At 51.5% G+C, this 70578-nt stretch overlaps 1 protein-coding gene across 1 annotated transcript; it reads right to left on the reverse strand.

Moving 5' to 3' along the window:
• Window positions 1–622: 622 nt before the first annotated feature.
• Window positions 623–31698, reverse strand: Tgm2 (transglutaminase 2). Its single transcript, XM_069988329.1, has 13 exons — window positions 31605–31698; window positions 27346–27525; window positions 23220–23462; window positions 19348–19466; window positions 17010–17138; window positions 15987–16164; window positions 13553–13688; window positions 12919–13022; window positions 11517–11759; window positions 9269–9547; window positions 5528–5688; window positions 4301–4437; window positions 623–3612 (listed from the first exon to the last, which is right to left on the reverse strand). Exons 1-13 carry the CDS (start codon window positions 31612–31614, stop codon window positions 3462–3464), a joined length of 2070 nt encoding a protein of 689 aa, XP_069844430.1. The 5' UTR covers window positions 31615–31698; the 3' UTR covers window positions 623–3461.
• Between the last annotated feature and the right edge of the window lie 38880 nt (window positions 31699–70578).

Consider the following 70578-nt stretch of genomic DNA (forward strand, 5'->3'; position numbering starts at 1 on the left):
CAGATGGTATTTCCAGAAAGCTCAGGAGCTATTCAGCACATGCTCTTACACAGACAGAGCATGTGTAAGGTAGGCTGGGCTAAATGCATTTTCAACATGGTATGTTTTTAAATCTCATTTTGCTTAGTGCCAGACCTGGACCTTGAAGTCAAGGCCTAGGTACTGTCCTGGAACTTTTTTTTCTCTCAATGTTAGCTCTCTACCACTTGAGCCCCAGCTCCACTTCTGGCCTTTTGGTGCTTACTTGGAGATGAGTCTCACTTACTTTCCTGCCCAGGCTGGCGTCGAACCACCATGCTCAGATCTCAGCCTTCTGAGGTCTGAGGTCTGAGTCACAGGATGCCAGCTCAACATGGTATTTTAAACTCGTAATGGGTTTGTTCTGCTCTAATTCATCAGAAGTAGACAAGTGAATTTTTTTCTTCTTAATTTTCCTGAGAAAACTGACTTATCACATTATAGCTTGCTTTTAAAAAGCCTGAAAAAAAAATAAAATAAAAAGCCTGGTTTCCAGCTTCCTGGGAACACAGTCCCTGGGGGCAGAGGGACTTTAATTTCTGCTTTAGTTCCGAGGGATGGGATTGAACAAAGAAAATCCAAAGCTAAAATCATGACTCTAAAATTGGATACAAAAGTAAATATTTATTAAGATGACCCCATCCCCCTGCCAAAAAGAGAAAAAAGAAAAAAGAAGTCATGACAAATTGTTAGAGATGTTTAAAGCTTTCAGATTCTTCGGTACTTTCTGAGGCTAATCCCTGTAAGGCTTTGTGTCAAATAGTTCCTGCAAACTGAACTGTCTCCCTGTTTGGAACACTCCACATCTCCCCATGACTGCCAATCCCGGGTGCATACAAGCTCATCTCCCAAACTCATCTCCCAAAGCTTAGTGTCCTCAGTTTAGTAGGGAACAGGCCTTGCTTACCCCCGCCTCCCGCCATGTACCCCCTCACATCCAGCACGCAGCCCCTCCCCCAACTCTCTCCTGACCCATCTCCTCCTCAGACCTCAGCCTGAGGAGGAGACCAGCCTCCTCCTCATCCTGGCTGAGGCCACGTCATGTTACAGACCACACCGCAGTTACTCCAAACCTAGCTGGCCTGGTTGGCTTCCCTTCCACCATTTTCTAGCTCAGTGACCTTGGAGTTGGGTGATCAATCTCCTGGGCCACAGAGTTAAGTATCCCTAGAAAGAAGGAACTGAAAAGACCTAAGCCATAAGATTCCCTAACCAAGAAATGTTCTTCATAGATACAGAACCTGGACATCCAGAGACAGACAGTCAGACAACAGTAATCCTTGCATCAGACAAGCAGACCTCCGAAAAGGTGCAGGTACAGTAGCCCATCACACCTGCATGCTATATTAATATGGGGCAATACTGGTCTTGAGACACATAGATTCACTAATTCGCATTTGTTAGTCTCTACTTAAGAGATACTTGAGGATTTCAGATAGGATGGGGGAAAGGACAGAACAATGCAGGACTGAAATTCACAGTGATAAAGCGTTGGCCTATTTCACAAGCCTGCGGGGACCTGGGAAGAAATCAGAGAATGCTTCATAGAAGAGATGACTTTGGGGCTAGGCATTGTAGGGTGAGTAGGAGTTTACCAAACAGGTATGGACAAAAGAAGGACACATGTAAGAGCTAGGAGGTAGACAAGTGCATTGGGCATTCCGGGGAGATGGACATTCACTGTGGCCCAAGCCACAGAGGGTGGAAGGGGCTGCAGATGGATGGAGTCTGTAGAGCTTTGAGTGCTCAGAAAGCCTTGGGTAGGTCTGGGTGGATCGAGCCCACCCACCCACTCACCCACCCCACAAGAAACTCACAAAGGACGAGGCCAGGCTTGTTTGAATGTGAAAAATACTCTTATTTCAGTGCTTGCTTTTTATGGCTTAAAAGCGCATCTCCTGCCTGCCTGGAACCCCAAAGCTTTGGTACAGCTGTAGAGAAACAGCGTTGTGTTTCTATGGGACAGACATGGGGGGCTCCTCTGGCTATTCCTCTTGCTGTGAAGCAGAAAGTATTAGAGGCATTGGCGTGATCCCCCCCTCCCCAGCCCCCTCTCGGGGATTCTGGGCACCCTAGAGCCCATGACCAGCCCATGAATTGAGATCCTGCACTCTTCCAGTCTGAGGGTGGGGGCCTGTCATGCAGCCAGGGTGGGTCTGAGCTCACAGCTGCCGCTCCTGGGCTGTGAGCTTGCTTGGGGGTGGGGAGAGGGGAGGGGGATGGGGACAGGGCTGTGTTCCGGAGGCTGGGCTGGGTAGATGTCTGGTTGGTGGCCAGCACCCGCAGCTAAGGCGCTTGGGGTACCCAGGCATGGACATGAGCATCCTGTGGGTAGGACGGGGCCACCTAGGGCTCTTGCTCCCTAGAACTAGACCTGGAGGGGGGGGGAGGCTGCAGGGCGGGGCGGGGACCAGCATGGTGGTCGCAGTCTTACTCTGAGCTGTCTGGGCCTACAGAGGAAGGACCTGTGTGGAGCAGGGAGTGGAGCCCGTGTTTATTTTTTAAGGCTAGGCCACATGGGGCATCAGAATCACAGGGCCCAGAAGGCAATGAGCCACTTCTGTTACTGCTAATCATGAGAACATGGACGCTTTGAACAGGGAGAGTAGATTGTGGCCAGACTGGAGGCTCACACCCAGGGCGCTGATCCCTAGCTTCCTACCCCGTCAGCCTCTTCCCTACCTCTTTGCCTCAACTGGGCCTTATGAGATGGGTTCCCCAATAGCCAGGGCTCTGGTCCTCTCAGGTCAGGGCTGGTGTTACAGAGAGAGCACTGGACTGTGAGTCAGGGCATGGCTCCAGCCCGGGCCCTGCACCCTCCACCCTCGCCCATGCCCACAGCCCCTGGGGCACGGAGCAGCTGCCTCCCTCTCTGAGCTCAGCCTCCTCATGCAGAAGGCAGCTCCATGCCACCACTGCTTGGGCCCCTGGGAGCCCAGTGAACCCAGGAGGCATCTGGCCCAGGACAGGACCATGGTGATGGAGAGCTGGGTGGGAGGCTGGGAGCCAGGGCTGCTGGCCTGGGAGGGGATTGGACCAGGCCTGCTCCCCCCATCCTCATCCAGCTCTGCTCCCCGAAGGGCCCATGGAGGCTGGGGGGTGGCCGCGGGAGAGGCACAGGCCACCTTCTGGAGAGTTGAGCTCTTTGATCCAGCTAGTGGCACTCTCCCCCTTCCACCCCCCTGCAAGGGGCTGCGGAAGTACTCACACAATATTGGCGGTGATCAAGGGCATCCCAAGGTCGACATAGCCACCTGACACAGAATATTCCTCACAGCTAAGGCGGGCAGGCTCAGAGTGCAAGAGGGGCCAGAAATACATTCCCAGCCAGACACCCCCACGGCCCCACCCCGCCCTAGGGGCATCGGGTGCTGGCTATCTTGCGAGAAGGGCTAGGTAGAGGTGCAGGCTCTCTGGGGCTTTGGTGGGCTGGGGCAAGTCCCTTAGGCGGGGCCGATGATGACGTTGCGATAGCCCTTCACGGCCTTCAGCTTGTCACAATCGAAGTTCACCACCAGCTTGTGCAGGCCCATGTCAAACGGCATCAGGTCCACCCTCACCTTCACTTCTTCCCCGGCTTCTACAGGGTCAGGGCTGTGGAGAGAGGAAAGGGTGAGGACAGGGGTCCCAGATCTGGTCTCCATGGCAGCGTGACACGTGACCAAGCAGCCAGGCTGCGTGGGAGCTGAGCGCCCGGCCTTGGAGAATGGAGTGGGATGAGCAGACAGAACAGCGAGCCTCATTCACAGCCCTCCACGGGGCTCTGCTGGAATGTAGCACAGGTATATTGTGTGCCCGTGTATGAGCGTGTGTCACTGTGTGTGCAGCTGCGTATGTGTACACGAATACACGTGCATATTGTGCACACACCTGTGAATGTGTGTACAGGTGTGCACGGGCGTACGAGTGTGTGCATGTAGATACGTGCACACACATGCCCCTGTGTGTGAGGAGTCAATAAGCAGTGTGTATTCCTGTGTCTGTATGTACAGACATGAGTCTATGAGGACACAACCACACTGATGATTGTACATGCGCGCACACACACACACACATGCCAGCTCCCTGACTGTGGGTGCCATCTCTGTCTGAAGGTGGAGCTTGGGGACTGAGGGCTGTGGTGAGGTGCAGGTAGGGGCAGCTGGGGGAGGCTCGCATGGGGTGGGAGGTGGGCGGGGTGGTGGATGGCACCCAGGCTGCAGGCCGAGGGCTAGGAGAGGAGAGGAGCTAGGGATGGGCTGGGCTAGAGCCCAGGGGCTGAGGGTGGGTGAGCAGCACTTACACCTCCACGATCTTCTGCTCCTTGATGAGGCCAGCTCCCTCCACTGTGAAGATGCAGCCCAGCAGGGGCACCGTGAGTGGGTTCTTCAGGACTACCTCGGCCACCAGCTTGCGGTTTTGCTTGGGTTCCCCCAGCATCTGGGGGCGGGGGAGGAGAAGAAGGGGGCAGATGGTAGGGGCAGGCATGGTGCAGGCTCAGCCCCTGCTATTCCCCATCATTTGGCCTACTCTTTGCTAAACAAAGCCCCGCCCAGCTCTGTCACTGCCCAGCCCTACTGCTATGCCTCAGTTTCCTCATCTGGAAAAAAAATAATAACCCACCAGGCCAGGTCTCTTCATGGAGCTGCATTGTGGCTCCATGGGACTCAGGGATGGAGGTTCAAAGCGTCTCCCTTGTTCTAGGGTCTGGGCACCATGCTAGTCTCTGCCCCTTTGTCATGGTGTGATCACTGTGACCCTCTCTGGCCTTTGATTGGTTCATGGGAAAGAGATGCTGGAGAGGTGTTAGTGAGCTCAGACGCACAGCACCCTCACAGCCTTCCTCTGAGTTTCCTTTATTCCTAGCAGCTGGGTCACTGTGGCGAGAAGATGGCGAAGATAATAAGCAATCAGGTATGGAGTATTGGTTTGTTTGTGTGGGGGGGACAAGGTCTCATTATGTAGCCTGGGCTAGCCTGGAATTCTTGATCTTTCTCGTGCAGAGATTACAGGCATGGACCACCCAGCCCAGCTCTCAGTCTCATGTTATCATGCCCTTCTAATGAGCTGCGGATGGTTCTAGGTGCTTCCTGTGGACCTGCTTAACGCACTTAGAATGCTAAGACACCTCAAGTGTTCTCATGAACCCCACCTTACAGATGGGTGCACTGAGGCCACAGAGGTGAAGCCATGTGCCTGAAGCCCTCCAGGCACTCAGATGCACGTTTGTGTGTCTAGCCACCTCTACCATGTCCCTGGTAGCACTGCCCAGGGCTTGGGGTCCAGCCCCACATCTCAAGCCCTGTGATTCTAGATCCAAAATCCCACATGAGGGTCCCATCTACTTTGAGAGTCCAGGAGTCATTCCTAGAAGCCACAAGCCCCAGTGTGGCCTTGAGATGCTTTTCTTCCATGAGGGCTTCCTAGGACTTGAGGAGCCCGGGAGAGGCCAAAGGTCTTAAGGCTGTGAGGACACGGGCGTTGCTGCTCTCCCAGGTCTGGGCTGTTCTGGCACCTGGCCTGCTCTTACCCGGATCTTGATTTCAGGATTCTCCAGGTAGAGGTCCCTCTCAGCCAGCAGGTAGTTGTTGGCAGCTGGTTCGATGAGGAGGCCTCGCACCTTGATGAGGTTTGACTCAGTCAGGTAGTCGCTGTATTTCTCGTAGAGGATGCGAAGGGGAATGCTCTTCTCTGCAGAAGGGGAGAGAGAGGGTGCTGTGAGGACTGGATCCTTGCTGCCTCCTTGTCTCCAGAAGCACAGAGAATGAAGAAGACATTTAAGGTCATAGCACAGGCTCTCCAGGGGATGCCCAAGAAGGCGTAGGGAAATGTGGCAGCACAACAGGTAGGGAATACTCCACCTCACCCAGGCCAGGGTTCTAGTCCTTCCTCTGCCCTTTCTAGCAGGTGGTCTGTGCAAGCCTCCTTCCCTCCCTCCCAGGAACTGGACAGTGAGGGTCTGAGAAGGCTGGGAAACACCTGGCACTGTGGAGCTGCCGCTTGGGGGAACAGAGAGGCAGCTGGCTGCGGGGCACTGTGCTTCTTGGGTCTTCTGCTTCATCTTTGCAATAGCCCAAATGGCACTGTGTTTGCAAATGAGGAAACTGAGGCTTGGGCAGGTGTGCCCACGCCCACACACAGCTGGGCTGGCCATCGGGATCTTCAGTCCCCAGCAGCATGACCACCCTGCAAGCGAACCTACCTTCCTGGAGCAGAGCTGGCTGCACAGGAAGTACTAAGCGCTGGGGACCGCTCCCAGCCCCCGCCCCCCAGCTCTGTTCAAGCCCTGGCTAGCTGGGTGGCCCTGGGAAGATGGATGGCCTCCCTCTCGCTTGCCAGTGACCTCCGGCACCTGATGACGAGGAGAAAGCTAGGGCTGCAACAAAGCCACACAGCAGTGAGGGGCCAAGAAAGAAGCGATGGGGCCAACCCCTGGGCTAGACCACAGAGCAATGGTGTGGCTTTAGCCTCCTACCATTTTCTGGCCAGAACAACCGAGACCTGAGGGGCTGGCGTTGGCAGAAGGCAGAAAGGGACAAGGGAAGGCGCATGGACTTAAGCCTGGCGCCTCACTCAGAGACCCTGGGCAAGTCCCCTCACCTCTCTGTTGTTGTCCGGAGCTGTGTGGCCTGTCCTGCCCTCCGTGCCAGGACGCCACTCCTGCAGCCCAGCCAGTCACCACTTTTCATGTGTCATGATTTACACGTTGCTTTTCTATCAATGAACTGGCTTTATATGTTAGCCCTTTCCCCCTCCCTCCTTTTAAGGAAACACTTCATCACTACACGCAGCAAACATGTGTCACTCACTCGTCACAAGCAGAAGGGACCCTGGGAAGAATAAACACATGTGCAGATAGCCATGCTGCTGCTGCTGCTTCCGGCTGGAGGCTCAGAGCCTGAGATCCGAACTTCCAGCAACGGAAGACGATTAGCAGGGACCAGGGAGCCAAAGCCCAATTAGCCCCCACTGGGTCCGATGGCTGTGGCCCACTCTGGAAAGCACCGCTCCGGCCTCCCCAGCCCTGTCAGCCCAGTGTGCGTCTGCCCAGCCTCTGACCAGATGACGTAAGCTGAGGGTGAAAAGCAAACGTCCATGCCAAAAAACACAAAAGGAAGGGAAAATCGTGCATTAAAAGAAAGACAAAAAGGGAGGGACAGTGACCAGCTCAGGAGCTGGCGAGCAAAGCGGAAACCCTGACCAGCCTCTCAGGAAAGAAGCAAACATGGGCCTCCAATAGCTGACTTTTCCAGGAGGCTGAGGCTGGACCAGGCCTGGGCCTTGCAAAACCACCATTCACAGCCCAGTGACCACAGTTTGGCCTCGGGCCCCAGGCTGGCTGGGAGGAGGAAACAAACGTGGCTGGTCTCAGTCACTCCTTGTTCTAGAAGGTACCCTAGCTATATTTCCACTGACCCACCTATTTGGTGAAGAGGCGAGGGATGGGGTGAGGACAAAAGAGGGAGAAGCAGCCCCCTATGGAGACTATGGGTGGGACTAAAGCACTGCCCAGCTGTCCTGGGCCTGGCTTCCTGTAAATCCTCTCATGGAAATTCCCAGATCATATCATCAAAGTGTGAGGCTGCGTGGGAGTGAGTCTGTCTCAGGTTGACTTGGGCTGTGGACGGCTTCTTGGCCCAGGTCTACTTCCAGCCAGAGGGACATAGACAGGACCTGTGTCCTCACCTCCCTCTCTCTGCAGCTTTGTCCCCAGAAGGCAGGACATCCTCTGCCGAGCACCCCCCACCCCGGGATGACGAGGACAGAGACAGGCCCGGGTGAACCCTGTAGAGCAAGGCCAAAGCGCCACGGTATCTGGGAGGCAAAGGGGACCCCATAGAGGTATCTCAGGCCCGGGCTCAAGTTCCCCTCATGATGCACAGTGCAAGGAAGAATAATTGAGCTTGGACAGAGCAGGGGTGCACAGAGATGGAGGGGGCTTGCGGGTCCTTTAGAGACAAGCAAATGGTGACCTAAGGCCTCCATGAAGAGAAATGCCCCAGGGCCACAGACAGCCACTAGGTGGCAGCAACAAGCAGGTTGTCGGGTCCACACGCACCTGTCCAGAGGGACCTCCATGCCATCAAGGTGGCAGGGACCCACGGAGCACCGGAAAGGCCCTGGGGTGTCTCAGACTCCCCTCTGCTCAGCGGGAGTGAAGCCCCCACCATCCCTGCCGCAACACTTCCCAGGTGTTTCCTGAGCACACATCTGCTCTGAGCCTTCACAGGTGCCAATCAACCAGGTGGGCGCATTGCCACTGTGGCTGGGCTGTGGGAAGCTGGCAGAGGCCGGAGTCAGGCAGGTCGGGCTGGCTCCAGCACACCTAGTCCTGGCGCCGAGCGAGGGGCTCTGCTCCCCAGGAGATGGCCATCACAAGGGCTCTGCCAGGCCCCCACAGAGGGTCTGCTCTAGAGAGGGGCCCAGGAGAGAAAAGCCTAGAGGTGGCAGGCACATAAAACACCACAGATCAGGGCCCCAAACCCACGCTTGCTTTCCACCAGTCCTGGGGCCAGGTTTGGGGCCAGAATAGAGGAAAGGAGAGATTCCTGGCTTGACAGGGAGCAGCAGAGGAGAAAGGGAGGATCATGTTCCCCAAAGAACCCACTGTGTAGTGCTCTCTACCCTCTCTGTGCAGATCCTCGTTTGGAGGAAGAGGTGAACACCTAGGCAAACAACCTCCAGTGTTAGATCCTGACTCCCAAGAGGTGGATGGGGACACTGAGGTTCATGGAGTCAGGGGTCACAAGAAAATGAGATGAAACAAGAATACGACATTTGCATTCGTGGCTCACGCCTGTCATCCCAGCTACTCAGGAGACTGGGATCAGTCTCAAAGCCAGTTCAAAGCCAGCCTGGGCAGGAACATCTGTGAGACTCTTATCCTCCAATGAGCAAAAACAGCTCAGAGATAGCACCTAGGCTCTGAGGACCTACACGTGCACACATGCACACGCACGCGCACACACACACACACACACACACACACACACACACACACACACACACACACACACACACACACACATCCCTACAGTTGCTCCGCAGCCTGGTTCAGACCTCAGACCTGCCCCTTCCTCACTGTGCCACCTGGGGGAAGTTACTGAACCTCTCTGTGCCTCTGGGATACAATCCACCTGTCCATCTGCCACAAGCATTCAATGCCTGGTATTCCTAAAGCACTGAGTGGCCACCATGCCAGCATCCATGAGGTGCCCAGGGTGATTCCCACCACACCGTTAGCCCGCCCGCTGGGACCCCAGAGCCTTACCACAGAAGGGCTCCAGGGTCAGATCGAGCGGGTCCATGGTGCCACACTCGGGCCCCAGGACCCCATTGTAACTGACGATGCGGGCACAAAGCAGGAGGCGTGTGTCACGGCTTTCCGAGGTGTTGTTGGTGATGTGGGCAAAGACGTCGAAGTCGCTGCCTACAGCCATGCTCTGGCCCACGCGGATGCGCATGTCCACCCCCTCCTGCACCTCCACCTTCTCCTCAAGCCTGTTCAGGTGGTTTGCCTTCGTGAAAGCCTCCCTTTCCTCCGGGGAGCCTGCAGGGGGAGGAGAGGAAGAGGGAGCCGTAGGGGAATGGGTGGGCCCGGGCCAGCTGGCTCTCAGAGCAGCCCGGAAGGAGCTCCCTTCCCTGCGTTTCTGTACCAGAAGGGAAAAGAAGATCCAGTTCATTTCTGCACATGTGAACTGTGTGGAGACCCAGCACCACACAAACTTTCCTCTGACTGCTCCTTCCTCAACATGCTTTCTTTCTCTTCTTTTAATTTTTTGTCGGTCATAGGGCTTGAACTCAGGGCCTGGGCGCTGTCCCTGAGCTCTTCAGCTCAAGGCGAACATTCTACCACTTGAGCTCAGGGCTACTTCCGGAGATAAGAGTTTCAGGGCCTTTCCTGCCCGGGCTGGCTTTGAACTGCGATCCTCAGATCTCAGCCTCCTGAGTAGCTAGGATGACAGGCGTGGGCCACCAGCACTGGCCCTTAGCATGTTTTCTGTTGCTGTAGGAGCCAAGATGGTTTTATCTTTAAGCCACACCCAGTGCCTTTAACAGTCCCTGACACACAGGAGGTGCGAATTTAATACAAACTTTCTTGCCTCTGATTGTTTTCACAGGGATTCCTTCCACCTGAAATCTGTTTCCTCCTCGTTTCTACCGTTCATTTCCTTGCATTCCACTTGCTATTCTTCTTTTCTTTTTTCCCACCTGTGTCATTGGGTGCATATGTGTTTTTCTATCAAACCAACAGCTCTGCCAGGCCCTTGCAGCTTATACTTGAAATCCTAGCCACTCAGGAGGCAGAGACTGGGAGGACTGTAGTTGGAGGATAGCCTGGATGAACAAGAACCCTATCTCATCCCATAGCTGGGCACAGTGGTGCACACCTGTCATCTCGCTATGGTGGGAAGTGTAAATCGGAACATCACAGTCTGGGCCAGAAGAGGCAAAGAAGCAAGAGCTTATCTCAAAATTAACCAAGAGCAGCAGAAAGATGCCTCCTTCTGTGTTGTGATGAACCCATCTCATTATGGTTAAGTTGCACGCTCTCTCTCTCTCTCTCTCTCTCTCTCTCTCTCTCTCTCTCTCTCTCTCTCTCTCTCTCTCTCCCTCTCTCCATTGCTCTTTAGCCTTCCCTATCCTCCTGCAAGCTCCCTCCTCCAGCTGTAAGTCAGACTCTGCAGGAAGGAAGCCAAGCTCTGGGAACTCTCCTCTAGATCTTTGCTGGACCTCCAAGTCCCTCGGCACAGACTCAGAGCAAGGAAAAGCATGGGGCTAGCGATTGGGAGTTTCAGATCCTGTTTCTGATGTACTGTGTAACACATAATAAACAGCACAGACATTACTAACTTTCATTTTTTTTTGTCTTTTTGGTGCCAGTCCTGGGGCTTGCGCTCAGGGTCTAAGCACTGTCCCTGAGCTTTTTTATTTATTTATTTTTCTCCTCAAGGCTGGCACTCTACCACTTCCAGCTTTTTGGCAGTTAATTGGAAATAAAGTCACGGATTTTCCTGTCTAGTCTGGCTTCAAATCACCATCCTCAGATCTCAGCCTCCTGAGTAGTTAAGATTACAGGTGTGACCCACGGACATGTCTGGCCTGACTTTCCTCTTGATGCATGCTTTCCTGAACAACCCTTGCCCTTCGTAGTTTTACTAAGAGTTAAACCAGCCCCCAAAAAGTGAGGCTTGAAAAAGACCAGGCTGGGGGGGAGGGGAAGAAGTAGAACTTCCTTTCCACCTCAGCAGCAAGTACCTGGAATTACAGATGTGCACTCCAGCACCCAGCTCCCACGGAATCCACGGCATAGAGAACTGTTTTCCTCAATAAATCACACCCTATGACTCGCTTCCTATGTTGACACTGTTTCTAAGGAATTTCCTATGATCCCTGGTATATACTAGTTGCACACACGCACATACAGGCTCAGGTCTATAAGGACCGGCAGCCCGGGTGAGCCCAGGCTCCAGTCCTCATCCCCAGGGAGGACTCCAGGCTGCAGGCGTGGCACCCACCTTCTGGGTACTTGTAGGTATGGGTGATGTCCTGGCGGTCATCGCGGCCCACGCTCTTGGTGCTGATCTTCAGCCCCACCACCAGGGAGCGGTTGACGGACTTGTGCAGGGAGCCGTCCTCCTGCCGGATCCAGTCCACCACATCGGCGTTGACCTCGGCGAAGACGAAGGGGGCATCGTACTTGGTGCTCAGGTCGCCCTCTTTGATGGCGCGCACGGGCACGGGGCCACAGCAGTACGTCCCTGACAGAGGAAAGGGGGGACGGCAGTGTCACCCGACCCAGCAGAGAGCCTCAACATCCCCGGACACAGTACTTAGGGCCCAAGTCCGAGGGGTGCTGATGATGGCACAGACATAAAGCTCTTCGAATCTACTAAATGCGATACCAGTATCTGACACACAAAGCAGCCCTGCGCTCCCAGACACCCCCATGGACCCTGGGAACCTGTGTGAGGAGGCTCTGTCTCATTCTGGCTGAGCTGGGAGGGGAATGCGTGGGGTTGCGTGGATAGGAGTGCTGGGCCAGCCCTCTGTCTCCCACTGTCCCAGTTACCACCAGAAAACCAGAAGTGGCACTGTGGCCAAAGTGGTAGAGCACTAGGCCTGAACAAAAGCGCTCAGGGAAAGCACCCAGGCCCCAAGGAAAGAAAGAAAGAAAGAGAGAAAGAGAGAAAGAGGAAGAGAGGAAGAGAGAAAAAGAAAGAGAAAGAAAGAAAGAAAGAAAGAAAGAAAGAAAGAAAGAAAGAAAGAAAGAAAGAAAGAAAGAAAGGAAGGAAGGAAGGAAAGAAGGAAGGAAGAAAGAAAGGAAGGAAGGAAGGAAGAAAGGCCAATTTCAATTTGTGCACACACATGCTTACATAGCATGCATGCATATGTGTTTGCAGCACACACAGGCAACTGTACACGTATGCTCACATGTGCACACCAGCTCACCTGGCATGTGTATGTACACACACACCACAATGCACACACAACACACATGCACAGCACACACAGTGTAGCACAAAGCATGCACTTGCACATAACGTGCACAGGTTCATAAACACGCACTCATACATACAGACCACATATGTTCACATAGGGGTGCACTGATCATGTATCCACACCACACCGATGCATGCACATGCTTGCAGGACATGGGTGCACACGTACGCAAACGTGCACTTTGAAATTGCCAGAGACTGCGTGAATGAGAATCATACTTGTTTTAAAAGATTTTTTTTTCCTCATAAATTCTAGAGGAATCCTGTTCGGCGAAGAGAAACAAGGACTCCCTGTACCCACGCCGCTGTGTGCCCCGATGGGGTCTTGGCTTGGAGCCCCAGCTCTGCCGCATTCCACCCGCGTGCTGGGGGCTCTCCATGCCACTCCTGAGTAAGGGGCAGAGCCAGGACTACCCACCTTCGCTCTTCTCCTGGGGTGTGGGGTCGATGGCCTGCCACCCCTCATAGCCAGGTTCTAGGTCCGGCCTGGTCATCCATGACTCCACCCAGCAGTGGAAGTTCCTAGTGGAGAACCGAAGCAGCGCACAGGACTTACGGCCAGCTCAGCAGCAGACCATCACCTGCAGGGCCCACCCAGCCCTGGGCCTTGAGCCCCACGCCCTCCTGGCTGCCCGTGCCTGTGGACAGCATCTCCCCTCTGCACCCTGCATCCTTTCTACCCGCAGCTTCCATCACTCCTCCAGCTGGCTGACTCCCAATTTCTTGGCTCCATCCTTCCTTTTCCCCATCGTGGCTCAGGATACCTCCCCACTCACCTAGACCACCCCCAGACCCCTGCCCTCAGCCACCCGCAGCCCCTGGGGAGCAGTGTCCCACAGCCCCGCCTCCAAAGCTGTGAGTGACAAGCAGGCACCCTGGGAACGAGCCCAGGCTCTCCACCTGACATGAGACCCCTGGCCACCTTCCAGGGCAACCCCCCGGACTTCCTCCTGCTGCTGGGGGAGGGGAGGGCCCAAGCATGGCCCCCTCGGCCCATGCTCACGTCTGCCTCACCTCCAGGGCACATTTCAAACCCGCCCGGCTCTCCTCACCAGATCATCTCGCTCTTGTTGCTCTCAAGCTCCCCGAACTCGTTGCGGAAGTACTCAATGAGCAGGTTGCTGTTCTGGTCGTGGGCCGAGTTGTAGTTGGTCACGACCCGGGTGGGGATACCGAGGCACCGCAGAACTGGGGGAAGAGGAGAAGGGGTTCCACACACCGCCAAGGGCCTGGAGACCGCGGCCTGCCTGCCCACCTGTACCCAGGTGCCCCTGTGCCCCTGTCCAGGCAAGAGGGTGAGCACAGCCGCTCTTGGCTGAACAATGGTGCTCGCCTCTGGTCACCCTGAGTCCACTGTGTCCCTCTTTCATCCTTCTAAAATGCAACGCAGATGTCAACGCTGCTCTGGTAAATCTCCAGTGGCTCCCGTGGCTCTGGTGCCTGTTCACCTCTTTGCATGCTTTGCTGCAGCCTCATGGACCTCCAACACCCCACACACCTGCTAGCCTCAGGGCCTTGGCAGTGCTATTCCCTCCTCCCAGAAGGCAGCCCGGCCCCACCTAGGCTGCGCATGGTGTGCCTTCATTACAGGATACAGGGCATTTCTATCATTCAGCTATGCAAGGATGTGAACAAACAGATGGGAGAAAACAGTCCCAGTGGGGGCAGGCCAGGGTCCTTGTGCTGGGCAGGTGGGAGACCCCCTCCCCCATCTAAAGCACTGCGGGCTCAGAAAAAGGCCGAAGCTGCCTTGAAAGGCTAGAAAATGTAAGATATGAACTAGCACCTGCTGACCAAGCTCAACTCTGCAGACTTTGCCTCCACGCAGCGTGCTAGAAGGACTCCCAGGGGGTACAACTGGCGAGGGAGGGGGCAGGGGAAAGAGAACTTTTGATCCTCCTTGCATTTTCTTTTTGGTGGGGTCAGGGCTTGGATCAGAACCCAGGGCCTTGCCAGGCAAGGGCTTTATAATTGAACTACAATAAACCTTTTCCCCCTCATGCTATGACACTATAAAAGTGAACTTCTCACACTAAGCCAAAAGAAAGTCAGGATCTAAAAGGTAAAATGAGAAACACCCCTCCCCTCCAACAAGAACCTCCCTCCCCCTAGTGTGGTGTCATGGGTGGGACTGTGTTTTGCTGGAAGCTGGGGGAGAGGGGAGAGGCGGGGCAGGGTGTGACCTTTGCCCTCTGGAGGCCACTGGCCAGCACAGAGCTTCCTGGAGGGTCCTGGGTTGCAGCCAGGCCATGTAGGGGTGCTGGCTGTGCACCATCACCTCCTGCCTGGTCCCCACCACTGCGGCCTCTGCCCAGGAAAGGGACCCCAGAGTCCTCAAGGGAGGCATGGGTCCTGACCCCTGACCCAGGCTGGTGTCCCAGAGGTCTTACTGTCCCATGCCAAGGCCAGGAGACTGCCCCAACCCCAGACACACTGGGCCCAGAGCCTGCTGGGTGACCTTGAGCCAACCACTTCCCCTCTCTGAGCCTTTGTTTCCCCCCTGAGTAAGAGGAGCTAAGAATAGCAGCATGTTCGGATGTCCTGGTGATTCAGGAAAAAGCCATGGGTGTGGGCAGTGTCTTCTGCCCAGGGCAGTAGCTGGAAGGCAATGGGGAACAGCAAAGTGCCCCATGTCTGAGGGAAAAGGCAGTCCAGTCAATGCCCAATGAGTCACGCATGTGAGAAAATGCCCAGGGAAGCAGTTGAGAGGGCTGGAGCACTAGCACCCCACTACTGGACTAAAAGGCACGTTTGGGTCCCAGGAGCTCCCTGTAAGTCGGATCCATGAGCCCTGTCTCCACCGCCTGCGTGAGGACACAGACTTGCAAACACCAATTCTCTTGCTCAAGTCCTCCTAGAAGTGAGGTTAGAGGCCAGCTGTGCCTCACACCCACTCATTCCGGCCAGGGCCTGAGTTGAATGAGTTTTCCCAGTGGCCCAGGAGAACAAGGATGCATGGGAGAGCCAGGCTGTGCGGTTTCTCCAGGAAGCCCGTGGGAATTCCTGGGAGGAGGCCTTTTAGGCCTCTTGGTGGGCAGGGTCTGGGTGGGGAGTTGGCCCAGAAAGGGGAATTCAGAGTCATCAGGGAACAGGAAATCAGGGCTGAGAAGGTGGGGGAGGTGGCGAGTGGGGGAGACGGAGCCAGGCACTCCACTCAGCCTGTCAGCATGGCGGCCAGGCTTCGGGGCTTCTGGAGACCCTTGTCTGGGATTAAACACAGGCCCAGAAAAGCTGCGCCCTCCACATCAGCCCTGAGCCCGCTGAAGTACCAGGCAGTGGAACAATGTGTTCTGTGCTGGAACTCATGGGATTGGACACCCCTTCATGCTAAAGGCCGCGATCGGGCCCCCCTTCATGCTACAGGAGAGGAGTGGCCCGAGGCAGGAGCAGAACCGGGGTCCCCTGGTTCCCACTCCGGGGCTCCCTGGTGGGTGCCAGCCCCCCACCCCTAAGCTGCCCCCCACACACACCCAGCAAGCAGCGCACCTGTGCAGGCCACGGCGGCGAAGACCCAGCACTGGCCGTACTTCACGTGCTGGCAGCCATGGTCCTTCCAACGGCGCAGGATGTCCACGCTGCCGATCCAGGACATGGGGCTCACCCCGTCCCCGTAGTTGTTATCCCAGCGCCCCAGGAGGACGCCCTGGTCGTCATTGCAGTTCACCTGCAGTGGGCGGGGCCGGGTGAGGGCGGGGCTTCGCGGGGTGAGGGCGGGGCCTCGCGGGGTGAGGGCAGGGCCTTGCGGGGTGGGACTCACTGGGCAGGGGCGGGGCCTTTCCCGGTGGGTGGGGCCTCGAGGGGCGGGGCTCGCCGGGCAGGGGTCCTCATGGGGTGAGGGCGGGGCCTCGTGGGGTGGGACTCACTGGGCAGGGGCGGGGCCTTTCCGGGTGGGTGGGGCATAGAGGGGTGGGGCTTGAGGGACAGAGCTCCTCATGGGGCGAGGGCGGGGCCTCGCGGGGTGAGGGTGGGGCCTCGTGTGGTGGGACTCACTGGACAGGGGCGGGGCCTTTCTGGGTGGGTGGGGCCTCGAGGGGCGGGGCTCGCCGGGCAGGGGTCCTCATGGGGTGAGGGCAGGGCCTTGCGGGGTGGGACTCACTGGGCAGGGGCGGGGCCTTTCTGGGTGGGTGGGGCCTCGAGGGGCGGGGCTCGCCGGGCAGGGGTCCTCATGGGGTGAGGGCGGGGCCTCGCGGGGTGGGCAGGACCTAGAGGGGCGTGGCTCGTGGGACATGGGCGGGGGCTCGCACGGTGGGCGGGCCAGGAGCATTCAAGGACAGGGCAAGGTCAGAGGCAGGGAAGGGAGGTGCAAAGGCACCCGGGAGCTACAGGTCATGGGACGTGGGACCCAGGACGTGGCTGGGGCTGGAGCCCAAGGCTTGGAAGCCAGAAAATGGGAGCGTGGAGGAAGCGCGGGCCCATCCATGGCTTGTCCCCAGGGCTGGGGCCATGGTGGCCCCTGACAAGCACCCGCCCGCCGGAGCAGAGCTCCCGCAGCCCGCAGCCCGCACTCACCATGGCGCTCACCACCCGGCCCAGGTAGATGGGGCTGCTGCGGCGCGCGCAGTCGCGGCCGGAGTCCTTCAGGAACTTGGGGTTGACATCCAAGAGCGTCAGGCAGGTGTCCAGAATCCTGTCCTCAAACTGTCGGAGAAAGCACGAGGGGAATGGGGGGGGGGGGCGGGGAGGACTGAGAAACCGCCTCCTCCAGGAAGCCCGCCTGGCTGCCTCCCCAGCTGCAGGTGCCCTGCTCCCTTTCACCAGCCGCCCGGGAGCCCCCTGAGAGGCCAGCGGCTGCCCCCGGCCCAGAGGGAGTGGGGGGGACAGCAAACAGGACAAGCATGTGATGGGGACGGGAGAGGGGTGCACCTGCAGCCAGGGCCTGGCCTGGTGACCTGGGGGGGGGACACACTGGGGACAGTGTGCTCAGAGTCCCCTAGGGCCCTGCCCCTGCCCCCTTTCCCTTTATCCAGCCAATTCACTGCCCTGGAAAACCTGACTCACCCAGATTCCTGACCACACAGCCCCCTCCTCCCTCCAGGCCTGGCCCCCGCCGCGGCGAGGGGAAAGGAGGCGGATTGTGTTTCAGCCTCACCCAGAGGAGAATGTGGCTTCTGCCCACAGCCCTCAGGGACGTTCATGACTGCACTCTGGACGTCCTCTCTGACCTCGTCTCACCACTCGCACCCACATTCTGCCTCAGGGCCTTTGCATCTGCGGTTTCATTTGCCTGGAATGTGCTTCCTCCTGCTCTAACGGCTCACCGGTTCTCTTGAATGTTAAGCGTTCCGTCTATCAGATTCGGAAGCCTCTCCTGTCACCTTCGTGGCACCGCACAGCTGACCTGTCAGGACTCTCCTGCCCGCCTTGGTTTTCGTCTTGAGGTCTAGTCTTGGACTGGGCTTGCCAAGCCACCCTCTGTGTGGCAGAACTGCTCCCAGGGCTTGAACTCTTTTGTGGGTTCCATCTGACTAAGGTTCAGGACTCTGTTTTCGACCTCATTCCTTGGGGCGCCCTCCCTGAGCGGGAACATACAGCTTCCCTCCCCTGAGTGCCACCCTCACTGCTCCCGATGCCTAGTGTGAAGTACACCCACCTTCTCCCATGACAAACTCCTACTTGCTCTTCAAAGCCCAGCTCAAAAATCCCCTCCTTAAAAAGCCTTCCCTGCTGGCCCTCCCCGCTTTCCCTCTAGGTCTTTCCACCCTGGATTATGAAGCATGTCCAGGGCAAGTCCCCCGGGGTGGCACAGGGCTGGGTTCAGGGCAGGACTTAGGAAAGGCCAGGGAGACTTGGCTTTGTGCCCTTTGTCTCCAGGGGACACAGGAGCCCGCGGCTTCCCGGTGTATTCTGCGCACCACTCCTCTGATGTCCCCCTGCAGGCTCCTGGCTGCCAGGCACCTGTTTTTGCCTTGATCCTTTATGAGGAAGCTGCAGTCAGCTGGAGCCTGAGACCACCCAGAACTTCCCGAGGGTCTGGGGGCTCCTGGAGGCCTGGACTTGTGACTCCAGCCTACAGGCTGCTGGGAAAAGCTGTGAGGTGAATCCACCCCCCCAGACATCCCCAGGCCAAGGGGCCCTAGATGCCCAGGTTCTGTTTTGTGAGTCTTGGCTGGGCCACAGAAGAAATGAGAGCTCTGGTGGACGGAACCAGCCTCATCGGTCTGTCTGTCTGTCTGGGAAACCACAGGACAGGAAGGAGCCATCTGGCTGAGCCCAACCCAGCCTAGATTACAAAGCCATGCCTGGGTTTACCCACAGATTTGTGTGGAATGATAAACAGTTGTTTCTTTTCAGCTAGTTTGTTACTGAGCAGGAGCTGGCTGATACATGCAGACGAGTGGTCACTGAGCAAGCAGGATCAGTATCCCTGGGAATCTGGGAGAACTCCCTCCCACCCGGCCCCCGCCCCCCTACCCCTCCCCCAGACCTGCTGAGTCAGAAACTGCTGCATTTGCTCTTGCAGCATCTCCCCAGGACTGCAGTGCACTGCGGGTTCAATACTCACCGTGACAGACAAGGGTTCTAAGCCTTCCCTTGTCGCACTCCTCACGCATGGAGAGTGCTCTCCAAGTGTGCATATTGGACCAACATAATCCTCACCGCCCCCCCCCTCTGAGTGTCCCAACCAACTTCACAGCTCCAGAAGTCTCCCCACATTCTCTCCCCCCACCCTTGAATCCTTTGCTGTGTGATCTCAGGCCAGCCTCCAACCTCTCTGGGCTTTCAGCCATTTCAGGATCTTGGCATGTCTGACAGTCTGAGCCAGGTGGTGCTGCCACCTGATCATGCCGTGGTCTCTGTGGCTGCCTGATATCCCTCCAGGTGGCCGTGAGGGGCAGGCGTGACCTACCTGCCCAAAGTTCCACGGCACACTCTTGATGAACTTGGCTGAGCCCTGGTAGATGAAGCCCTGCTGGTTGAGGACATACTCTTGCCTCTCCGCCTCTGAATTCAGGTAAACAGCATCCGCTGTGGGCAGAGAAAGGAGCTTTGGCTCGGGGTCTGGCGGGGCCCAGGGCCCCTGCAAACATGGCAGCCAGCCTTCCAAGTCTCCAGGCCAAGACAACCTCTCCTAGGACCTGAGACGCTTAGTTTGGAAAATGAGTCATCAAGCCAGGTGCCGTAGCACACACATGTAATCCCAGCTACTCAGGAGGCAGGAGGTAGGAGGATTGCCATCTGAGGCTGGCCCGGGTCAAAGCTTAAAACCGAAATGAAAACAAAAGGGCTGAAGTGGTAGGGCTACTTGGCTAGCAAGCCCAAGGCCTGGAATTCAACTCTGGGTACAGCAAAATTAACAACAACAACCCTAACAAGTCTAGTTCTGTGTCAATAAGATGAGGTGCCCCCTCCCATTTAGGGACCTGACAACCCACACAAGAGACTGAGCACTGAACTAGGAGCCAGGAAATCTGTGGTTCTGACTCTTGGTTGCTCTTATGCTCCGGGAGGTCACTTTGCCTTCTCCACTCACCTCGCAACCTCGCTGAGTCGGCCCCAGAGATGAAAGGCGGGTTGGGAACTAAAGCCCTGAGCCAGTGGGAAAAGAACAGGAGTCACAGTGGAGCGGAAGGCCAAGAAAGGCCACCATGGCTCCGGGGAGGAAATCCAGGAGGGCTTCCTGGCAGAGGAGAAATCTGGACAGCTTCTTGGGAAATGACCAAAGGTGTAGACCCTTGAAACTTGGTGGCCAACACTACATAGAAGACCAGAGAGAGAAAGGTGTGGCCACTGGCAAATTCAAAGCACTGGGTTTGCTGGGGCTTCCAATGGGAGAGTCAGGAGAGGGCTAAGGAAGTTTTGTTCTGACAGTCAGACTGGCTTTAGGGTGTCTTGCTTGCAGATGAAGAAACTGAGGCTGGAAAGGGGAAATCCAGAGGAGCATAATAACTTCAGCGGGCCCTGGGCCTCCTTCCTTTCTAAATTCAGTTCAATTATTGTCCACCTGGTCTATGGACAGATACCTTAACAGGATGTGCTTAAAACACAGGCTTTAATTAAAATGTCCTTTTTTTTTTTCTGAGTTTCAAAGCAATAAGAACATCTTTCATGAGCTGCTCGACTATGGCGGGCACAGGGCATGGACTCACTGTGCCCGCTGGAGGAATAAAAGTTGGCTAGAAGAAACCTGTCCAGTTACCAGGAGAGTTGGCCTGGAAAGGGGTGCAGCACCCCACTCCCGTAGCAGAGAGAAGAGGGGCTGAGAGTCCTTTGCCCGCTGCTCTCTGACCACCCTGAAAATCCACTGACGTTACTGAGCTGCGTGGTCCTGGGCGGGCTGGGTAGTGGGCGTGGGAGAAATCAGGAAAGAGAAAGCAAAAGCCACCCAGGCTTCCCATGCTGGCGTGAGAACCTGGCTACGCGTCTGAAGGAAACCAAGATAGTGCCATCCTGGATTCCGGGAGCCCAAATCCTCAGCCAGCTGCCACTCCCCTGTGGTCTCCAAGCTCGGGGACAGGAGGGTCCCCTTTCCAGGAAGAGCCCACCCCTTTTCTACTCAACCAGAACAATTTCCTCCCCGCCCCCCAGCCAGCTCCTGGCCCCCAGCCCAGCCCAACTTCCTGCCCCCTGCCAGACTGTCAGGATGGAGGTCACTTTAGTCCCTGTGGCCTCGGGTCACTCTAACCCATGGGGCAGGGCAGACCCAAGGAGGAGGACGGGGGACAAGCCTGGGAGGAGGACTTCAAAACCCTGCTGAGGGTGGGGCCGCCGCAGAACTACAAACTAGCGTGCCCCGAGGCCCCAAACCCCAAGCAAGCCGCAGCAGGCCCCAGCGAGGCTGCATCTGTCCCAAGACATCACTGCAGGTGGCTTTGGGCCATGTGGCCAAGGGTGACACCCAGACCAGCCACCAAGGAAGACCCCAAGGCCATGGGTGGGACACTAATGTCAAGGCCCCTAGGCCTTGAGAAAGAACAGAAGGCCAACTCACCGAAGCCCGCGATCCTCGCTACCTGAGCGGCAGACAGCGGGGAGCTCAGTTCAAGGACTACCAGTTACGAAAGTTCTAGAGACTCCATCTCACCTACTGGCTGAGCACAGTGACACATGCCTGTCATCCTCAGGAAGCATAAGTAGGAGGGTTGGACTCAGGCTAGCCTGGGTAGAAAGCAAGGTCTGACCTTGAAAGTAGCCTCCCAAGTACAAACTGAGGGGTGATACCCCATAAGGGGAAAAGTCTTTCAAATAGTGTCTCAGCTCTTTGATTTTGTGAAAACCTCTCTGTACAGCTACTTAATAAGAATAATAAAGATGCTTTTGCATCTTTTTTTTTCTTTTTGGCCAGTACTGGGGCTTGAACTCAGGATCTCGTGTGTCCCTGACACATGTGTGTGTCCCATTTTGTTTTGTTTTTTTTTCACTCAAGATTGATGCTCTACTACTTGAACCACAGCTCTGCTTCAGGCTTCTTTGCTGGCTATCTTGGAGATAAAGAGTCTCATGGACTTTTCTGCCTGGGCTGACTTTGAACTGTGATCCTCAGATCTCAGTCTCCCTTTAAGTAGCTAAGGTTACAGGTGTGAGCCACTGGTATCCGACTCATCTGTCCTATTTAGAAGTGAAAGTCAAAATCCTCAAAAGAGAAGTTTTTAAGAAGCATCCTGGTGAAGTAGATTATAACGTGCCCCAAAAATAGAGAAGAAAAGAGAAAGGTTGGGCCCTTGGGGAATGGCTGCCCAGGGGGGGCAGGCAGAGGTTCTGTCCCCCGACACTGGAGGACACGGCTGGCCAGAGCAAGGAGGAGGCTGACTTCTGACTCCACTGCCTGTTAGTTACTGGGCGGGAGGGGTGAGGCGGGGAGGGGAGACCCAGCCCCTGGCTCTTCCTGCTACTCAAGTGGCCTCAGCTCTCTCCAGCTTCTCCCTCTCACTTTCTACCAACTCCCCCTCCCCGCCCCCCCCCCCCACATCCATAGTCCACTTACTGAAGGAGCTTCCGGAAACACTTAGCCTCTCTGAGCCTCTCTTTCCTGCCTGAGAAAGGAGGTGGCTGACCACGGTCCCTTGGGACACTTGGGTAGTCATGGAGACAGCATATGAACAAGCAGTTAGGTCATCAGGCTGAGTGGTATGTCCTAATCCCTTCTCTCCTGTGGCTCTCTTAATCCTCCTGGCCCTGACTTACCTGGGGGGACTTGAAAGCAGGCCTCACGAGCAGAACGAAGGAAGACAGTGCCTGGCTAGTGCTGGATCCCCCTTCCTGATGGGGGCATCTGAGATCAAGGTCGGCTCCACTCGGGTGCTATGGTTGAAAGCCTTCCCAAGGCCTGTGCATGTGGGGGGACCTTAATCCCCAAGCACCAGTGGGAGGCTGGATCTCTAAGAGGTGATGGACAGAGCGACTCCGTGGTCATGGAAACCACTTACTTAGCGCCCGACTTCTATCCCATCCACTCTCTCCCCATGTGGGGCCTCCTGCCATACTATGGTACAGCAAGAAAGGGCCTCCCCACCGTGAGCCATGAGCCGGGTGAACGGCTCGCGTGTATAAACCACCCAGCCTGCTGTATACTGTGACCGCAGAAACACGGACCAAGTTACCTAGTTCACAGCACTGGGGGAACATCCAGGTCTCAGACCTGGGTGCTTTGGTAGCTGGGTGCTTCCCCTGAGCCTGTCAATCCGTGGGGATGACCAGGGCATTTGTGTCCAGTCCACTTGGATGCTGCTTCTGCCGTCTCATTCCACCCCATGGCCTCCGTGGCCAGACAGCGTGGCTTACCTGGGCACCAGGCATTGAAGAGCAGGGTGAAGTGGCCCAGCACGAAGCTGGAGCCCTGGTAGCCAGTGGAGGTCTCCAGGCTGAGGCGGTACAGCCCGATGGGGGCCTCAGCGGGTGTGTAGAGATGCAGGGAAAGGACGTTGTCCTGCTGGTCTGCCACCGAGGCTGCCCAGCCACCCTCGCCCACCCCATCCGACAGTGGGAAGCGAGCTTTGGTGCCGGCCTCCTCGCTGGGAGCTGGGCCTGTGGAGACAGAAGGCGGCCGCCATAAACCAGGGATGCAAGGGCAGGACACACATCTGGTAGGGGCGGATATGGGGGGGGTGGGGGAAGTGTCCATGGCCTAGGGTCAAAGCCTAGTTCCAAAACTAACCACTGTTAGAACTTTGTAAGAGGTTCTACCTCCCTGAGCCTCGGTTTCCGCATCTGAACCCCGGCCTTGCAGGGCGGTTTCATGGGTCTGCATGAAAAGCCACAGGCACACAATAGATCCACAATCAGAACCTGCTGGAAGCGGGGCCAGCACAGCCTGGGGAAGAGGCCCGGGTGCCCCTGCCCTGCCCTGGGTGACCTTGGTTAAGACCATCCCCTCTCCAGGCTCAGTCTGCCTGCTTGGGGTCTGGGCAGGAATCAGGCCAGATGCTTGGCAAGGGCCCCTGTCCAGCCCAGGCCCTGTCCAGCCCGGTCCCTCCTGCTGCTGCACCTGCTTCCCTCTGCAGATAGAAACCTGAATCCTGAGGACAGGGAATGTGGCAGGCCCTGATGTGCTCTGGGGGAGGGCGCCCGAGGGCTGGCGAGGGGCTCCCCAGGGTGCCTCTGCTGGGGGCGGCTCTGGGAGGTTGGTCCCACACCTCATGAAGCACCTGAGTGTGTCCTGCTGCCTCAAACTGGGGGTCAAAATGGAGACCTAGAGAGGAGGGCTCCAGAGAGACAGAAGGATTTGCAACCAAGATGGCAACTGCACTCAGTCTGGGGGCACTGGGCTCCTCCCTGCTGCACTGTAGCTGGGTCCCCAAGACTCCCAGGTGAGGGCCTGGCCCCCCACGGGCAGGTCTGAGTCACAGCAGGGCTGGGTGGGACTGTCATTTCAGACCTGGGCTGAGAGCAGACACAGCGCGTGTTCTCTGCCCAGCTGGGCCGATGCCCGGGATGATTTATTTTTAGTCCAATGTCCCTCCCTGAGGCTCTGCCAACCACTGCATACAATACCAGGGCCGGCTCACCCAGGGGCTCACTCCCAGCCCCACGGCCCCTCCTCATCCAGCCCAAGTACAAATACAACTACGAACTCACAGAACAGGCACAAGCCTTGGGAGCCCTGTCTGGCTGCCAGGCAGCCTGCAAATGCCCTTTGCGTTCCAGAGCGGACACTTGGGAGTGCAGCCAGAGAGAGCTACTTCCTGCCTCCAGCCACACGGCCCGTGCTCTGGGGGAGTCTCTGGGCCTCTCTGATCTGTGTGCTACTCATCAAAGCAGAAAATGGGCTTGGGCTGTACACCTGGGAGACGTGGCTCTTCCTACGTGTGAAACTAGCTCGTGTCCAGTGACCTTGACAAGTCCTTCAGCTTCCCTATGCCCAGGTGCAAAATGCACCAACGTCCACGATGGTTGGGAAGCTCAAAGCAAACAGGGCTGCAGACCGTAAGTGCTCCGTCCATGCCGGTCATGATCATGTGTGATTGTCACCACTGGCCCCTGGCCTGCCCCATTGGGAGTTGGCAGAACGTGTTCAAAGCGAGGCCTGTCCACCGGCTCCCAAGCCTCTCACGTCCCAGGCCAAAGCAGATGGTGTGCAGACATTTCTTCCTCCAATGAAACCCTTCACAGATGTGCGGCCACAGGTCACAGCAGGCTCAGCGATGTCCCTCATCCCAGCACCATCATGAATGGCGCCTTCTCCGAGATGTGCCTGGTCATTCTGGACACAGGCCAGGCCAGGTTCCACAGCCACCGTCTCTGTGGACACAGCACCCCTGGGGCGGGGGGTCAGGAGACATACTTCCCTGCCTCCTCCTCCTGAGCAGTGATACACACATAAATGTTCATGCACACACACATACTCACATGCATGTACCCGCAGACATGCATGCGCATGTATGCGGATACACCTTTCCCCCCAGATGCTCTATGGGGTGATGGGGACAGGCTGTCCCCTGGCCCCACACAGCTCGTGTAAGTGAGCCTCGTAACTTCCCACAGCATTCTCGGTGGACCCAGGGGCACCACAGGGACCGCTAGGTCCAAATGGCTTCTGGAGCCCAAGGGTCCTTGCTAGCCAGGACGGGCTGGGGGAGGCTGCCTCACCAGGTTCTCATCACCCCTTGGGTTGACCTCCCCCCTCCTTCCCCTCTCATCCCCACCCACTACCCCCCCCCAAGTTTCCTGAGCGATAAGGCAGCTTGTCCCTTTCACAAGGTGATATTTGTCCAGCACAGTTTGTGTCCATCCGGCACAGCTTGCCAGTCCCTGAACCATCTGGAAAATACACAGTGTCTGCACGGCAGGGTCAGTTTGACCAGCTCTCTCCCCTCCGTGAATCTCAGTTTCCCTAGAGTGCGAACACACGTTGATGGCCAGCCAGAAAGTTCCAGCGCAGCACAAGAGCACAGTGTCCAGCCAGCCCCAGGCTGGGCGCTGACCCAAGCTAGGCCCACGGGTGGGGGCTCCGCTTCCTGCGATTGTCCCTTCGGCAGCTTCCGCAGCCCTTTAGGAGGGTCCTGGCTTGTGGGACAGGGAAGACGTTGTGGGTGGGGGTGGGGTGGGGCTGCAGAAGCTGTGGAAGAGACCGGGGTGGCCAGCACTGGCCTGAGATCAGCTGGTCACCAGAGAACAGAGATGAGGCTGCGGTGCTTGCAGATCTCTGTCTCCTCCCAGGGCTGAACCTGGGGCCCCGAGTACCTGCCGGTCAGAGGCCCAAAGGGAAGAGAAAAGAGAAAAGTGAGGGAGTCTGAGTGTCCAGGCTGCCCAGGCTGCATCCACTTCACAGAGGAATCGCCTGGCAGGCATTTGGGGTTAAATGTGTCTATGGTGGTAGTGGTGGTGATGGTGGTGTGTTTTAGTGACAAAAGCCTTCCCTTTGGAGGGGGAGGGGGCGGTCAGTATTTGAACCCATGTAGGGTCCCTCACTGTGACGTGACCTTCCTGAACCTCAGTTTCCCCACCTGCCAAATGGGCCCTTTATTCTTCCAAGCTGGAAGGATTCAGAGGAAGTACGTACGCCTTTACCATAGGCCTGTGAGTTCTCCCCGTCCCAAGCCGAACTCTTCTACTTGGCAGAGGGGGAAACGGAGGCTAGGGGACTTGCTGGGGCCTCGCAGCTAATAGAAAAGTCTCTAAGGTTGCTGGTATGGCGTGCCCACTGGGAGAGGCAGGGCAGGGAGGGGAGAGGGGGACGCAGGGGACATCCTGTAGCCTGTGGCTTCCATGATTAGCTTATCATAGCACCCTGATGATGGGGCCCCCGCCAGGCGGCTGCAACTCCTGCCTGCTAAGACCTCAAAGAGGGCTGGCCCTTCATGCCCTTGGTCTAAAGCCCTGGCCAGGTGGCCTCTTGTTGACCCCCAAGGGAGTGGTCTCATTCCTGCAGAGTCCAGACAAACTGATTTGGCCCTGCAGGCTACCTTCTTAGAACAGTCAACAAAGGAGTTTGGGCTGGGTGTGGGGTGTAGGGCATGGGGCGGGGTTAGGCTGGTTGGGGCTCTGTGTCCCTGGCACCATCTCTGGAGCCCCTGCAGTGACACCAACAAACAGCCACCCACGTCCACAGGCCACCCATGTCTCCAGGGCAGACCCTCCCCACTTAACAGTCAGTGTGAATGCTGGGCAGGCCATGAAATTCAGACTCCGAGAGGCTTAGCAACTGGCCAATGTCACAGAGCAGGCAGCCAGCCAGCCCACTCAGGATTCCAGCCAGCTGGACTCTTCCTCCCTTGCCCAGATCTGATCTGGGCTGAATCCCAGAGGCCTGATAGGTGGTGTGGATTCCGGGAAGCACTGTTGGAAAGTTGTTTTGGCAGGATCTAGCTGAACCTTTATGGCTGAAGGCCACGCCTCACCACTGGTGACAGGAGGCTTGCAAGGACCCAAGTGTCCAGACAGGACAGGGCAGGAAGCCATCGGTACCCACCGGTCACGGCGCTGAAGGTCAGGCTGTCCACACCGGCCTCGTAGCCGCGGCCCTCGAAGTGTAGCGTCAGCCAGAAGGCCTGGCCCCGCCGAACCACCAGCCTGTCTTGGCATAGGTCGGCCGTGTGGTGGTCGCGGCCGTTGGCCTCCAGTTCCAAGTCACACCTCTCCAGGATCAGCTCTGTGGAGACAAGAGACGAGGAGATGCATGACCTTGGTGAAGGCCGGTGGTCAGTGGGCCATGGTGCCCAGTGATGCAAGGATCCCAAAGTCTCCCTGCCACTGACCCTTGCTGGACGGCGGTGTCCATACATCACAGCCTAGTCCTTCCTGATTGTCCCTACTCATGGCCACACAGGGCTGGCTGGGGGACCAAGTTCTTTTTTGTTCTTTTTTGCCAGTACTTGGACTTGAACTCAGGGCCTGGGCACACTGTCCCTGAGCTTCTTTGGCTCAAGGCTAGCACTCTACCACTTGAGCCACAGCACCACTTCTGGCTTTTTCTGTATTTGTGGTACTGAGGAATGGAACCCAGGACTTCATGCACGCTAGGCTAGCACTCTGCCACTAGGCCACATTTCCAGTCCCCATTCTTTTCTTTTCTTATTATACCACAACACAGCCCACCAGGAACATGCCAGCAACTCAGCGTGTCTGGGCCTCGGTTTCCCCATCTGAGCCCAGGCCAGGTACAGCAGGGTCTACCTCACAGGGCTGAGGCAAGCATGGAGTGGATCTCAGTAGGAAGCGTGCACTCTGCTTGTGTGTGCAAGCTCCTCTGAGCTGTCCAGGGCTTTGCTACGGCTGACACGGGATGATCTGAAACAGATGCATTGCACAGAACACACCACCAGACCCAGCTTCCAGCCCACAGGAAGATACCCCAGACTGAGGATCAGGACACACAGAACCAGGACACGGCTAACAAAATCCAGACTCTGAAGAGTCAAAGGATCTAGTTTCTTTCTTTTTCAGTACTAGGGTTTGAACTCCTGGCTTTGGGCTTGCCAGGCAGGTATTTGACCACGTGAGCCACACCCCTCAGCTCTTTTGGCTTTGGTTATTTTTTAATTTTATCTTTTTTTGTGTGCCAATCCTGGGCTTGAACTCAGGGATTGGACACTCTGCCACTTGAGCCACAGCTCTATTTCTACCTTTTGGGTGTTGACTTGGAGATCAGGGTCTCACAGACTTTCCTGCCTACACTGGTTTTGAACCACAATCCTTAGCTCTCAGTCTCCTGAGTAGCTAAGATTATAGGTATGAGCCACTGGTGCCTGGCTTGCTCTGGTTATTTTTGACATGGAGTCTTGCTTTTTGCCCAACCTAGCCTGAACTATGATCCTCCTATTTATGCTTCCTGACATAACTGGTATATCAGTCGTGAGTCACCACACCCAGCTTTTTCTGTTGGGATGGGGAATCTCAGAACTTTCTATCCAGACTGGCCTTGAACCTCCATCCTCTCAGTCTCAGCTTCTCAAGTGGCTAGGATTATAGGTGTAAGCCACCACCCTAGGCTACCCGGGTCTGATTTCTTTAACAAATAAATTGTAAAGGTAGGAGGGGGGGAGGGTCTAAGAGATTTGAAAGGAAACCCTCTAAGGGAAAGTGAAGAGACATCTCCACCCACTTCAGTAAGTGCTTTAATTGGATCCTGCTTTCCAATACTATTTCAAAACATCCGGTATGCGTATGGGACAACTAGAAATTTAAACAATTGTGGAATCATGATGGCATGAAGGGCTTTGGTAACTTGTTTATGTGTACAAAGGAGAGTCCTTACGCTCTGAAGGTACTCACTGACATGCCTAAGATGATATGATATGATGTGGGATTTGCCCCCAAATAACAGGAAAGGGGCTCAAGAAGGACAACACACACAGGCTGGAGAGCAACATAGGGATTTATCATACTCATCTCCCCACTTTCATGTATTACCAATCATCCCCATACTAAAGAGTTTAAGCAAGAATAGACATCTTGGGGTTTTCTGGTCCTACTTTTCTGTTCTGCTGTGCTGTGGCTGTGTGATTGTGGCCAAGTATTCCTCCCTCTCTGTACCTTCTGCTCCAAGCCTCTTACGAGGGCTGTGAGGCCTAGAAGATGATGTACCTGGACACCCTTCCCTGAGATCCAGCCCTGGGAAGGAACATGATGAACGAAAGTGCTATAGTTTCAGAGAGCCTTGAGGATCTAGACAGGCTCAAGCGACAGGTAGGTGAGGGCCTAATACAGGGGGGTGGGGGGGATCCTCATAAACCCTGGTCAGGGTTGGAAAGCCCTTGGGTGGGGTGGGGGGGAGGCAGAGTTGTGGGCCAAGAGAGGATGTATGGCTCAGCTAAGCCAGGGGTAGAGATCTGCCCCGGGCCCCCTTCCCCCCGCTCACGCAGGTGTGCTCCCTCTGTGTGAGATCCCTACAGCGAAGACACCGGAGTTCCTGGAGGATGTGGACAACCGCAGCTAAAGCTCACAACAACCTCCACTTGCATTGCACGAGTCTCCAGTCTTCCCTGCGGTGGCCTCACGCTAGCTCAGAGCTGGCTCCACGCCTACCTCTGTTCTCCCTGTCATTTCCTGGACATCCTGGGCCTGAGGGGAAAGCCCATCCCTGTGTCATCCCAACAAGAGAACCCTGTGGGCACAAGGAGACACTTCTGCTGGTTTCTGGGGCGACAAAGCATTGCCCTGAGAAACTCTCTCTCTCTCTCTCTCTCTCTCTCTCTCTCACACACACACACACACACACATACACACACACACACCCCTGGGTGTTTAGGCAGGAAAGAAGCTGTCATTTCCTGGGAGACCTCGAGGATGGCCCCGCCCCAGTCCGTGGAGATGGGGCAGTGGGACGTCTGCTGGGGACAGGGCTGAGGACTTTTGAACTAGTGGGGCCCCTTGGGAAGTAGCTGTGGTGGCACAGAGGATTCAGGACATTACAACTGGCACTCCTGGGCTCCCCAGATTCCCTGCACCCCCTTTTTGACAGGCACGGGGTTAAGAAGCTGCAATGGGGGCCACTTGCTGACATATCACAGTGTGTCAGTGTGTCAGCCCCTCCTCCCCCACCGAGGGGGCCAAGGCCCTTCCCGCCCCTCTGCTCCCTGTCCTCTCTAAGGCCCCTCTTGGGGGTCATAGTCCGTGCACAGGTCATCCTCAAAGGACTCGCAGCCAGCAGCCCCCTGGGATTCCAGGCCAGAAGCGATCGATTGTCCTGGGAACTCCCTCCATGGTAGAGGTCCCTCTTCTACCCAGCACAGTGGCTCATGCCTGGAATCCTAGCAACTCAGGAGGCTGAGCATCGACGTTCAAAGCCAGCCTAAGCAGGAGAGACCATGAGACTCTTGTTTCCAATTAACCACCAAAAAGTGGCAAGTGGGGCCGTGGTTCAAGTGGCAGAGCACTAGCCTTGAGCAGAAGAAGAAGAAGAAGAAGAAGAAGAAGAAGAAGAAGAAGAAGAAGAAGAAGAAGAAGAAGAAGGAGAAGGAGAAGGAGAAGGAGAAGGAGAAGGAGAAGGAGAAGGAGAAGGAGAAGGAGAAGGAGAAGGAGAGGAAGAAAAAAGCTCAGAGACAGCACCCAGGCCCTGAGTTCAAGCCCCAGAACTGGCACACGGAAAGAAAGAGAAGAAGGAGAAGGAGAAGGAGAAGGAGAAGAAGAGGAGGAGGAGAAAAGCTCTCTCTCCCTGGGACCAGAGACCACACCTCCATGTATGCACGCACGTGTGTGTAGAACACAGAGAGGAAATTAACCCAGTCCCTGCCACACTGTCTGGGCCTGGGTGGTGTGGCAAGGGCTGGCACCTGTGCTCACCAGCGGCCAGGAGCTGGTGCAGAGCTGAGGGCAGTGGGCAGCCCGGAGCACTCGCCTGTCCCGGACCTCCTCTCTGCCAGCCCTGCCCCGCAGCCCCCCAGAAGGCGCCAGCGCGGCCCCCTCGGGCCTGCAGCTCCCTGGGCAGCGGTCCGGGCCACCTTTGTGCCACCCTGCGCATGCGGGGACCCAGCTCCGCCCCTGGCCGGGGGAAGGTGACAGCGGTGGCCAGGGCTGAGCCCCGCCATGGACTGCACACTCCCGCCTTTCCTGTGGCCCGTCCAGGCAGGCGCGGGGAAACTGAGGCCCTGGCCGCGGGGGGCAGGTGGCTCTCTGTGACTCCCACGGGCCCCAGGCCGCTCCTGACCCCACTGCCCGGCGGGCCGGGACCGCCGAGGGGCAGCCGGCGAGGAAGGGCGGACGGACGGACGGACGGACTCGGACACTCACCCTCGGCCATGGTCGGACGGCAGCGGCAGCGCGGGGACCCGGGGGCGCGGACCAGCACGGGCGCTGCGGCGGGCCCCGCGCGGCCCGCACTTATAGCCGGCGGCGGGGCGGGGCCGAGGGCGGCGGGGGCGGGGGAGGCCCGGGGCTGGGACCGGCCCGGGACGGACGGGCGGGCCGGGGACGGCGGGCGGGGGACGGGCGGGGCCGCCCCCTGGCGGACGGACCGGGGACGGGCGGAGCGCGCGGCGGGCAGCGGACGCGCCTGGCCTGGACGGCATAGCAGGTAAACAGAGACCCCTGGACGCCAGGACGCGGTGACACAGACGCATCGGGACCCCTGGACGCCAGGACGCGGTGACACGGATGCATGGGGTCCCCTGGACGCCAGGACGCGGTGACACAGATGCATGGGGACCCCAGGACCCCCAGGACGCAGTGACACGGGTGAACCTGGACCCCCGGGACTCCTGGGATGCTGTGACACGGGTGCACGGGGACCCCGGGACCCCCAGGCGCGGTGACACGGGCACATCGAGGCAGCCAGACCAGGTGAAGCAGAGCAGCTGGACACAAGGACACTCAGAAGAGACATGAGGCTGTGATGGAAACTCCACTGAACACCTGGATCCACAGACATGAACTGGCAGCCAGGTGAGATCAGGACAAGGACACACACACACACACACACACACACACACACGCATGCACACATGCACTCACATGTACACAGATATACTCAGAATCTATGAGACAAACTTGCACACAGGCTGGCGATGAGGACCAAAACCAGACCGAGTCCCCAAGCCCGTCAGGACATAGAAACACATGGCCAGGACTCCACTACAAGCAGGTGTCTGCACACACAATCGTGCACGCACACACCCCACAGGCGTGGATTCAGGTACACAGATAGTATGGGGCCCTGCTCACCCACAAAACGGCCCCTTGGACTGGCCCTGGAATCACCCCATTTTACAGCTGTTGCTGGAACTGTTCCCTGCAGCTGGTGAGGCTCAGAGAAAGCTGGCAAGTGGCCATCACTCAAGAGGTCAAGGCCCGAGTTCCCACCCCGCCCCCAAAGGCTGGTGGTCTGGAGGCCATCTTGGCCCTCCATGTATCTACGTCCTCTTCTGGAAAATGAGGGGCAGGAATCCCTTCCTTGCAGGCTTGAGAGGGGCTCAATCGAAAGGCCTGGGAGTGGATGTCTTCTTGTACATGGGGTGGTACCTGGGGTCCTGGAACATTGGCACAGACATAGTGTCATCATTCCTGCCCCAGGGGGCAGGGACGGTCAACTTCGGGGAAGGAAGCCTGCTGTTTGCTTTCCTTTTCACTGGAAGAGACTCACTCTTCCCTCATGATGTCAATTTGTTTCCTTTCTTCTTTCTTACTTCCCTCTTCCCTTCCCCCTTTTTCCTTCCTTCCTTCCTTCCTTCCTTCCTTCCTTCCTTCCTTCCTTCCTTCCTTCTTTCCTTCCTTCCTTCCTTCCTTCCTTCTGGTATTAGGGCTTGAACCCAGGGCCTGGGTGCTGACCCTGAGTTTTTTCACTCAAGCCCAGTGCTCTACCACTTGAGCCATACTTCCACTGCCAAGTTTTTGCTGGTTAATTGGAGATATGAGTAGCATGGACTTTCCTGCCTGGGCTGGCTTCAAACTACAGTCCTCACATCTCAGCCTTCTGGGTAGTTAGGCTTACAGACGCAGGCCACGTGCATCTGGCAGTTTATCTGTTTTAAGGGCTGCCGTGTCTAGGTAGCCACACCAGGACTCTCCCTTTTCCCACCCAGGTGCCCAATCCTAGCCAGCCCTGCTGCTAAGCTGCAGGATGATGGGATGCCCTGGCAGCCTGCTCTACCTTTGCTCTCCCACAGGTCTGGCTCTGTTCTACCTCACACCGAGGGGAGGCACACAGCCCAGCCCCAGGTGTGAATGCTGCCTTCAGCACTGCACAGTCCCGGAACCTCTGCACCTCAGTTTCCTCATCTGTAAAGTGGGCGACCACGGTGCCCGCCCACCACGGAGGGCGTGGTGGGGGCTGAGTGCAGCAATGCCCGGACAGGATATAGAGCAGCAGCCAGCAAACACTTGGTATGCAACGTGCGCTGGCTGGGGGAAATCCCTTCAGGATTTTTTCTGGTGTCCAGCATGAAGCTGCAGTCCTGTCCCTGACCCCACCAGCTGTCCCCCGCTTCCTTCCTCCCCCACTTTCCACAGAACTACAGTCCCCTGTGCCGCTGAAGGTTGAGCAACCCCAGGACAGGATCAGTCGGGCCATAGCTGGCTTCTGAGAAAGTGGCCGGCGGAGGCTGGAGTTCCGGCTGGCCCCAGAGACCCAGATCCCACTCCTTCCCACGGAGCCTCAGTTTCCCTCTCTGTTCGGAAGTCCTGGGAGGCCCTGCCTTGTCTACTTCACTGGGAAGTCAGGATTCAAAAGAGAGGAGGACTGTGGGCTCGAGGCCCATGGAGAATGACGTCAGGTGCCCTTCGCCAACCCCTGCAAGGCGCGAGCTGCTAGTGGCAGTTAGAGGAGGAGGGTGGTGAGGTCACTGAGGCAAGCTACCAGGCCTCTCTGTGCTCGTTTTCCAAACTCTCTGAAATGGGTATAATAAGTCCCCACTACTGAGCATTAGAGATAATGTTTGTTCAGTGCTGGGCACACAGTGCTGGTCAGTAGAGGCCATGGCAGACTTCTTTCTGATAATGTCTTGAGACCAGCCCCTCCTCCTCACAGACGGGGAGCCTCCACCGTGGAGGGGAGGCCAGTGGCACACAGTGCAGCCTGCTGGGGTCCTTGGAAGGAAGCCCTGTTCCCGGGGTCACTGGTGCCACGACCCCCACCATTGGAGAGGATTTTGGTTCGAGACAAATGCAAGATTTTAGAACTTGAATAACTCGTGGCCAGACAGGCATCCCATATAAATCTCACAGTATGATTTTTGCCACGTGTGCGCACACATATGTGCACAGTTGGGGGGTGTATGCACACATGTGTATGTGTGTGTGTGGTATGGCTTAAACTCAGGACCTGGGTAATGCCCTTTAGCTTTTTCACTCAAGGCTGTTGCTCTACCACTTGAGCCACAGCTCCACTTCCAGTCTTCTGGTAGTTAATTGGAGGTAAGAGACTCTTCGGGACTTTCTGGCCCGAGCTGGCTTTGAACCATCAGCCCTCTGAGTAGCTAGGATGACAGGCATGAGCCACTGGCACCTGGCTTTGGTCACCTGTTACATGAGGAGTAGGCTCTGAGAGGCAAAGTCAGGCCCCACAGTCAGATGGCTCAGCTCAGCGGTCTGGGATTGCTCTTCTGTGAGCCTGAGGTCAGCCCAGTGTCCCTCTGCCCCCATGGGGAGTCCTCAGGGGCCTGTGTCACAGTCCTCCAGCCCTTACCAGCATGGCGGTGTCCAGGCATTGGCTGTTTGGTGAATGTTTGTTGAATGACTGAAGGACCTAGGCCAGGCCCTGGGGTTATCCTGGGAGCCTTTCAGACTGGATTTTTGGTGCCAGATCCTCCAGTCCACATGCAGTGCAAGAACCTTTGTTATGAAAGAAATGCAAGGTATGATGGGGACAGGAGGGAGAAGCTGGGAGAGGGGGAAGGGTGACATTGTCCAAAAAGAAACATACATACTCCTTACCTGGCTTATGCGACTGTAACTGCTCTGTACATCACCTTCATAAAAAAATAAATAAAAGAAAAAGAAATGAGGGTTATGAGCCCAAGCCACCTTCTTACCATAGCAAGATGTCCACTGGGAGACAACGTAGGCACAGATTCGTAGGCACAGATTTAAACCTGGGGGAGGGGTGGGGTGGGTAACAGAATAGGAAGACCTTCTGCAAAACCTCAGAAGGCAAGAAGATTTTCCCATCCCAGCTCAGGATGGAGGTCTCTGAATGCCAAGACAAGGTAAGGAATTTCCAGCCCTGCCCCTCCCTCAGGGTTTGAGATTCTCCAGAAGCTGCTCTACTTGGATGCAATGGGTCCTTCGTGGGACGGGGGAGCAGGCAGGTGGAGAGCCAGACTGTGGGCAGGTGGGTGCAGGGGAGGTGCTGGGTGAGGTGCTCAGGGGGGAGGGGAGCAGAAGACCCCGTTCTTGTCACCTCGGAGTGGCATGGGGTAATCTGCATCGGCACCCCCCATTTGCACATGTTTCTGGGGTACATTGCACTGGGAGGCAATTGGGTGGGGTGGTGGCTACCCATCTCAAATTCCTTTCTGCTGGCCATGGGGAAATATCTAACTGTGAGTCACAATCGCCAGCCAGACGAGGGGATACTCCCGTCCTATCTGATCCTCAGTTTCCTCTTCTGTAAAATGCGGAAGTGATGGCAGCCATGCTTTTGAGGGTCACACACTTGGTGAGCGATTAGCAGGAAGGGATTTTGTGATCAAGCGTGGAATGGAAAGAGAGGCCACCTAAGCGTGCCCTCCTCTAAGACATCCTTCTCCCCCGCAGTCCTGGGACTTGAACTCAGGGCCAGGGTGCTGTCCCTGAGCTTCTTAAGCTCAAAGCTAGCACTTTCCCTCTTGAGCCACAACTCCAGGTCCACTGCTGGCTTTTTCGTGGTTCACTGGAGATCGGAGTATCACAGACTCTCCTGCCTGGACTGGCTTTGAACAGGGATCCTCAGATCTCAGCCTCCTGAGTAGCTAGGATTACCAGTGTGAGCCACTGTCAGATCCATTTCTGTGGAAAGCCAGGGCACAGCTTATGAGCGGTTGTTGCCAGGTGCCCAGGAGGAGGGTAGAACAAGTCTGAGTTTTCTTTTGGTGCGAAGAAAGTATTTTGGGGGTGAAAAAGATGGCTCTAAACTTAGATGGTGGTAACAGCTGCACAGATCCGTGAATATACGAAAAAACATGTTAAATGAGTGACTTACAATGTGTGAATTACATCTTAGTAACAGCTTTTTTAAATGGTGGACTATTGAAGAGATAACTCTGGGAGACTGCAACTATGATCCCACGCTTCCGTTCTCAAATTAAAACCCCAAGAGAAGCATTTACCCAGGAGATGTACCAGAGACATCTTATGTTTGTTTGCTTGAGATGAAGGTCCAGTAACTCAGGCTGACCTTGAACTCACGATCCCAGCTACATGGTTTGCTATGGAAAAAAACCAACCACAACCTAAGTGCCCAGCAGAAGGGATGGATGAATAAGCCATGTCTGGCAACATTACTCAATGGCTAAAAGAAAGGTAAAGGTCGAACCAGGGGTGGAGCTGAGTGAAAGAGTACTTACCTAGGGTGCAAGAAATAAAAGAAACTGGGCACTGATGGCTCATGCCTGCAATCTGAGCTGCTCAGGAGGCTCAATCAGAGGATCATGACTTGGAGCTAGTCTGGACAGCAAAATCCGTGAGACTCTTACCTCTGATTAAACCAGCAAAAAGCCAGAAGTGGAGGTGTGGCCCAAGTGATAGAACACCAGCTTTGAGTAAAAGCAAAGCAAGAGAGAGAGTCCTTGAGTTCAAGTCCCAGAACCAGTACAGAAAAAGGAAGAAAAGAAAGAAAAGGGGAAAAAGGAAAGGAAGAGAAATGAAGGGGAAAGAAAGGGAAGGAAAGAAAAAGGAAGGGAAAGGAAAGAAGGGGGAAGGAAGGGGGAGGGGAAAGTAGGAAAAAGGACAGAGAGAGGGAAAGGGAGAGGGAGAAGGAGAGGGAGAAGGAGAGGGAGATGGAGACGGAGAGGGAGAGGGAGAGAGGGAGAGGAGGTGGTCCTCTGGGTAAAGACACATTGAGAATACCAGGCCACAATGTTGATGGAAAAAAGATTGCAGAACATGATGTAGGTAAGATTCAAGGCGGTTCATTTTCTGAGGGAACAGACAAGTAAACATCTATGTCCTGTGTGCAAATGTAAACACAGAAGACAGTTTGGAAAAATCCACTGGAAGCGGGTGGATGGGGAGTGGGAGCGAGCCCATGCTTGCAGTGAGGACTGGAAGCGTTAATTAAAGGTGTTTTTAATATTCCCTGGGAAGGAGGAACATTTCTAAGGGGAGAATTATTATGTGTGATTTAGGTAATCAACCATTCATTTTAAGAAAGAAAAACTTAGCCAGGCACTGGTGACTCATGCCTGTAATCCTAGCTACTCAAGAGGCTGAGATCTGGGCTGGGAAGGTGGCTCAGTGGCAGAGCGTTTGCCTTGCATGCATGAGGCCCTGGGTTTGATTCCTCAGCACCACATAAGCAAAAAGAAAAAAGCCAGAAGTGGCACTGTGGCTCAAGTGGTAGAGCGCTACCTTTGAGCTGAAGAGCTGAGGGACAGCGCCCAGGCCCAGAGTTCAGGCCCCACGACCGGACCCCCCCCCCCCAAAAAAAAGAGGCTGAGATCTGAGGATCATAGTACAAAGCCAGCCTGGGAAGGAAAGTACATGAGAATCTTATCTCCAATAAACCACCAGAAAGCCAGAAGTGGTGCTGTGGCTCAAGCGGTAGAGTGCTAGCCTTGGGCTGAAGAGCTGAAGGATAACGCCCAGGCCCAGAGTTCAAACCTCACAACCAACAAAAGAAAGAAAGAAAGAAAGAAAGAAAGAAAGAAAGAAAGAAAGAAAGAAAGAAAGAAAGAAAGAAAGAAAGAAAGAAAGAAAGAAAGAAAGAAAGAAGGAAGGAAGGAAGGAAGGAAGGAAGGAAGGAAAGAAAGAAGGAAAGAAGGAAAGAAAGAGAGAAAGGCTTGATCTATACTTAGAATTGAGCTTTCATAAAGATGGAAATACTCCAAAATAACAAAAACCACAGACTGGGATAAAAGAGAAAGTAGATGTACAAAAAATAACTAAGGTTTTAACTTTCTGGCAAATACATATTTATGTCAATATTGGCACAGCATAACCCCCTACCCCCAGAAGAGCAGCATGAATAAAGAGGAGACTCACAGATTTCCCACATCTAAAGTGTGCAATTAGCCCTGTACACTGAGGTTCTGTTTACCTCACAGCCCTGTTTAGGTGTTAAAATACTTTTGGACTACCCTACTTCTCCAGGCCAAAGCCCAAGAAAGTGCTTTAAAGCTCTCACTTTGTATAAAGGAAGATTCAGAAAGGTAAAGCCAATCATCCAAAGTCACACAGCACGGAAGAGGTGGCACAGAGCACTGGAGGATCTACTGCTCTTTTTTTGATGCCAGTGCTGGGGCTTGATCTCAGAGCCTCCCTCTCTGGCTTGATTATTTTCTCAAGGTTGGTGCTCTAACAGTTGAGCCACAGCTCCACTTCTGGCTTTTTGGTAGTTCATTGGAAACACAAGTCTTGCAGACTTTTCTGCCAGGGCTGGCTTCAAAAACCACAAGCCTCAGATCACAGCCTCCTGATAGTTACAATTACAGGTGTGAGCCACCAGAGCCTGGCTGAAGGTTTTTTTTTTATCATTGAAGTTGCTAGAATCACATAAGGATGGTAAAACTGAGGTGCAGATGCCAAGCCAAGCTCCCAAGGCCTCATGGGGCTGCTTGGGACATGGGGGACCCAGCGAACCCATCCTACAGCTTTTCCTCTGCACCCATCCTCTCCGCCTGAGTCACTGGCTCTGTCTGCCAGACACACCCAATTCAGTCAACAAGTGCTGAACACACTTTTCTTTCATGGAAATAAATGGCCCTCTGGGGGGCAGCGGCTGAGCTTGTCCAACTAATGCAAACACATGTTTGCTCAACTGACCACTGGCTGCTTGTCCTGCTGTCTGGTGAACCACTGAATGATCATGTGTCTGCCTGAAGCAAGGCTGCACCCAGCTTGGCACACTTGGGCTGAACTTGATCTTCACATGTGAGAAGGGCTGCAACCACCACAGCCCCAGTCCCTTCCCCAGGAAGGGAAGTTTGGCTCCTGCTGGAAGAGCAGGGCTCAGTGTCTGGGATCAGAAGCCCCAGCTCATAATAGGCAGCTACAGTCCAGTGATTTACAAATTGCTTTCAAATGAACTGTTGACAGAGTGTGGATTGTTCTGTACAAATGTCCCAGTGGTGTGTGTGTGTGTGTGTGTGTGTGTGTGTGTGTGTGTGTGTGTGTGTGTGTGTGTGTGTGTGTGTGTGTGTGTGTGTGTGTGTGTGTGTGTGTGTGTATCTCACCTTCACCTTTCTGGGCAGAAATCTGCAAACTTCCCCACTTCCTTGTAACTGATTTTTAGCAGGAAGATCATTACACTGCCCCAAGCTGAATCTGTGTCCCTTCACACAGTCTAAAGAACATTTCTCATCTAATTCTCCCAGAGACTCTGAGGGGGCTCAGGGACTCTGATCTTCAGTTTGCCAAGGAAATTGAGGCAGAGCCTAAATAACACGACCGAACCACAAGTCGATTTGGAGGCATCAGTCCAGACCCCAGTCTCAAGGAGAGCTGCAACCCTCTTTCTACATCTTCTGTGGTTTCCATGGGAAGGGGTGCTGCTTCCCAGGGAAGCAGTGGGAAATGTCCACCCACGCTTGGCCTCAGTTTCCCCCATTTGTGAAAGACAAGGTAGGACCAAGGACACATTCCGTCTGGCTCTGGTGTGTGCTTCTGCATGTGGGGACACGGAAAGTGACGTCATCATACCTTCTCTTCTGATAAGGAATTCCGAGGGATAGAGCTGAGGGTCAGGGCAGCCGGCCTCTCCCTCAGCCCCTCAGGCCTCATGAGCAGGCAGGCAGGCAGGTTGACCCCTGAAAAGCAATTTGCAATCCTGGCTTTCTTGAACTATAAAAGAAAAGAAAATCCATGTCACTTTGGATTACCATCATTCCTTCTCGTGAAAACCTCCTAATGCACCCAACCCTCTCTCTCCACCAATATTTTCAGAATGTTCTACCTTCTAAATAAGATCTGACAGGCCAGGTTTTAAAAAAAAATTTAAGCTTTTAAAAGTAAAGTAGATCAGATTAACTCTGTTTCCTAGTGGTGGGGGTCAGGCTGCTGTCATTGGCTGAGGGATGGAGAGGTGGAGGTGTGCCTGGAGCATCCTCTCCAATTAGGACAGTTCTTGTGTAGGCTCCACCCTCCTGCCCCTCCCACAATCATTTCCTGCGTGTCTATAGGCTTATCATCTGAGAAGGGCCCACTGAAGCTTCACAAGGGTCCCACAGCTTCTCACCCCAGAACCTTACTCAAGGTTCTCTCTGTGCCTCAATCCCCTCTCTACTCCTCTGTCCCCAAAAATGGGGCAACAGAGTTCCTACCTCAGAGTTACATCAAGGAATGATGTTTGGCTTGGGGAAGCCACACCCATTTTGGCTATTATTCTTACAGTAATTTCCAAGGGCCTCCATTCTACTCAGCTGCTCCTGGAAGTCAGCTGTGGGGAGTGGAGGTGGTCATCGGTATCATGTGCTAGGCCCTGTGTGCAGATTCAAGCACATTGTTGCTCCTCTGCTTCATTGTTTCTGGGCCCCTACTGGCCTGTTCTCCACACAATGGATGACCCCCGTCACCCAATTTCTGGACGAGAAGACTGAGGTTCGGAAAGCAAGGGGAACAGGAAATCTGGAGCGGGGCTGGTCCCTGGGCCCATCAGGCTGTTCACACTGACTCTGCTGCCTTCCCTGTGCGGCCTGCATTCTGGAACCTCCTGCCATTTGCTGCACAATGAGCCATTTGCTCCCCACACCCAACATTTACCTTTTCTTCCAAAGTGGCTCTGAGATCCTCAGCTCCAAGACCCCCACAGAGCTCCCCTGCTGGAGCCCAGCCAGGTCCCCTCAGGAGGCAGAGGTCCTGGGGACTCCGCTCTTCCGATCTCCATCAGCTCTCTTTCCTAGACTCACAGGGAGGCAGAACTCCAGCTCAGCCATGGCCAGTGGCTTTTGCTAAATCTGTCAATGGCTCCGCTTTCACAGATGAGGAAATTGGCTGCCCCACCAATGTCTTGTTTTAAAGTTTTATTTTATTGTAAAGATGCTGTACAGAGGGGTTACAGTTACATGAGTAAGGTAATGAGTACATTTCTTGTCGAGCTTTGTTACCAATGTCTTTTTATTTTTTTTTCTGTCAGTCCTGGGGCTTGAACTCAGGACCTGGGCACTATTCCTGAACTTCTTTAGCTCAAGGCAAGCACTATGCTACTTGAGCCAGAGCACCCCTTCCGGCTTTTTCTGTGTATGTGGTACTGAGGAATGGAACCCAGGGCATCATGCATGCTAGGCAAGCACTCTACTACTAAGCCACATTCCCAGCCCCATTTTTTTTTTTTAATTAAAACACCGGGGGTGGGGAGGGGTGGGAGGGAGAGACAGAACTTGTTGGTGAGATGGGGAAACTGAGGCTCCATATATACTTCTTTAGCCCAAGTGTGAAAAGGAATAGAACAGAAGTGGCTGGGGCTCCCACCTTTCTTATCTGAGTTCCTGTTCCCATTTCTGTTCAACAGCTATGCGGGTGAAAGTGGATAACCTCCCATGAGGGCTTTCGCCATGGGTCCCAGGCAGGGCAGTCCCGGAGAACCCTGGAGAAGCACAGCTGTCTGCCGTGACCTCAGGCTGGGCCAGGCAGCCATGGCCCCGGGGCCTGGCGGGTGCAGGGGTGGGGCCAGATGGAGTCTTTGATCTGCCCTTCAAAAGGGTATGACCCCACAGGGGCCCAGCCTCAGCAAACACTGCACGCTGGCACTTGAGAAGAGACCCAGGGCCAATTTCAGGTGGGAGCCGCCACATTGTGTGTCAGTCAGGACTACCTTGGAAGTCCAGTGTAACCTCAGGGGCCTGGAGAAAGATCCAGAAATCTCACAGGCTGCAGATGGAGGATCACATATTTGATCAGCAAGCAGGGAACTTAGCCGGCTCTAGGCCCAGTTCTGTGCCAGGCCCCGTGGGACACAGAGAACTGAGGTCAGCCTGTTTTCCTTCCGTGACTCTGCCGGCACATCTGTGCTTTCCCCATAATTGAGAGTGATGCATGCTCACTGTTTGACATTTGTGAAGAACACAACAGCCAAGAGAGGATGACAAAACCACCCCAAAGGTTGCCAACAGAGAGAGCAACTGTTACCACTTTGTATCTCCCCCATGTGGCTCTCTCCTGCTCAAGCAAATACAAACTTACAGAGACCGGCATTTCCTTTCTAAAAATGGAACCACTCCATCATCCAAGAAAGCTGAGTATCTACCCTGTGCCAAGTGATGCCAGGCAATGAATACTCTCATGAAAGTTGGCCTGTGAATATTGATTTGTTCGCTGCCTATTTTCAGGGTGCCTCTGACAATTTTTCAAGTGGCTTCTATGTGTGCAACATCTTCTTTGACTGACTATAATTTCACGGACTAGCTCAATCCTGATTGGCCCTTCCCCTTTTGTCATATACTTAGGTTAGTTCCCATTTTATCGCTTCTCTTCACGATGGCAGCCCAACAACCGTTGGGCTGGCTCAATCAGTACTATTGCAATCTATGTTTGTGTGTCCTCTGGTACTGCAGAGGCCAAAGGGTAAGCATGGCATTTGCCAGGTTTGAAGATCAGTTAGATGGTGTCCACCAAGGGGACCTGTGTAAGATTTTAAGGATGAAGGTAAAGAGCATCCTTTTCCTGCTTTTGTAGGGGTGTAGACTTTTTGCATCCAGGTCTTACATTGAGTCACCAGCTCCTGGGTGATGAGAGATGGATTGGGGCATCAAGCACATCCGATTCCTTGATTAAAACTCAGATGATGGCCAGGTGCTGGTGGCTCACATCTGTAATCCTGACCCTCAGGAGGCTGAGATCTGAGGACTCTGGTTCAAAGTTAGCCTGGGCAGGAAAGTCCATGAGACTTCTATCTCTAATTAACCACTAAAAAGCCAGAAAGTAGAGGTGTGGCTCAAGTGGCAAAATGCTAGCCTTGATCAAAAAAGGCTAAGGGACAGTGCACAGGCCCTAAGTTCAAGCCCCAGTACTGGCGCTAAAACAAACATACAGAAACAAAAAGAACTCTCAGGTGATAAATTCCTGACAAGCACCTGGGATGTCACATAGCCCCTGACTCCCTGGGCAGGCTAGTTTTGTGGTGACATCTGAGACTCATTCCTGGCCACTTCTCTAGATCTTGCCATGATTTTGCAAGAGCTGGGCTTCCTGTGTGAAATCTCTTTCAGTTTAAAGTAGTAAATGTGGTTTTCTGTGCCTGGCAGCTGAACCCTGAGTAACAGAAGCTACTTTACCTCTGAGCCTGTCAGTGGTTCCCTCCTCATAACAAATTTCTTCCCAGGGAATCTTTAGGCAAAAAAAAATTCACTTTCTCATTTGTTCAGTTTTTGTGAAATATTATGATCGTACCATAATGGCTTTTTAGTATACTTAAGAGTTTTCAAACTAGTACCATCATCCAATTCTAGGACCTTGTCTTCACCTTAAAAATAAATTCTAAATGCTGAACATTAGCAGTTCAAACCTGTAATCCTATACTCAGGAGACTGAGATTTGAGGATCCTGGTTTGAAGCCAGCCTGGGCAGGAAAGTCCTTGAGGCTCTTACCTCCAATTAATCACCAAGAAGCCAGAAGTGGAGTTGTAGCTCAAGAGCACCAACCTTGAGAAAAAAAGCCGAGATAAGGGACAGCATGCAGGCCTTGAGTTCAAGTCCCAGTACTGCCACACAAAAAGAAAGGGAGAAAGAGAGAAAGAGAAAAAGAAAAGAAGGAAAGAAAGAGAGAGAGAAAGAAAGAAAGAAAGGAAGGAAGGAAGGAAAAGAAAGAAAGAAAAGAAAAAGAGAAGAAAGAAAGAAAAGAAAGAAAAGAGAGAGAGGGAAGGAAGGAAGGAAGGAAGGATGGAAAAGAAAGAGGGAGGAGGAAAGGAAAGAGGGAGGAAGGGAGGGAAAAATGACCAGCCTTGATGATTTCAAGCCTTGCAGCTCTGCTTGTTTACTAATACTTGTCTTTAAGCCTATAAAACACAAGCCACATATCTCCATTTAATAGTTGCAGTTGGTCTACAGTAACTGCATTCTTGCCTGAAAACCCTTTCCTGTAAATCTGTGGTTGGAGATGGTTTTGTCCAGGGATCAGACAGGTTGCACAGGATGAGAAAGTGACTGGATCATTGAGTCACCATGTTTACATTTCCACTTCTCTATCAGTAAGTACCTTTTCCAGTGGACAGCTACCAAACAGCTCCTGGAATCTCCTGTAAAAAAAAATTGTTTGGTGTTGCCATGTACAAAGACTGAGAGTGGAGTTCCTTTTGGACTTTTATCAGGTGAATGTTGGAAAGCTGTATAGGATGTGGGACAAGTTTCTGATGCATGACACTGTGCATCACAGGATGACCAGGTCCCTGTTTTTCCACCTCAAATGTCACCTGAAATGCCCCCAATCGTTTTGGCCAACAAAGATGGCCTTATAAATTCAGACCGTGTTCCCTAGAGAAATGCTGATTTAAGCCCTCTTGTCTCATCTCAAGCCTAGGTGTTGGTGTTCAAGTACAAGCCCTGCACTGATGGAAGTGCACTCTTCTGCTCCATCTTCATTTTTTATTTAAATTGTTTTTATTATCTTTAAGTGGTTGCACAAAGAAGTTCCTATTCTACAAAGCAGTACATGAATACAAAGTGTCTGATAACACTGTCACTCATTGCTGGTAACCTACCCTGTTCCATCTTCTTATCTTCAGTTCATCTGTCCTGCTGGCTGAGGTCTGTGGACAGCTTGGTTCTGATTACCCAGGTCTTATTGGCCCTTACAGTCCCACAATAATGTGTCTCTTTTAACGTGATTGACAGCCAGACACCAGGAGGTTCACCCCTGTAATTCCAGCTACTCAGGAGGCTGAGAGCTGAGGATAGAGATTCGAATCCAGTCTGGGCAGCAAAGTCCATGAGACTCATCTCCAATTAACTACCAAACTGCTGGAAGTGGAGCTGTGGTTTAAATGGTAGACTACCAGTCTTGAGCAAAAGAAGCTCCGCACTCAGGCTCTGAGTTCAAGCCTCAGAGCATGCGCATGGTCTCCCTCCCCCACCTCCACCCCCAAGTGATAGACATACAGAACAGGATCAAATTGGGAAGCTAGCCCTGAGACATTTCATCCAGACCTTGCAAAGGCCAACAATGAGCTGACCTTTGGCATTTTCTGGCTTCTGGTTATTTGTTAACCTCATGGGATAAGGCTCATGCTTCATCAACTTGTCCTTCGGAGCCCATGGGGTGGAGTGGGTGCAGCTAGGAACAGAGAAGTGACTGGCCCAGGGTCACTCGGTGACTCAGTCTGAGCCCGGACCCAGCGGGCTGCCCCCGCGTTGACCTGCTCCAGGGCCCAGGGGTTTGAAATTCTTCTGGTGGCAATTCAGAGCCCCAAGCAGATCATACAGCTCAGCTCTGTCCTAAAAAGGGGTGGAATCCAGGGCCCGCCTGGACCCAGCGCACAGTGTCCACAGCCTATTTAGGCATTTGGCTTGATGCCACAGGATGGGCAGGAAGCCAGTACTCACGGAGGGGGCAGGCAGAGTGGCCTCATCTGACTCGATGCCCAGCAGCTGCCCATTCAGGCTTTGGGGACAGGGTGGTGGCGGGAACCCCCAGATGGGTTTGTGTTCGGGGCAGGGGGACATGATCTCTGATCTCCTCTATCCTCTGAGACTCAGTTTTCCTATCTACAAAATGGGATCAATCCCTCCAGAGGTATATTACAAGAGTCCAACAAGGAAGACGGGATAATTAGGCCTTCTGGAATAATCCAAAGATGTTGCCTTGTTCTGAGATGGGAGCCTTTGAAGGAATAGGAGCAGAGGAGAGAAGTCACCTCTGTGGTCTAAGGGAAGCGCTGGAGGCTTGTGGGGAAGAGCAGGCATTGGGGACAGCCTCAAGGCCCTGCAATAATCCAGGCATGAATGAAGGGGAAGGCAGGAGGGGAGGTAGTGGAAAAGTGTCAGATTGTAGCTGTCTTGAAGAGTGGGTGTGGGACAGACCCGCCAAGGATGAGCATGAGGGTTCTGAGCCAGAGAGGGAGTTGTCTTTGTCTAGGCTTGGGGAGGCTGGGGAGGAGCTGGTTTATCCGTCTGAGGTGTCAGTTGCCTCAGACAAATGGGAATGTCAAGTTCATTATGGTTAATGAAGAGCCCAGCTGCACCTCCCTGATGATGGGGTGGCTTCCATACCACACACTTGACCCTTTGAGACACGGTGACAGGCAATGTCTGTATTGGAAATGTCTACCCTGCAGCCTCAGTGTCCCCTCCTCCCCTTCCTCCTCCTCCTCCCCTTTTTCTCCCTCCTCCTCCTCCTTCTTCTTTTTGGCCAGTCATAGGGCTTGAATTCTGGGCCTGGGCTCTGTCCCTGAGCTCTTCAGCTCAGGGTGAGTGATCTAACACTTGAGCCACAGTGCCATTTCCAGTCTTCTGGTGGTTTATTGGAGATAAGAGTCTCATGGATTTTCCTGCTCAGGCTAGCTTTGAACCACAATCCACAGATCTCAGCCTCCTGAGTAGCTAGGATGACAGGCATGGACCACCGGTGCCTGGCTCTGCTCTACTTCTTGATGCACAGCCTCACTTCCCATCAGCCTCTCCTACCAATGCTCCAGCCCAGCCCCAGAGTGTGCTACTTCTCCAAGATGGCTCTGGGTTACCCTGGAAAGCCAAACAAAGGGAGCCGCAAGGGCTCAGTGCAGCCAGGGTTTCAGTCAAGTCATGCCCACATCCCCTACAGCAAGTACAAATCCATCCACATTTTTCTGGGTGATGTGGAAATGGATGAAAGTTGGTATTCTGTAGCGGGTGATTGCACAGGCAGAGGGCTTCAGAGCCATCCTGGTGGCTGGAAGGGGAGGAATTTGTAAGGGATGAGTCCATCTTTGAGGAATGGGAAGTAGGTGAAGGCAATAAACCAGAAAGATGATAGTTGGCTCTTCCCATCACTGGCTCAGAGACTGACTGCTTCTGAGCTGGTTTCTAGATCCAGCCTCAGTTATTAATGATTATGAAACCACTTGGAAAAAAACTAGATAATTCTTTATTATTTATTATATTTATAATTTCTATCATTATTTGGCATTACTATTTTGGTATTATTATTACTATTATTATTGGTATTGTTGTTATTTTAGCACTGGGCCACTTGAGCCACGCCCCTAGCCCTTTCGTGTTTGAGGTATGTCTTACTGCCTTTGCTAGGTTAGTCAGACTATCAATCCTCTCTCTTCTATCAACTGAAAAATGGGAATTGTAGGTGTTAGCCTTTCCTTCTCCATCTTCTTACCCAGTCTGCCACCTTAGACCTTTGGCAAAAACAAAACTGCCTTTCCCTGAAATCAGGTGACACAGGCTTTTACCTGAAAACATGTTACATAGGCTTTTACTCATATGGCAGCCCCTCCCCAAAGTGCAATTTCCCTTTCCCTTGTTTGTGCAGCTACAACTGTAAATATTAACCCCTTCCACAATGCAGTTTCCCGCTCTCACATTCCAAATGAACCCAGCTCGATAAAACTGTGCTGATAGCCCCACCCAGCTGCTACTCTCTGCCCATGAAGTAGCCTGTCAGACTTCTGACATTAAAACTCCTTTTCCTTTGCATGTGACCATGTGTTCATGTGATTTTCTTGGGGGAAGACTTTCAATAGGGTTGCACCAGGTCCAATTGTGAAAGACCCACTAGTTTTGAGTCCCAGCTTCCAAGCAGAGGAGGGAAATCAAGACCCCAGACATAGGCAGTGGCTTTCCCATGTCACCCTGCAATGCCTGTCTGAGCTGGGGCTGAGACCCAGTCTTTTCTTCTGGCACAGGTACACGGGGCCACCATTGCCCTTGCCCATACTGTTTGAATGCACATTCACAGGTTCTCTTGTGCCAGGACTAGGGCTTGAATTCAGGGGCTGGGTACTATTTCTGAGCTTTGTTTTTGCTCGTGGCTGGCATTCTACAGTTTGAGCCACACCTCCACTTCCAGCATTTTTTGTTGGTTAATTGGAGACAAGAATCTCATGGACTTTTCTGGCCCATTTGTCTTCAGACCATGATCCTCAGATCTCAGCCTCTCGAGTAGCTAAGATTCCAGGTTCCCAGCTCCCAGCGCTCTCAGCCCAATCCTCTCAGCCCATGTCCCCTTGCCCAACCCATGTCCCCCTGTCAGGGAACCTCTCTTTTCCCCTTCCTTCCTTCCTCCCTGGACATTCTGTTGGTCCTGCTGTCCATCTACCTGCCATTATTCATGTCCCATCAACTGGATTTTCAGAGGATGGGACTGGACTTTTGGTCTCTATAAGCTCATGGACCAAAGTGAGAACTAGAGAGTATTTACCCAAGTACTCATCTCCCCAGTCTTCCTAGAAACCTCTGGACATAGACACTATTGTTAGGCTATTTCATAGTTGGGTATATCAAGGCCCAGAAAAGGTTCAAGGGCATGTCTAGCATTCAAAGAAGCTGCCACAGGGGCCTTAATCACAAGTCTCCAAGGTCTAGAAATCTTGCCCTGTGGCAATTGATTCCTACGGCCACTGCTCCAAGCAGTACCCCCTCTCTCCCTGCCCACTGCCCCCTGCCCAAGGTTCAAACCACTCCCTGGCCCTGGCCCAGGAGAGCCAAGCCTCTTGGGGAAGTCTCCTAGGAAGATATGTAGAGGCTAAAAGTAGAGGAAGCCAAACTGGGGCCATTGTGGGTATCAGGCCAACCTTGCCTCTGCTCCTCCCATCCCCAGCTGAGACTTGGTTGGGCCCGGGGCTGAGCCAAGCCCTGTGGAGCAAGGAGGGGCAGCCCCCCAGGGAAGACAAACCCTGGAAAGGAGGCCTCCTCCCTTGGCCAACTCAGCCTGCCCAGCCCTGCTAGGGGCCTTGGTGGCAAAGCCATGTCCCCTGGGCCAAAGCTGGACTAGTCAGGTTCTACCAGCCCTGCCTTGTGCTCCAACCTCCTTCTGAGAAGAGAACCCCTGTGCCATCTCGGATCACAGGATTTTCAGCCCTTTCCTTTCCCCAGAGGCTGAAAACAGGAGGAAGAGCCCCAGAATACACAGGACTTCTGAATTGGTCACTTATTAAGTTGGGAAATGGAGTCACTGTGGAAGGACAATGACTCAGTAGCGATGGTGGGGCTGGGGCTAGAGTTCCAATCTATCTGACTCTCTGGCTGGCCTCTTACAGCCCTGTAGGGCCTCCCAGAGGGGAGTGACATCTGGGGACCCCCAAGTAACAATGTGCTAGCAGCTCAGTGCTAGTCCAGTCCCTGCAGGATGCACTCATGATGTCAGAAGCCACACTTCTCTCAGTAATGAGCAGATTAGCACAGGGCCCCTCAGGACTGAAACTGTTTCCTTAGAAAAGAAGGAAGCAAAATGAAATGAAAGTTTAAAACAAACCCACAACAGGGAGTCCTACTCATCACAGACGACACTTGAACCACAAACTGAGATGGGAAAGCTGGAGGTGTCCATCCTGGTGTTGTCAACCATCCATCCATCCATCCATCCATCCATCCATCCATCCATCCATCATCCATTCTTCCATTCTATCAACTTATCCATCCCTCCATCCATCCATGCATACATACATGGATACATATATACATACATGCATGCACACATGCATCCGTGCATGCATGCATCCATGCATGCATACATCTGATGCCATCTAGAGGTCTCAGGTCCTTTCTCTCCACCAAATAAAGAATTACAAAGCAAGAAAAGTGAAAGCAGATACAAAGTTTATTTGAAAGTGGAAGTAAGGCTCCAGGGAAACTGAAGAAAACCTTTTAGCTGTTGGCAGGTAAGTACTAATCCCCAGCCAGAACTTCCAGCCATATAAGGTCTTGTCTACCTGCTTTCCCAGCAAGCAGGAGGAGAAGGAAGAAAGAAAGAGTACAGACTTTTGTGTATAAGAGCAAGAAACTGGGCCCAGAAATCATCAGTAGCCTGATAGAGACTATGGAGTCTCTCTTTTAATGCCCTTTTGGACGAGTCTCAGCTGTTCCAGCATCTGATTGGATCACTTCATCCTTCACCCCAAGGGAAGGGGACCTGTCCCTGTTTAGGTCTGATCCAGGGTCATTAGTGGAATTGCTTCAGTCAAGGCTTATCTGGGTTTCCTAGTCTTCAGGAAGAGAAGAAGGGTGATTATCTACTTCCAGGGAAGAAGAGGCATTGTCTCCACCCACCATGCTGCTGTCTCTCCCTGTCACATCTTTCCCTTTCTGCCTCCCCTCACATTCATCTATCCATCCATCCGTCCATCCATTCATCTTATCCATCTCACCTGTGTTTGACACCTACTTATGTATTCCAGGCCCTGAATGCTGGGCTGTTGGGAATGAATTGTCCACACACCAATACCCATGCTCCAAGATACAGATGAGTCCAGACACCATCATAAACCTGCACAGATGTGCCCAGCTGTGTCCCCACTGAGGTACATGACCAACCCTGGGAAGGGTGGAGGTGGTGGCACTTCTAGGAGGAGGTAGCACTGGCTTGGCTTGAAGGCTGTGAGGAAAATGGAGGTGAAAGGAAGGAAACAGGCCAGACTCGATCTCCACAGGCAAGGACTGTTTATTGAGATAGAGCAGTGAGGGGAACCACCTTCCCCCAGGCTTGGAGTCTGGGCAAAGAGGTGAGACAGGAGTTGGATTTTTATGGGATCTGAGCAAGGAGTCAGAGGTTAGTGAAGAAGCAACTAGGTCTAGGGAGTGGGGAGGAATTTCAGTTGGACCTACAATGGAATGTTTATGGCCAGGCTTAGGTAGATTGCCCGGCCTACATCAGGCAGTCTGCACGTATCTTTGGTGGCTTGCTGATGTCTGTATGCACCTGGGAAAACAGGGCGGGGGGGGGGGGGGAGGTCAGACCTTCAAAGACAATGTAGAAGTTAGCTAACAAATGCAAATGGCAGGCCTGGACAAGCAAGAATTCAGCTTCCTGAGGGAACTGGCTGTAGGCACAGGGTGACAGAAAACATGGAACAAATGGACCAGATCTTCTTCTTGGCTACCCAAGCCCTGAGACTCAAGTGTGTGCTCTGAAGGGTCAGGGAGAGGTAAATGGGATGCAGGGCCCTGGTGCCAGGAAGCACAGTGGAATGAGGAAGTGGGGACAGGCAGTGTCTGTGGAACATGCCCGCACCTGTTTTTGGCATGTCCACAGCTGAGCCAGGGGCACTGCTTTTCTGACTTTGTGTCCCTCCCAGAGGCTCTGCACTAGTTGGGATCTGGGTGTCTTGAGCCTGATCCATCATGAGGATGGCGGTGTGGGCCCAGCTGGGACCAGGCATCTTGAATTCCTATGTGTTTGAGGAGGGGGGCAGAGAGGTGGGTGGGGTTTTGTCCATTGTGATCCCGGGTCAGAAGTGGAGTTGAGATCGGATCCAGGTGTCTGAATGGAGCTTGAGCCAGGTATGAAAGGGGTCCTGGAGGGGAGCCGGTATCTTAAGTAGGACCTGGAGCCAGGGCTTGTGTAAAAAGGTTTGTTAGGCAATGTGGTCAGGAGACACCAGAGCCAAGTGGACTGTGGGACAGGAAAGGGCAGGAGGCCAAGGGCAGTGGGTGAGCAGGTAAGGCAGCACAGAGCTGAATGTCCATACCTCCTGCACAAGTTGGGGAGGGGCCCCTGTAGATCCCCCAATGTACAGCCCGGGGCAATCAGCAGAGTCCCAAAGGTAGGCTGCAGGAAGTGAGTGAACAAGGGGAGCCAGAATGCTGGGGATCCGGAAGGATCCAAGGGGGTCTGCAGATGTTCAGGGACATTAAGCAACCCTCTAGGTTCCCAGCTAGTCTTTGTGGTTGCCTTGTGTTTCACAGAATGCTTCTCACAGTCCTACTTCTACACTTTTGTTCATGCCATGTACACTTATCCAGTCAATAGCCCCCATTGTATCCCAGTGTCCTAGGCTTGGAAACAGGGTCGTGAAGGACAGGCCAGCATTGTTCCTCCCTGTGTGGAGTGGAGAGACTGAGTGGGAGACAGACATTGATTCATCACTGGAAAGAGATACAGGCTCTGCAAGGAAATAGCGTGGCTTTCTAAGAATGGAGGAAGTTGACCAAGAGCATCCAGAAGGGGTTCCCAGAGCAAGTGACATTTGAGCTGAGAGCGGGAAAGGAAGAAGCTCAGTACTTCCTCTTGGTCTCTCTGCGCCTTTTTAGGATACTTGGACAATTGGAATCCCTTCCCTGGGCCTCAGTGTGCTCATCTGTCCAGGTACAGAGGAAGCTTGGACTTTGCCTCTAAGCTTGGCTCCGAAGCCACTGAGAAGTAAGATCTGCTGCCATAACAGCCCTTTGCCCCTCTGACCTCGAATTCTTCCTTCCTGTGCCCTCTGTGGGCAGACTGTGACCTCTGGGCCTCAATCAAGCCCTGGAGGCCCCACTCATAGAGGCCTAGGTTGCAAAACTACCACCAGTTCCTGAAGAGGCCATGGGCTCAGGCTCCCCCACAGCCAGTTGGCAGTTCTTGTTTTGGCAATTCCAGCAACAAGGCATGCTGACCCTGGGTCAGGCTTAGAGGAGATTCTAAAAACAGCTCCATTTCTAGAGAAAGACTGGCTTCTATGACCATGAGGCTGGGTGCTGGACTCAGGACTCTGGGGGAAGGAAACCTGTCCTGGTCACCAGATACAAATTAGCTCTTTGAGAGGTCTCTCCACCTCCAGTATTTACAAATAAACAAACATGCTACAGCACCGGGTAGTGACAAGAATATTGCAAAGGTCAGAGAAGGATAAAAAGAGGTTAAGTGAGACAGGGAGGTCAAGAGGTGATGTCTGAGAGAGGGCCTAGCAGAAGTGAGAAAGCTGTGGCTGTGTGGAGAAGGGTGTACTGAGCAAAGGGAATGGAAATACAAAGGTCCTGGGCTGGGAAGGTGGCTCAGTGGTAAAGCTCTTGCCTTGCATGCATGAGGCCCTGGGTTTGATTCCTCAGCACCACATAAACAAAAAGAAAAAAAAGCCGGAAGTGGCGCTGTGGCTCAAGTGGTAGAGCGCTAGCCTTGAGCTGAAGAGATAAGGGACAGCGTTCAGGCCCCACGACCGGACCCCCCACCATCACCAAAAAAAAAAAAAGGAAAAAGAAATACAAAGGTCCTGAGGCAGGAATGTGTTCTGCATGTGTGGCTGGAATCTAGCAAGGGAAATTAGACACTGAGTTGAATATCCTCAGGTTTTCATACCAGAGTGCATTTTTTTTGTTGTCGGGGGTTTTTTTTTTGTTGTTGTTGTTGTTTGTTTTGTTTTGTTTTTTGAGACACAGGCTTGCTAAACAGCCTAGGCTGGTCTGGAATTCGCAACCTTCAGTCTCAGCCTCCTGAGTGCTGGGGTGACAGGAACGGGGCTACTACACCTGCTCCTGGAATGCATAGTGTGTGTGTGTGTGTGTGTGTGTGTGTGTGTGTGTGTGTGTGTGTGTGTGTGTGTGTGTCTGTGTGTGTGTGTGTGTCTGTCTGTCTGTCTGTCTGTGTCTGTGTCTGTGTCTGTCTGTGTCTGTGTCTGTGTCTGTCTGTGTCTGTGTGTTAATGCACATGGACAAGAGACAGAGAGACACTTCATTTCTTGTCTCCTTCCACCCTCCTCCCCTCCTTGGTATCATCAAGATTAAGAGGGAGAAAAACACAGATGATTAGATGATTTAAATGTGCAAGTAAAATAACACCTCAGTGAGCGCATTATGCAAATCTATTCAATTAACATCACAAATGAGGTAAAGTCACCAGGGCCAAGGAGCTAATTTCTCTGGGGGCTCCAGCTCCATCCTTCCAACCTCCCTGAATGCCAGAAACTTCCCTGAGTGGAGGGAACTAGTGAGGGGGGGGGGGAGGAGAGACTTGGGTGCTAGAGGTTTGGAAAGCAAAGGGGCCTCCACTGTGCAAATCCTGGCAGAAGCAGAAACACTCACTGCCTTGCTTTAAAGGAGAGAAAGCCTGGCCTGGAAGTGTGTGTGTGTGTGTGTGTGTGTGTGTGTGTGTGTGTGTGTGTGTGTAAGAGAGAGAGAGACAGACAGACAGACAGACAGACAGACAGACAGACAAAGATGGGCTATTCAGAGGTCCTCAGAACTTTTTTGCTAGAAGATTCTTTTTTTTTTTTTTTGTCGGCTGTGGGGCTTGAACTCTGGGCCTGGGCATTGTCCCTTAGCTCTTCAGCTCAAGGCGAGCGCTCTACCACTTGAGCTACAGCGCCACTTCCGGTTTTCTGGTGGTTTATTGGAGATAGGAGTCTCACGGTCTCTCCTGCCTGGGCTGGCTTTGAACCGCAATCCTCAGATCTCAGCCTCCTGAGTAGCTAGGATTACAGGCGTGAGCCACCAGCGCCCGGCTGCTAGAAGATTCTTACTGTGACCCTTAGAAAGGTTTGAACTTCTGGCTGCGTCTTCCTCAAGCCTGTCAGCAGGGAAGGGGTGTAGTTCAATTCTTTCCATAAAGGGCCAAACTGCTCTATGGGGCAGGGAGATCAAGAGCAGCCCCAAACAATAAATAAATAAATGGGTGGGCATGGCTGTTTTCTAATAAAACTTTATTTACAAAAACAAGCTGTGGGCCCGCCCTCCAGCTTCAGTTTTCCAATGTGACTTTGCGACAGTCCTGAGGCCCTGGCCAAGTCCTTTGTCCCTCTGCCCCTGTTGCTGCTGAACACAAAAAGGCAGTTTATAAACAATGTCCAGTCCATGACAAAGGGGGCTTTGGGTTCCCTGGTGGGGGGCGGTTCAGAGCCCTGTGAGGCCAGTCTCAGCAAGGCTCAGCCACTGGTACATTGGCAGGGCTACAGACTCTACCAGGCGTGGGGCTGGGCATCAGGAAACCAGTTAAGGCAGGGGTTATGTGGCCTGCAATATTGTCACCAGCCAGATGGGCCCCCTCATCTCATGCAGAGTAGAAATCAGACTCTCTGAAGCCAGAGAAAAGGAATGTTATGTCTGAAAAGAAACATAGCAGGCTACCCTGTAGGCCCAGCAATGCTAGTAGAGATGAGCATTTCATTTTATAGGGGAATGGGCTTGAATATTCATGAGAGGTTTTCAATATTCATGTGTTTCCAGGAAAGGGAGACTTTTAGTATCCATGCACCAGCTTGTACACCACTCTTAAGTGTGCCTGTACCGGTGTTATGTGTGCTCTTGGGCAAACATCTTACTACCTAATGAACTGACGATATGTGGTTTAACGGGGCCCAGAGTCAGTTGTGGGTTAGATTTGTCACTATGTGGATGGTGCCTGGACTTAACAGGTCTTTCTGTACCTTGGCTTTTCTGTTCTGGTTTTTCAAGAAATGCACCTGCCATTTTGCTTTCTGCTGGTTCCCCGGTGTATTCATTTGTCCATTGGGAACATTCAAAGGACAACTTGATGGCTGGAGGGGGAGTCATCTGAAAAGTGTTGTTGTCTGTAGGTCTGGCCATCCCTGGTGGCTGGCGACTGGCTGCTTGACTAGCTGCAGGCTGCTTGACTAGTTGCAGGCCAGGACACCTCCGTGTGGCCCTCATAGCTTTGGGCGGGAACTGCTGTGGCTTCCCGACAGAGGGCAGCTGGGTTCCAAGAGAACAAAATGGAAACACACTTTTATGACCTCGGCCTGGAAGCCACGGAGTGTCACTACTACCACTCTTGTCTAAGAGGGCATGAAGGGAAGGGAGCACGGATGCTCAACAAACACCATGTAAGATGGAGATGGGGCCGTGTTTGGAAAATTCCATTTGCCCACCACCAGGGCAGCCCCCTGGGTGAGGGCCCCGCAGTAAGATCTGGGCTCAGAATCTCCTTCCTCTGGCTCAAGGCCACACTGGCTCTGTCATCTGGGTTCTCCACTGCCCAGATTCCTCTCTATAGATCCCAGTGAGCCCTTTCTGGTCTAAGCCCCCAGGCTCAGCTATGGATTTCCTTGCAGATCAGACCCTGAGCTTTACACAGGACCATGCTGGGACTTGGATTAAGTAAGCCTCTTCCCCACAAACAATGAAGGGAACAAAAGCCAATAGTCCCCGCCTACACATCTTCATGACCCCAGCGCCAAGGCTGGAGCCTGGGCCAAGCACATGGAAGAAATGTTTAGACAGGACCAGATGCGAAATGCCCTTCCAAAGTCAGAGGATGAGATTGTGTGTGACAGGCCAGAGGGTGGGTCAGGAATCCTGGCTGGTTCCCACACGGCAAGCAGAGACCCTCACAGAACAGCTGGTGGAAACAGGGCGCCAGCAGAGGTCAGGGCACCGTGGGGTCATCCAGCTGCGAACAGATTGGAAGATCCCTGCCATCAGGGTCAAGGGGCTTCTGGGAAGAGGCTCCGGAGCCTGATCAGCCCGTGGTAGATTGACCAGAACTCCCTGATGTGGTTCATTCTAGAATCACACCTCTTACCCTTCCGATCTGAACAGGACTTGAACTTGGAGCCCTGCCTCCTTACATGGACTGGTCCAACAGAGGTCCCCTGGCGCTCTAGGTCCTGGGAACTAGGTCTAATTATGAATATTCACAACTGTATTACCTCACTCAAGATAGTTCTGAAGAAGAGGACTGGCAGTGCCTCACTGTGACTCCTACAGGGAGAAGACTGGGGCTAGGCCTTAAACCCCCAAGGTAGATGGCGCCACAAGGGTGGCCTACCCTGGAAGTGCTGCGAATGCCCGGATGTCCCCCCTATCCCCACCCCCACCCCCCGCCCCTCCACTGTCCCAGAAGTAATAACTACCAGTGCAGGAGTTTCTGGGAAGCTGTGAAAACAGGCTAGCCACCCCCAGTCATCCAGGCAGTTAGAGCCTGGATAATTGACTCACCTAACACATGGGCAGGCCAAGGTTCAAAGAGGAAGCCAGAATCACCTCTTCTGGAGGATCTGAGGGTGGGGAAAAGCCGGGACTGGGTGGGTGTTGGCTGACATCACACTTACAGTCCCTTCCCTGGAGTACCAGGATGCATGGGAAACGGGGAGAAGCTGAGTTCAGCCAGACGCTCCCATGACTCATTCCTTCATCCCAGGGGCTTGGTGGCTATGCCGGCCTCAGCTCCCCAGCTCAGCGCTGAGCTTCAGAGCTGAGGGTCTACCCCTCCCACACAATGCCCAGGTCGACCTTGTTCCTGAGTACTGACAGCAGATGGGTAGACAACCATGCCAGTTGCTGCCAAATGGCTGCACTTTGGGAAGCCATTCATAATTACATGGGGAAGTAGGCACCCTTAGAGGAGTTCAAGTCTAACAGGACAGAATAGAAGAACTTCTGAAATGAGACTGCCTGGGTTCAACTTCTGGTTTTACTGCACATGGACTGTGTGAACTCAGGCATATAACTTAACCTCTCTGACCTTTAGATTCATCCACAAAACTGCCTTAGGACTGTAGAAAAGGTGAAATGACAAACTACAGATAAATTACTTAATAACAAATAGTACATGCTCAGTGAAGAAGAGACCATGCTTTGTGTGAGTCTGAGGCAGAGGAGGGAGCATGGGTAGAGGAGCAGAGAGAATGAATATCAAGAAATAGCAGGCTTCACAGGAGTGGTAATGACATTTTAACTTGAAAATTGCAAGGAGACAGGCTGTGGAGGCATATGCAAATTTCATGCAGATAAGATGCAAATGAGCCTGCCTGCTCTTGCTTGGCACACCTGGATGTGGCTCAGTGACAAATGCTAACAGCACTGGAGGACTGATTACCAAGGCCAGCTGGGATAGTAACTACGCTTCTTTCCTGGGAGCTGAGGGGTAGAGGGAGACTTCCCAGGCAGTGCTGAGTGCCTGCCCTCTGGCTGAGCCCCCTAAAGCATGGCCCTGTCTAAATCAAGGTTAGCAAATTTAGTCTACATCTACTATGTATATCTGTTGTGCCCCCATGACAGATATCATTAATCCATTATAGAATTCTCTCTTATGGAGAGCCCTACTAATAAAAAAGAGTTGACATTTTGTTCGTTCATCCATCCATCTATCCATCCATTCAGCAAATTTTGTTGCTTCTCCCCTGTACCAAGGATAATGGAACAGGCAAGTTCAGTTCCTGCTCTTATCAAACTCAATTCAGTAAGGAGATATGAGCATTAATACAATCCTGCAAAATGTCCATTGATATGCATGACTTACATGAAGTCATGTGTGTGTGTGCATGTGTATGTGCATGAGGTTACTGGGAATTAAATATAGGCCTTCGCATGCCAGGCAAACACTCCACCACTGAGCTACATGCCCAGACCTAAAGAGAGCTTTTGACCCCTTCAGTGTCCAACCAACAGGCTGACTCCTGTTGCTGATAATCAGAGGGACAAGAAAGTATTCTAGATCTTGAGAAAAGAAAGCTTGTGGCTTTCACTACTTGTGACTGTCATTACTACAACTATAGCAGTTTCGGTTATCACCACAATCTGCCTTTGGCTTCTGAGTATCTGTGTCATGTGTTTTATTTATTTATTTATGGTAGGGACCTAAGGAAGGCCTATTTTTAGCTTTTCAATGAACTGCCACAGTGGTTACACTAGTGGACATTCCTACCAGCTGTGTATGGGGGCCCCCTCCACCCACATCTGTGGGAATAGTGAAGGTTTTCTCCCATTCTTTGAGTTGTCACTTTGTTTGGGTTATTGTACCTATTGCTGCACAGACACTAATTTGATGTGGTCTCATTTGTACATTCTTGCTCTTATTTTCTGGACAATTAGAGTCCTATTCAGAAAAGAATTATCTGTCCCTATAATTGCCAGAGTTTCTCTGTGTTTTCCTGTAGTAGACATAAAATTCTGGGTCTTACTTTGAGAGCTTTCTTTCTTCATTCTTTTTTTCTTTCTTTCTTTCTTCTTTTGATCTGTTTGCAGTAGATTTGTGTACAAGGTGAGATAGAAGTCACGTTTCCATTTCCTGTGAGTAGATTATTAGTTTTCCCAGCATCATTTGTTAAAGTGGTTGTCTTTTCTCCAGTGTATGTTTATGGCTCCTTTATTGAAAATTAGATAGCTGGAGTGTGTGATTTTATTCTTGGATATTCTATTGTAATCCATTGATCTTTGGGCCATTTTTGTGCTGGTATCAAGCTGTTCTGATATTACAGCTTTGTTTGGTATTACGATGCCTCCAATGTTGCTCTTTTTACTCAGAATTACGTTTGCTATTTGAGGTCTTTTATGATTCCACAGAAATTTTTGGACTGATTTTTCTATTTCTGTGAGGAATAACATTGGAACTTTGGGTGGTACATTGAATCCGTAAATTGCTTTCTGTTGTATGAACATCATTATGTTAATTCGGCCAATCCACGAGCATGAAAGCTCTTTCCATTTTCTGGTGTCATCTTCATTTTTTCAATTCACATTTTTATAGTTTTCACTGTAGAAGTCTTTCACTTCCTTGGTTGTTAAAACTTAGAATTTTATCATTTTTGAGGCTATTGTGAAAGCCATTGTTTCCTTGATTTTTTTTCTCAGCTAGTTCATTGTTGGTATGTAGAAATGCTGCTGACTTTTGAGTGTTGGTTTTATATCCTGCTATGTTTTTGAAGGTACTTATCCAATCTAGAGGTTTTTGTAGAGTCTTTGGGGTCTGTTAAGTATAGGATAACATCTTCAAATAGGGATAATTTTACTTCTTCCTTCTCTATTTGAATCCCTTTTATTTCTTTTCCTTCCTTATTGCTCTGGCTAGGAATCCTATTACCATATTGAGTAAGAGTGGGGAGAGCAAATATCCTTGTCTTATTCTTGAATTCAGGAGAAAAGATTTCCCTGTTTAATATGATGTTGGTTATAGCTTGTCATACATAGCCTTTGCTAACTTCAGGGACATTCCTTCTATGCCTAGTTTCTTAAAGCACTTTCATCATAAAAGAAAATTGCATTTTGTCAAAGGCTTTTTCTGCATCGATTGAGATGTAATTTTTGTTCTTGTTTATGTAATGTATTGCATTTGTTCATTTACATTCACATCTCTTCTGTGAAACAACTTGATCATGTGTATGATCTCTCTGATATATTATTGCATTTGGTTCATAAGAATAGCACTGAGAATTTCTGCATCAGTATTTATCAAAGAGATTGGTCTATAATCCTCTTGTGTGTGTGTGTGCATGTGCATGTGCATGTGCATGTGTATGTGTATGTGTATGTGTATGTATATGTGTATGTGTGTGTGTGTGTGTGTGTGTGGTTTTAGAATGAGTATAAGACTAGTTCTATAGAATGATTTTTGTAGCATTCCTCCCTGTTCTGTTTTGTGGAGAAGTTCTATTTTGAGGACTTTTGGTATTACTTCTTTACATGTCAAGTAGAAATCAGCAGTGAACCTATCTGGGTCCAGCCTTTTCTTGTTTGAGAGACTCTTTGTTACTGCTTAAATCTCATTTTATGTTATAGATCTGTTTAAGTGGCTTATATCCTCTTGTTCAATTTTGGCAGGTCAACTCTATCTAGGTATTTATCCATTTTTTTTCTAGAGGTTCCATTTTGTTTCAGTATAGATTTTCAAAGTATTCCCTTATGTTACTTTAGATTTCTTTGGCATTTGTTGTGCTAATCTTTTTTTGTGTGTTTGTGCCAACCCTGGAGCTTGAACTCAGGGCCCGGGCACTATTGCTTAGCTCTTTCTGTTCAAGGTTGGTGCTCTGCACTTGAATCACAGCTCCACTTCTGTTTTTCTTCTTCTTCTTTTTTTTTAATGTTTAAGTAGAGAGAAGACTTGCATAGACTTTCCTGCCTAGGCTGGCTTTGAACCATGATCCTCAGATCTCAGCTTCTTGAATAGTTAGGATTACAGGCATGAGCCACCAGCATGCAGCAATAATCCACTTCTTATCATTAATTTTATTAATTTGAACCTCTTCCTGTCTTCTTTTGGATACGTTAGCTTATCAGTTTTACTTATTTTTCCAAAGAACCAACTTTTTATTTAATTAATTCTTGGCATAGTTATTTTAGTCTTTATTTCATTAATTTCTGCTCTAATCTTTGCTATTTCTTTCCATTTGCTAATGTGGTATTTGGCTTCTTCTTGTTTTCCTAGAGGTTTGGGGTACATCATTAGACTACTTAATTGAGAATTCTCTATTTTTGATGTAGGCACTTATAACTATTTCCATTTTTACTGCCCAGACTGCACCCCCACGGTTCTTTTTTTTTTCTTTTTTACTATATGTATTTTTTATTTCTGCTTTTATGGCCCAATTATCACTCAACAGTGTATGGTTCAGCCTCCATGTGTTTAAATAGTTTCTGTAGTAGTACTTTTTTGTTGTTGAGTTCTATTATTCTATTATGGTCTGACAGAACACATAGAGTGGTTACAATTGCCTTATATTTGCTTAAACTTGTGTGTCCTTGGATGACCTACTTTGGAAAAAGTTCTATGGGCTTATGAGAAGAATATGGATGGTGCAGCCCCAAATGAAGTACTCTGTAGATGTCTATTAAGTTTATTTGGCCATTGATGTCATTTAGTTTTAGGTTTCTCTGTTGGATTGGTTGACCTACTGGTAAGAGTAGGGTATTGAAGTCTCCCACTATTTTTGTGCTGGCTCGTGAGTCCAGAAGTGTTGTTTTAATGAACAAGGTGCCCCACTATTTGTCATATATATGTTAAGGGCTGCAATTTCCACGTGATGGGCCATTCCTTTTATGAACATGAAGTGAATATTCTTTGTCTCTCCTGAGTGATTTTAGTTTGAGGCCTGGTTTATCAGATATAAGTATAGCCACTCATACCTTTTTAGGGCTTCTACTTTCTTAGTTTCCATTCTCTTACCCTAAAGCAATATTTGTCTTTGCCATTGATATGTGTTTCTTAGGAGCAACAAAAAGTTGGGTCTTATTTATAATCCAAGGTACCATTCTATGTCTTTTGGTTGGAGACTTAAAATCATTAACATTCAGTGTTAATATTGTTGTATTTTCCTGTCATTTATTTGATGATACTTGCTTCTTTCCTATTCATCTTTGCTAGTCTCTTCATCTATAGACTGTTGCCTTTCCTGTATTTTTTTTCTGGTTTTAATTTTCTTCTTCTATGGGTAGGCGTCCTTTAAGTGTCTTTTGCTGTGTCTGTTAGTAGTCATTGATTTATTTTTGCTTTTTTTGTGTGCTGGTCCTGGGGCTTGAACTCAGGCCTGGGCACTGTCCCTGGCCTTTTGTGCTCAAGGCTAGCATTCTACCATTTGAGCCACTTCTGAATTTTTGCTGGTTAATTGGAAACAAGAGTCTCATAGACTTTGCTGCTTGGGATGGCTTTGAGCTGGGCTCCTCAGATTTCATCCTCTTGAGTAGGTAGGATTTCAGACCTGAGCCACCAGCACCCAGCATCATAAATTTCTTCAGCTTTTTTTTTTTATCATGGAAGGTTTTCATTTCTCCATCAAAGTATAGTTTTCCTGCATAATATTCATCTAGCTTGACAGTTATCTTTCAGGGCTTGAATTATGTCCTCCCATGCCATTCTTGCATTGACAGATCATGCTAAGAAATCTGCTATTATTGGGCCTTTTGTTGTACATATGTAACTTGTTCTCCTTTGCTGCTCTCAATATTTTTTTTGGGGGGGGGGGTCCAGTCGTGGGGCCTGAACTCTGGGCCTGGGCACTGTCCCTCAGCTCTTCAGCTCAAGGCTAGCACTCTACCACTTGAGCCACAGCGCCACTTCCGGCTTTTTTCTTTTTGCTTATGTGGTGCTGAGGAATCGAACCCCGGGCCTCATGCATGCAAGGCAAACGCTCTACCACTGAGCCACCTTCCCAGCCCTGCTCTCAATATTCTTTATGTCATATATTTATAATATGTCCATGAGTGCCTCTTCTCTGAGCTTGCCTGTTTGGTGTTCTGAAAGCCTCCTACACATGGATGACCCTCTTTTATTGAGGTTGGGCTGTTTATTGTTATTTTATTGACTAGCTTCTCAACACCTTTAGTTTTCATTTCTTCACCTTCTTCTATTCCCATCATTTGTAGTTTTAATCTTTTGCTGTATTTGAGAGTTCTTGAAAGTTCCATTATTATTTTCTTAATATTTTGTTCAGTGTCTTTGACTGATTGATCTAACACCTCTACTTTATTTTCAGTCCTTGATATCCTAGTTTCTCCTTTTTTGTTCTATCATCTAAAGTTTTGGTTGGTTGAGATTTTTAATTTGTGCTATAAGCTCTTCATTTCCAGGATTTTTAAAATTTGATTTAAAAAATATTTCTATACTTTATTAAATTCCTCTCTCATACCCTGCATTATCTTCTGTATTTCATCTGCTATTTGCTTCCTATAGTTGCTTATTTCCTCTTTGAATCCATTCAGCTGTTTATACATCACCTCCTTAATTTCATTTATTATTTTTGTAATTCTTTTATTGAATTTGTTGTTTGAATCTTCTTTCTTTTCACTGCCTCTTATGTTCCTTACAGTAGAGCTGTTGGCTTTTGATAAGACACATTGCCTTACTTATTCCTGAATTTAGTGGAGGTTTTTCCCTTGTGGGGCCAAGATTTCACTCTATGTTTGAATATGGTGACTTCTCACAATCTACTTACAACTGGGTAATGGCTGGATGGTGGTGTATTTTCCTGTTACTAAGTTGGAGGGGTTTGGCTCAGTGGTCCAGTGATCAATTTCAATGCTTAAGGCCCTAAGTATGGAAGTCTTCTCCGCTCAGGGTGAGAAAGGTTGGCTACAGATGCTATTGCATCTAATAAAACACAATTTTGTATTTGCAGAAATCTCTAATGATGACCAGTCACCACTAGCGCTCCAAGATCTTTAGGTGACTATAAAGTAAAGACGTATCTTTGTGTTCTAAGAAGACACTTAGTTAACCAGAATGGTCATAGGAAGGAGACAATGGGGATAGCACTAGTGAATTATGCTAGGTATTTTATTATATAGGGTGAGAGCATAACAGGAAAGGTTCATGAGAATGTGGAGTGAGGTAAGTAGAAAGAAAATCTAGTTAAAGTTTTGTTGGGGTGCATAGGGGAAAAGAAATGAAAATGTACACACACAAAACAACTAGAAGGGGCTTGGAAGGTGGCTCAGTGGTAGAGCGCTTGCCTTGCATGCATGAGGCCCTGGGTTCAATTCCTCAGCACCACATAAGCAAAAAGAAAAAAGCCGGAAGTGGCGCTGTGGCTCAAGTGGTAGAGTGTCAGCCTTGAGCTAAAGAGCTAAGGGACAGCACTCAGGCCCAGAGTTCAGGCCCCACGACTGGACCCAAAAAAAAAAAAAACCAACTAGAAGAAATGGAAAACTCAAAACAAACAAAGCAATTAACAATTAATTAACAATTAATAGGAAAGAATTAAGTATGGGGAAGCAAGGTAGAAAGAATTATGACTAGCCAGGCGCCGGTGGCTCACGTCTGTAATCCTAGCTACTCAGGAGGCTGAGATCTGAGGATCACGGTTCAAAGCCAGCCCAGGCAGAAAAGTCCGTGAGACTCTTATCTCCAATAAAAACCACTAGAAACTGGAAGTGGCACTGTGGCTCAAGAGGTAGAGCGCTCGCCTTGAGCTGAAGAGCACAGGGACAGCGCCCAGGCCCAGAGTTCAAGCTCCACAACCAGCCAAGAAAGAAAGAAAGAAAGAAGAAAGAGAGAAAGGAAGAAAGAAAGAGAAAAAGAAAAAAGAGAAAAAGAAGGGAAGAGTTGTTCTTGAATATAGAGGGAAAACATAGATGAGGAAGGAATATAAAAAGGGGATGGAAATACAATTTAAAATTGAATTCTGAATGGCAGTCATTATGGTTCAGAGATGATGACTTTGGAGAAAAGGAATGGAAGGAGAAGCAGAACTAAAAAGTAAATGATCCCAGTGCTGGAGGCTCATACCTGTAATCTTAGCTACTCAGGAAGCTGAGATCTGAGGATCATGGTTCAAAGCCAGCCTGGGCAGGAAAGTTTGTAAGACTCTTATCTCCAATTAACTACTCAGAAAAAGCCAGAAGTGGCGCTATGGCCCAAGCCCTGAGTTCAAGCCCCAGGGCTGGCCAAAAAAAAAAAGTAAATGAGAGGGGTACATGGCCTGTATCAAAAGTAAAAGCTACAAAGTTAATTGCCTAGATTAGCTATCAGGGGAAAAATCATACACCTTAACAGATACACAATAAATGGATGATAGATAGATAGATAGATAGATAGATAGATAGATAGATAGATAGCCCTCTCTGTGGGGTACAAGATGCTGTGGAAACCCCATGATTTAGGTCTGGGTGGGAAGGCTCTGTCTCTCTCAGCAGTCAGCACTCAGAGTCAGGGGCCAGGCCCCGAATGGTGACTACTATGTAAACCTTATGCTCAAAGGTTTGTGGCCTCAGGTGATGAGCTTCTCTCCTAGCTTGGGAGGGTGAAACCATAAACAAATGCCATGCCCTTGCTTTCACAGTTCCAGCTGCCTTTAGTGGCATCTGTGCTGCGTGACTTGGGGTCCTAAGCCCCCATCATGGCCAGGTATCCAGAGCCCCTGCCTTTGACATCTCAGTTACCTCTTCACGGTGGCAACTGATGGATGCTATGAGTCAGAGCCTCGCTGCTCCGAGGGTAATACACCATCTGTGACACCTCAGCCTAGGCTGTGTGAGTCAGCAGGGAAGCCCAAGGCTCCCAGCACCCAACACCCAGGCTTCCCAAGCCTCCAGCATCTAGGCTGACAGGGTAATTTCCCCAAGATTAGATGTGTCTACAGGGTCCTGTGAGACACTCTTTCCTCTCCTCAACCACCTCCGTGACTGACATAGCCCCACATTGCAAGGTGAAACATCCTGTGAGTCATTGAGCCAAGCTTGCTCCTTATCTCTAGGTCCCCAGAATAATTCAGTCCTGACAATAGGCATACTCTCAAGATGGTGACTCACTGTCTCACACAGAGCCACCTTCTCCTCACCAAGGCTGGCTGGCCTCCCACCTCAGGACAGTGCTGCTTCACAAATCCCTGTACTGGAGCTAAGGTTTGTGGGTTGTGTGGGCTGCAGTTAGAGTTGGCAGTGCATGCTGGGACCCTCTGTTATACCTTGTATTGGAGTCCATCTCCCCTTCCCCATCTGGGGGAGCTGGGCACTGGTTCAGATCTCTCCACTGCTTCTCTGCTGCTGGGTCTGTTTCTCTGCAGTTTCTTGCTTCCTGCCACCTCCTTTGTGGTTCTAAGTTCTCTTCTTCTCTGTTTGTCTTCAGAATCTTGTCTCTTTGCTGTCACCAGATGCTTCTCCTTCACAGAGTGAAAATAGCAGGTGCTTCTAATTCCCTATTTGCCATCCCCTTTCTGTGCTTAATTTGTGTGTGTGTGTGTGTGTGTGTGTGTGTGTGTGTGTGTGTGTGTGCATGCACACACGTGCACACCAGTACTGGATCTTGAATGCAGGGCTTTACATTTGCACTTGGCTTTTTCATTCACAACTATCACTCTACACTTGAGCTACATCTCCAGTTCCTGCTTATTGCTCATGTATTGTGATAAGAGTCTTCAAACTGCAATCCTCAGATCTCAGCCTCCTGAGTAGCCAGGATTACAGGTATAAGCCACTAGTACCTGGCTGCCTTTGATATATTTTTCTTGTCTCATTGCCCTGGATTGAATCCTTAACACCATTTAATGTCAGTGGTAGGGACCCTCATTCTGATGCTAGTAGATAATAAAGGTAAAGCTTTCAGCTTTCTTTCAGCATTGAGTTTGATATCAGTGGTGGGGTTTCTCCCCCATAAATCTTCCTCTGTGCTGGGTAATTTCCCATCCTACATTTCTGAGTGTTTTTTGTCTGAAAAGCATGTTGGAATTTTGTCAGATACTTTTTCTTCATCGATTGAGGTCATCACCTGTATGTTTGCTTATTTTATTAATGTGGTATGTTCTATTGACTAACTTTCTTACATTTAACTGCTATTGCATTTCTGGGATGGTTCCACTTGTTCATGTTGTCCTGGGTTTGCTAGTGTTGTGTTGAACTATTGACATCTATATTTATCAGGTATATTCATGTGTAAATTTCTTTCCTCGTCTCCCCCTCCCCTCTTCTTTAACTTAACAGTTCTGAGATAATAGGACTCTGAGATGCAGGTATTCAGAGAACAGAGTCCTTCTTTGAGGCTGAGGGCAGGGGGTAGGGATCTTTCCATGCCTGTCCCCTAGCTTCTGGTTGCTTGCTGAAAAGCTTTGGTGTTCCTTGGCTTAGAAGAAGAACCACAGCCGGGCGCTGGTGGCTCACGCCTGTAATCCTAGCTACTCAGGAGGCTGAGATCTGAGGATCGCGGTTCAAAGCCAGCCCGGGCAGGAAAGACCATGAGACTCCTATCTCCAATAAACCACCAGAAAACCGGAAGTGGCGCTGTAGCTCAAGTGGTAGAGTGCTCGCCTTGAGCTGAAGATCTGAGGGACAGCACCCAAGCCCAGAGTTCAAGCCCCACGACCGACAAAAAAAAAAAAAAAAAAAAAAAAAAAAAGAAGAAGAACCACAACCTCTCCCTTCATCTTCAAGCTGGGTTCATCCTGCCATTGCCTGGCTCCAGACTTTCTAATTCTCACCTGTCCCTGTGTGATCTCATTTAATTAGTTGCCTCTTAGCAAAGAATGTCACATTTTGAGGTACTGGGAGTTAGGACTTTAATGTGTGTGTGTGTATACTATGAGGCAAAGCACAGCACTTATTGATCTGGCCTCTCTTCTTACTTTAACTGAAATAGCATAGTGTTTTCAAGAATATTTCTTGTGCTGTGTTGAAGAGTCATAAAAAAGTTGTGTCATGCATTGTAGATAATGAGACAAACATGCACACACGCCTCATCTCTATTTCTCTTTCTCTGTCTCTCTGTCTCTCTGTCTCTCTGTCTCTCTGTCTGTCTGTCTGTCTGTCTGTCTGTCTGTCTGTCTGTCTGTCTCTCTCTCTCTCTCTCTCTCACACACACACACACACACACACACACACACACACACACACACACACACACGTCTCCTGGGCTCTTTTGTTTCTGTTTCTATCCATGTATCCACAACTTGAGATATCTACTGGGTGTCTGGCTAGAGAAATTATGTTCTTTAATAACCTTGTAGCCTGAGGGCATATTTTCTCTGTGCAAGTAGGATTTTTTTTTGTTTTTCACTCCTTCTTAGTAAACAGTACATACTTTTTTTTTTTACTAATTCCTTCTAATTTCTAATTTCTTCTAATTTCCACTGCTACAGAGAAGTCTGATGTGAACCTGATTATTAGTCACATGCAATTTGTTATTTTTGCTTAAAACCTTGTCATTTTTTTCCACATCAGGATATATAGGTTTTTGTTTTGTTTTGTTACTTGTGTGATTTGGGTCTTAGTAAACCCTTTCAAGAATTTTCTTATGTTACTATTATAAATTGCCTCCCCATCTGATCTTGTTCTCTACATAGAGCACTTATAATTCCAATAGAAGGTGTCCTATATATGTCTCATTTCCATACTCTCCTACCATGTCTCTCATAACTTTCTTCTTTAAAAAAGTAATTTACTGAGGCTGGAATGTGGCTTAGTGGTAGAGTGCTTGCCTAGCATGCATGAAGCCCTGGGTTCAATTCCTCAGTACCACATAAACAGAAAAGGCTGGAAGTGGCACTGTGACTCAAGTGGTAGAGTGCTAGCCTTGAGTAAAAGAAGCTCAGGGACAGTGCTCAGGCCCCAGAATTGGCCAAAAAAATCATTTTCTTGTGCTTTATGATACTTCTTGCACATAATCCTATAGATTATGTATGATAAATCCTTTCCAGTTCTCATGACTATCTAGTCAAGGTTTTCATCTATGTTTTCTGGCAGTTTTAGTTCTTGGGTCCTTGTGTGGATCTTTCTGCGTCATCTCGGATTATCTGATGAGCACCTTTCATATGCATCCAGACTCCCATCTGCCTGGGGTAGTGTGAGTAGGTGGACACGTAACAGACTCCTTGAGTCAGATCCTTTTTGAGCTGCTGAGCATCTAGCATCAAACATTCTGTTGAAGCCACTGGCCGGCAGGCAAAAGTGCTTCGCATTCTCAGGCAACACAGGCCTATTTTTGTTCCCTGGGGAGAAACCATATGACATTCCACAGGTGCTACTCTAGGATGGCCACTGTCTCTTGCACCTGGGGAAGATGCAGCTAGTGCCCTGTCCAGCTTCTCCAGGTGTGGCTTGCTCCAGCCCAGCAGCAGAGATAGCATGTCCTCTGTGGTTTATGTCCCCTGGTCATGCGTGGCTAGAAGAGCACTTGGGGACCCTGATGTCTTTGACTGGCTTTGATGTCAAGAAGATGCTAACTTCTTGTGATTTGATCCTTTTCACAGCTGAATACTATGCTACTCTACGTATGCACCAAGTTTTATGTATCCAAACATTGACATTTGGGATTGTGCATGTATGCACAAAGTTCTGTTTTAGTTTCTCATGGTTTTATGAGTGTGTGTGTGTGTGTATGTGTGTGTGTGTGCATGTGTGTGTACCTATAACTCACATATAACAATTTGAGGATCTGCCAGATTATTTTCTAAAGTGAGTACATCACTCTACACCCTCCATCCAAGACTAGAAGGACTCCCAATTTGCCCACATCCTTGCCAACACTTATTATTGGCTTTTTGGTTTTAATTGACCTCCAGCATATACATTAGTTGTACCAGGGGACTTCACTGTAACATTTCCACACATACACTGTATCCACCACACCCCTTCCATCTGTAGCACCTGTAATCCCATCCCTAAACAATTTCAACAAGTTTTCTTACTCTCGTTTCATACATGCAAACAAATAACTGGAACCATATTCCTCCTCTCCACCCTCCTGGTTAGCACTCACCCTTCCCACTGGCACATTTCATACTTCCCGTCGCTATTTATTTTTCATTAAAAAAAACACCTGTATAGTAATTAATTGTACCAAACCCTTTTTTGAAAGACTTTTTTTTAACCTGGCAATGCTGGGGCATAAACTCAGGGTCTAAAGCTTACTAGACAGGCACTCTACCATTTGGCCCATGCCCTAGCCCCATTTTTTCTTTTCAGTTACAATCTTGTGCTTTTTTTTTTTTTTTTTTTTTTGGTTGGTCGTGGGGCTTGAACTCTGGGTCTGGACGCTGTCCCTCAGCTCTTCAGCTCAAATCTAGCACTCTACCACTTGAACCACAGCGCCATTTCCGGTTTTCTGGTGGTTTATTGGAAATAAGGATCTCACGGACTTTCCTGCCAGGGCTGGCTT

This window comes from Dipodomys merriami, unplaced genomic scaffold (genome assembly GCF_024711535.1).
Source record: "Dipodomys merriami isolate MVZ:Mamm:240054 unplaced genomic scaffold, mDipMer1.0.p SCAF_354, whole genome shotgun sequence".
NCBI classification, from domain to species: domain Eukaryota; kingdom Metazoa; phylum Chordata; class Mammalia; order Rodentia; family Heteromyidae; genus Dipodomys; species Dipodomys merriami.

What these genes read in the sequence shown, in the direction of transcription:
- Tgm2 (XM_069988329.1), bottom strand. An exon ending in GCCGGGTGGTGAGCGCCATG is followed by an intron (nt 16,165 to 17,009) that starts GTGAGTGCGGGC and finishes CGCCCACTGCAG; the next exon opens with GTGAACTGCAATGACGACCA. An exon ending in AACAAGAGCGAGATGATCTG is followed by an intron (nt 13,023 to 13,552) that starts GTGAGGAGAGCC and finishes GTTCTCCACTAG; the next exon opens with GAACTTCCACTGCTGGGTGG.